Source organism: Beta vulgaris, chromosome 3, assembly GCF_026745355.1.
Source record: "Beta vulgaris subsp. vulgaris cultivar EL10 chromosome 3, EL10.2, whole genome shotgun sequence".
NCBI lineage: Eukaryota > Viridiplantae > Streptophyta > Magnoliopsida > Caryophyllales > Amaranthaceae > Beta > Beta vulgaris.
Window position 1 is genome coordinate 31611356 of NC_079204.1, and position 72089 is coordinate 31683444.

Genomic DNA, 72089 nt, shown 5'->3' on the forward strand with positions numbered 1-72089 from the left:
CATGGTAAAGGACTCACATCTAGACTTCATAATACTTCCCTTGTCGTACATGCATATACTTGAGCACAAAATAGTAAGGACAACTGTAACAGCCCGCACTTCCGAGCTGCTCACTAATCACGCTTAAAATACACAAAACACAATCAACACTTTACAAACCTCGATTTTACATTTATTCACACTTGTAACAGCCCGCACTTCCGACCTGCTAGCTAATCACACTTAAGATACATAAAACACAATAAACACTTAACAAACCTCGAATTTACATTTATTCATAGCAAAATCAAAACCTATAAAAACGATCCTGGGTTTGTGGGTCAGGGGCCCACAACATAACAACTTGAAAATCAAATAACAGATTACTAATACTTTCAAACAAAGCATCTAACTTTAACCTCAGCCCACCATTTCATAACATAAAAATCTTCTTCTTCATCAATAATCATATTCCAAGTCCTCGACATTAACTCTGCAAAATCACTAACAATGAACCCTGCCCCCACCAGGACAGGTTTCAAGAACAAAATCAAAAAAGCTGAGTACACACATTGTCCAACCAGAAATTCATTTTAGTGGCTTAAACTATAGTTGTGTCGTGTGCGGTTTATTACTCATCAAGTGGAGCAATCCCAAACTTAAAAAGTACTTAAAATCAAATAGTTAAAAATGTTTTTATTACAACACCAGCAACCCTTAACTAGAATGTCCGATAAATAGTAGTCATACATATACTATAGATAATAAGTTCCTTGCCATAAGGACAAATTTCAACAACCGTTGAATACATAAGCTCATCCCAACCTCATTTTTGGTGGCTTAAGACCATTCATATACAATTCATGCTAGAATTCAGTATGCTTCACAAGTAAGGTGCTTGCTTAAAAATTTCAGGATTACTATCGTTGCACAATCGCAAAATTAAGAATTTTCATCATGAAGATCATCACTTAGATCATTCAAAACCCTTTGGGTCTATAGCATTTAATATATTTGGGTAAAGCGAACACGAATAGAGAGGGGCTCCTTACACAAGGAACCAACTGTCTCTAAGCTAATGGAGGTCGTGACCCCACCGTTTAAATATTTATGCTTGCAAGCCTTAACCAGGACATGTCCCATTTTTATTATTTGCTGGACTTCACCCACCCAGCGAGGGTTCGAAAGGAGATACCCATCCTCCAAGGGTTGTTGTTCATACCGTACCTTATTTGGTATCGGCCTTTACCCACTTGTATCCAATTTATTTATAAATAGTTAAATGCAAGTTTATCAATACCACACGTGTTCCAAAGAAACATATTCATCCATGAGAGGAAAAAGAATCACAACTACTAGTGGTTGCTAATCATTGCAAGACTTGATCTTCTTTTGAAATCTTTTTTTTTTACGTCAACAATTTACATATTAGTTACGTGTAAAGATATAAGGAAATAATCAATTCTTTACTGCTTGTAAAAGTCGTATAGGCACTTAGTGGCTCATTTAAACTTATTAAAAAGGTTGAGTTAACTTGAACATTTGAACTTTTGTAAAATAATTCAGCAAAAAACTAACTTAAAATGAACATAACTTCCTGCTCGGTACTTCGAATTAGGAATTTCCAAAACTTAACCTCAATAACTTTTGGGTCATGACTCCTCAAAGGAACAATATTCGCTCCATAACACATATTGAACATCTCGCTCCATAAATGTTGTTTACTTTCCCCATAAAACAATAACTAAATCATTATGTTTTTTCCCTCAATAACACAAACTTATATCTTTCAAAACTTTTACTCTTGTTCTTAATTCGTATCGCATACTCAATTTCAAAGTGTATCGACGACTTAAACTTCCGTCCATAAATTAATATAAAACAAAACAAAGTTGAAATGTAATTAACATATCCAAAATACCTGAACCTCAATAATCTTATTATAACACAAACTCGAATCTCAAATAATCTCACTTACCTCAAATATTCTTTTAAAGGAAGTAATATACATAAAACGTATTCGAAATCAAATGTCTCCCCGTAGTCGAACCCATAACATAATCAAAATGTAAAATATGTTTCTCAAAGACTTATAAGATAATAACTATTATCGAGACCCAATTCTAAGCTCGTGCGATTAACCTGTAATATTTACTTGTAGACTATAAGGTATCCTCTAACATGTTTGGCAATTCCCTTCATCATAATAGTTTCTCTTTGTACTTGGACTTCCGTCTTTAACTTATAGCATCTAAACTATAGCATTCCAAAATTCTCATGATATGAATTTTCCCCTTAAAGGTTTTCTTATTCCCAATACATGAACTTTCATTGCCAGAATATAACCTTATTACTTATCATAAATCACCTACAATTACTATGGCAAGTCAAAATACTCACTCTATATATTTCCCAATACTCAACTCGTTGTCCTCATCCTTCTTAAATTTATAATTCACAACCATACGTCCCCATGTATTTGTACTGAAAGCTCATATTAGTCTTAACACCATACGCTTAGTATTGTCATTATATAACTTTAATTACCATGCTCTCTATTATCTAGATTTATATTTTTCTTTCCCAACATCCATTTATATAATCTTACTCATCCAATAGACGAAATTATGCTCCAAACTCTTTTACTTGACCCCTTTGCGGATATGATCTTTTATTACATAAGTATTGTAAATTATATCTCTCTAATCGATACTTCTCTAAACCACCACCAAGATTGGATCCTTTATTTCACTGATACGACATTCATATCTCAAATCCTACACATCCTCTGAACTCACAAACCTCTGTAACAACTCCATTAACTCATAAATTAATATTTGACCTTTGAAATTCACATCCAAATTTACTATTCCTAGCTATCTAATCTACGTCCACCACATAACATCTTCGGTCTTAGTTAGAACCTCCCAACAATTACTTCATCCTTCAATTCTGACATCACAAATCTTCATTCTTATATAACCAAGCTCCATATTTTTTTCGGAGATATCTTCGAGTGATACCATTCAGCCTTATTTATACGCCATAAGTAAATCTTGGAATATTTGACTACTTCTAATAATATCCTCAAAGCGACAATTGTATTTTTAAACAGAACTTCACAAGTACCCATCTCACACAAACTCATTCTAACTTAGATTCCAAACTCCATATAACATAATTCATCCATGATATTCTGTAAAGATTAACTTGTTTCACTAGACTTACTGTTTTCCAAACTTAAATCGAAAATAATGTTCATTAAATTGACCCAAATTTGAGAGACTTTTTCCTATGAGAACTTCTTCATAAAAATTTAAGTAGGAGTAAAGATCCTCCCCGTCATTAATAGAACTAGAAAATTCTGATTTATAATTTCACGAGTCCATATTTGTTCATACTCCAAGTCATAATTTTCAAAGTTCATGATCATATATAATCAAAATCTCAAACCATAATAAGGAGTTTTTCATACTTTCAGAATACCATATAAAACTTATATAACAAATATTTTCACAATTGTCTTAAACCAAAATTTTAACTCAACATCCTTGATCAAAATTCCTTTCTTTTTCTCTGAAACTTTCAGATATAACTAAGTTTAAATCGAAAGCGAGTTCATAAAGATATCGAGTCGACGTCCCGCTTAGTTCGTAAATCGAAGTACTTGTTGAAAACCACTTATATAGTTAGATATACTAAAGATCCTTGCTTTAATTCTCTATAGCTACACTTTCATATAAAAGATCAACTTACTAAGCATAAGAAACTTATTATAAATTCGATGTGGAAACAAGTAGGTTTAATAATATCACACATCTATATTATTGAAGGATTCAACTACCTCCAATCAGTTCTTCATAAAATATCACTCAGTAAAACTCATCACTATATAGTTTCGCTCATAGCTTAAAACCAAATATTAGTAACAACTCTTGTAAACACACGAATAACACTTTGAATAATTTTGTATTTATATAAAAGGCTTATTAAGCTCAGCACATGAAATCACATAAAACACGAATATAGATTCAAAGGTGGAAGGACATGTGTGTACCTTGAAACAATTCCCAATAATTCGACATTCTGGATAACCACTATAGCTCGAACTTCATAATTTATCTCCATATACATACTCCAACAACGACCTCAAAACAATAACAACAATCATTAACCATCCTCACAACAATTTAGATAAACAAATTGAATTACTCATACTTTTAAGCTCTTCCATGAACTAACCACCACAACCCTTATATACGACCCATTCTACTAATCCAACTACAACATCAATTCTACTCTAATTAACATCATTCTAGATTTCAGAGAGTATTATCAAACAACATTATTTATAAAAATCAGTTTTTATAAACTTACTTAAGAGCTTACTTCATATTAGAAGCTTCAATCCAATAAGAAAGATAAAATATTCAATCTTTAAGTTTAACAACTCTTATCATAACTATATTTGCTAATCAATAACAAAATTGAGAACCAAGTTTATTTCTAAAATCAGAATATAAAATCAATTGCACACACTTGAATTGGAATCAAAGGAGATGAGGAATTAAGAAAAATTAGCTTATACCTTCATATGGAAAGGAATACCAAACAATGGCACAACAACAAGGCAACAAGCTAGCAATGACAACATGGGCAAACAAGCCAACCACGGCAGCAGCGCAACACAAAGTACAGCAGCAGTGCTGAACTTGTGTAAGGCGTAACTCATAGCTCCGAACTCCGAATTGAGCGATTTTTGTGCTCAAATTCATTAGCTCGAAGTGATCTACAACTTTGATTCAGCAACAAAGAGTAAAATTGGATTGCATGTTGTAGATAATTGAGGAAACAGATTGTCGAATAAAAACAGAGGAGAGAGAAATGAAGGTACAAAACACCAAACTTACAAAGACCATAACTCATAGCTCCGAACTCCAAATCAAGTGATTTTTGTGCCGAAATTCATCAGCTCGAAGTTATATACAACTTTGATTCGGCAACAAAAAGCAAAATTGGATTGCATGTTGTAGATAATTGAGCAACAGATTGTCGAATAAAAACAAAGGAGAGAGAAATGAAGGTAGCAACACCAAGCTTGCAAAGACCATAACTCATAGCTCAGAATTCCGAATCAAGTGGTTTTTGGGTCTAAGTTCAATAACTTTTCGCGATCTACAACTTTGATTCAATACGTTTGGGAAAATTGCGAATCCAAAATACATAAAATGAACATGCACAGTACGGGGTATAAAATCAGAGGAGAGAGAAAATTATTGTTTGGACTTTTATTTTGATTTTAAGGTTTCTCCCAATTCTTAACCAGTTGGGTAATTTAAACTGAAATCTTGAAGAGAATAATTGATCTATGGGAAAAATACACTTTGGCACTTGATTGAGAAGTTACGAAGAGGAGAGAGTGATGCTTTAGCTTCTAGAGTAGATAACATGAGTGAGGAGAAATAAATTGTAATTAAAAATGGGTTTCTCTTTATTTCGAAGTTTAAAATCCTTAACTCAATATCTCTACTAAATAAAATCCATACTAACTTATTTGTGCTTGGAACTTACTTTACTAATATGAACATAGCTAACTACATATAGCTTAGAAATGTAACATGCATGAGTTCACACCTTCTTCATTTTTCATTCTTACTATTCCTCTCATTTCTATTTTTTCTTTTTAGTTTTATTTTCGTCTTTATCGTCCACTCTATCAAATGTTAAATTATCCCTCTTCATTAATGCCCCACACATAAATTACGAAAATTAAATAAACGGCGTTTCACTAGCGTGTACGTACGTACCAAAAAATTGATAAATTCAAGGGATTTAGAGAAGGGAAAAAGAAAAGCCGCATTTACTTCTTTACCATCCCTCACAAATCTACCCACATAAAAACCCATCAAATCAACCCACTTTCACACATCAAAATTCACCTGCTTTTAACCCTAAAAACCAACACCTCTGCAAAAACCACCTCCTTCTCGCTCCTAAAACCTCTCAACCTAAAACTCATCTTCTTCACCTCACCAAAAGTGGCTTCCAAACGAAACACATCCGACAATACCCAAAACTTCCCAACTAAAAAACTTCTCCATCAGTAGACTACAACGCCCGTGAAACCGAATCATCCAACTCCAACGCCAATTCTTTGGGATCTCACAAAATTTCAAGAGAACCGGAAGCGAATTCTCCGAAAAAAAAGAAGATATCTTGGAGGAAGTTGAAACTGAGCAAGACAAGGAAGTTCATGATCCTACTAAAGGGGGTACGGAATTGAAGTCTTCTAAATATATAATAGGATTTTGTGTCGACTTTTCTTGGTGCAAGAAAGTCAAATGGGGTTAATCTCTTGATTTGGTTAAATTCCAAAAGTAGGTCAAAGTCCTTACTTTTGATGAGGGGTTGTATAAAAATGAAATGAGTGAGTTTGTTTCGAGCTTTGAAAATAATGAGAGTATATGAATTGGGGTGGTCAATGGAAAATATTGAAATTTTCGGAAAAACTTTTGGGCGGATGGTTTGAAGTACCTATTGAAGGGTACACTATAATCCCCCATAATTTTAAAGGATTTTATAAATATATTTTAGTATTTATATATTTATAATTTAGTTTTAAAATGATTTGATTATTTAAAAGGGTTGACTATTTTGAAAGTCAAATGAAATTATTTTAAGGATTTAAGAAAGTTAAAAATATTTTAATTGAGCATGCTTTGATAAAAGTTTAACTACTAATTTATATTGGAAAAGAAGTCTAATGGATTTGAGGAACCCAAAATCCTAAATGAATAAGGAAAAGGAGCCATGTTGATGATAGAAGTTGTAAATTACTTATCCTATTCATCATCAATTTCAATTGAGCCCGAACTCCTTTTCCTAAGCCCAAAAGAAAGCCTCCGTATAAATATCCTAATACCCAATTATTTTACCCACACGGAGAATATTTTTTCTCTCTCCTCTTCTTCAAAACACACAGCAAATCCCTTCTCTCTCCAAGTAATGTTTCTTCTTCCACAAGAAACGTCACAAATCCTTCAAACCGTCAAGCTAGGCGTCGAACCGCTGCTGTCGTGCACTTCCTGTTTCTGGCGCACCTTTCTTTTCGTTTGTTCTTTTTTTCTTTGGCTGATTTCATTTCTTCTTCCTCAAGATTCCATTAAAGATTATGTTTTTATGCTTTCTTTTAATGATAATCATGGTTATTGGTTTTAATAAATAATCTTGATTATATACATTATGTACTATAAGAAAAAAAATTCAGATTTGTTTATTATGATTAGATTGAAGTTTTAATCATTAAAGCATGGATTTTTAGGGTTTTAATTACTAGAAAACCATAGTAGCATGTTATATACTATGAGATTGATTTAGATTATGATTTTAATCATGTTTATATATGTTGGAAGAGGGTTTTATGATTTTTAAAGTTGTTGGGATTTCAAAAAGGATTTTATTTATGGAGTTTTAAGAATTTTAATTACTAGTACGGTAGTACTATGCTAGGATTTATAATTAATTGAAGTTTTGATATTAAAATCAGCTTTTGAATATATTTAAAGGGGATTTTAAATATTTTAGAGTTGCTGTATTTTAATTTAAGAGTATTGATTTAAGTTTATGTTGATTTCTAGCCGGAGAATATTCTGTAGGAGACTTTTAAGAAGTTAAAAGTGGTCTGACGACTAGTTTACATAAGGTACGTACATACCTGTGTGCTATGTGATCAGTATCATGATTTAAGGAGAAAGAAATTTTAGTATCATGTATAGGAACTCTATATGTTCAGATACGATTTCTAGTATTTGATTTTTACATGTTTTACGACTGTATGCAAGCATGTGATTTGAGATTCATTATGAGTACTAGATTGTATGTTTGTATGGAATATTTGATGCAAGCATGAAAAAAGGAATTTTATTAATTAATTCGCATGAGGAATCAATATATGTTATAGAGATTGAATCATTTATTTCATGTATTCCCTGACAAGTATTAATTTCACTATCTTATGAGGACTGTGAGCCTTATTTGGTAAGTTGATAAGTTATGCCTTTCTAGAAGTAAGATTATTGTTGGCTAGGTTCAACAAATAAGAAGAATTGAGATTAAAGGAAAATAATCTTGGGTTGTAAGTTGTGATCACTTATGTAATCCTAAGATAAAGAAGTAAGTTGTGATTGATTTATTTATACTTCTGTGATTGCTTGTATGTGTGTCATAACAAGTGATATCATGTAAATAACGTAAAGTGTAACAAGGATAGTTATAGACTTTAGACTGGTGCACGTCTAGAGTTGGACATTAAGGGTTGGAGTACATGGTGGTAGCCCATGGCTTTTCTAGGAGATGGATTGATCACCATCCCTCTTTTATTTTCAAAAGTTCCTCGATATCGCAGGTCATTTTGGAATACGTAGTCGCGCCCGTATTTCGTCTTCTTAGTGAAGGCATTAGTAGATAAGTCAACTCAGTTCCAATAACTATTCCATTGAAGTAATAAAAAGATGTTTAGAGTTACTTCAGTTAAAATTATCTGCAGATTATTATATGATTATATTATTATTTGTCCCTGCATGTTATTTATTTAGTATCATGTTAGGAATGTTTATATTAGTATGTAGTCCTCAACTTTGCTGATTACGTGCTTTGTATGTGTGATCATGGCTTTGCCTTTTTGATCATGTGATGATCAGCAGATTCAGTATAGCATTGACATTACAGGTTCACAGATGTGCATCATTGGGAATCTGGAATGGAGAGAATGTGTAACTAGTATAATTTATTTTTCTGCATTCGTAGGAACATAATTTATTAAGTTTGTTTGAATAAGACTTATTTAGAGTGTTCATTTCTAAATACTCATTTATTTACTTATAATAAAAGGTTAAGATTAGTTATATGTTTTCCGCTGCAAAATTCTGAATAAGCCGATACGTTATCACACGGGCGATAATGCTTTGGTAATTTTCTAAGTTTTATATTATAAAGGTATTTCTGAAAAAGGAGAATTATCGGGGTGTTACATTCACGGATTATGTCAAGGGAAGGGATAAACTTAATGTAAATGGTGCATCAAATGCTACCATTCTAAAATAATTTAGGGGAAAGGACTTTGGCTTTTCCCTTGATTAAAAGGACCTTGCTCCTCACCACAAATTTCTTTTCTAACTGGTTTGGCGGTTCATCTTACCGAGAACATCCAAAAGGACTGAAGTGAGTCTTATGGATCTCTCATTAATGTTTTACCTTGCTAAAAACATTAAGATTAATTTTCTCGCCATAATGATCTCTCCTTTCTCTTATTGCATTTCCCAAGGATGGATATGCTAACCATATTTATGTGATCCTCAAGAAAAATCAGATAAAACTCCCCTCTAGTAAATCTTTTGAGCTTGAACCAAATAATTTCTTGACCAAGGATACCCTTTCAAGGTTGTCCTTAAAGGTACTGGGTGGAAATTGGCCTGTGAGGTAGCAGAAACAAAGGGGAAGGGAGATGTTGGCTCCAAGAGGAAGTTGGAGGAGGAGGTCAGTACTCAGGGTCCTAAGTCCGTCAGCAAAAGCTAATGCATTGTTGAGACCAAGACTCCTCGAGATCAGGGACAGGGTGCAGTGCATATCAATTTGGAGGAAGATCAAGCTCTTTCAGGACCCCTTTACTATCCCATACTCTCCACCACTGGTCTCCATGGGATACTACATTCAATACAGGAGTCTCTGGCTCTCCTACATGCGAGGGTCCAGGGTGTTGAAGCAAGAGTTGCCCAGGTTGATATTCAACTGGAGTAGATCCTTGCCGCTGTGAAGCAAGGTGAAGCTACAATGAGAGAGAAGACCGACCATGTGGTCTCTTCTTTATCTGTCACAAACCCTAATCCCCCATATCACTTTCCTTTCTCTTAATTTCATCAAACAATATTTTTTTCGGTTGTATTAAACAATGGTGACTTGTTCTTAATTTCTTTTTATGATATGGTTGTGCGGTGCATATCTTGTTTTGATGATTATTTTCATTTCTATCTCTTTATGTTTTGCCTCTTTTCGTATCTCCTTTTCTCCCTAAACTCATCTTGTGCATTTTTTTGTTATCTACGGAACTTGTTGGTTCCTTTATTGCTTTTGATGATGAAAAAAGGGGGAAATGGTCGTGGCACATAAAATAAACATTCTAATCTTCTGTTTTCTTGGTGAAGTTTTCTTACTTCTCTCTCTGTTGTCACAAATGCTTTAAGATGTTAGAGTAGATTTATTTGTTTAATTTTTTTTTTTTAGTTTGTGCATGATATCTTTTTTATTAAATCTCATTGCTCTTAATTCTTTTCCTATTGTTTATTTTACTTTTCTTTCTTGCTTTTATTTTATGCCTCATATTTGCCATCATCAAAAAGGGAGAATATATATTGTTGTATTCTATGTTTTGATGATGTAAAATACTTAGGTAGTAATATGATTTTATTTAAAAAATTATAGAACACCAAAAATAATATCATGTTTATTTAATATCTCTTGTAATGAAAGATTTTATAATCTAAGTCAATATATTATATCTAATACACTTTGAGTCTTATTATAAGGTATGTTTAATGGTCTATTAAATAATGAATCTTTGTATCAAAGATTCTTATAATTATTAGATATGCGGTTGTTGTTATTGTGGCTTAAAACATTTAGAGCAAGCATAAAAAAGTTGAGCAAATTTCAGCTGGAGCGTGTGATGCGCAAAAGGAGGAACTACTTGCTGGAGGATCTCCAACTACATGAACCACTTACTATGAATACGCAACTCACTACTGTAAGCACTCCAACAATCTAGTTGTACTTCCACCCTAACAGATAGTGGTGGAAGTTGATAACCGTTGCAAAATTGGTGGAAAAAGTGGAGCAAAAATTGCGTCATGATCAACCCTCCATTACAAGAGCACATCATGGAGCAAGTGGGGCTTGAGAAGCAAATGAGAAGAAGAATTGAAGCAGCTGTAAAAGCAAGAATTTATTTCACGAAAAAATATATATAACTGTCGAGCATAAAAGATAATTATTGTTTTGAGAAAGTTTTTCTGTATTTTTTCTTCTACATTTCCTTGTATACTCTAAGTGTTTGGGTGAGAGAAAAATTAGAGAATATCCTTGAGATAAAAAGAGAAAAAGAAAAAGAGAAAAGAGAAGACTTCTAGTGAAGTCAAAGTGAGTGTCCTTAATTCAGGGCGAACTGAGTGACTGGGAACAAGTTCCTAGAGGAACAAAGAGGGTCCTTATTAGGTTGTAAAGAGAGATTATTTTGGCCTATTTAAGTAAAGAAAGTCGAGATATAATCCCTTGGGTTCAAGGTTTTTCTTCCTATTGGGCATAGGAAGTTTTCCTTGTAAAATCTCGTGTGTCTTTTCTCTTAAGTTTTTTAAGTTATATTTATTCCACATTTTAAATTCAAAATTTTTTCCTCAACTACAATTCAACCTCCCCCCCCCCCCCCTCTTTATTTTGTTTAGTGTTCATAGTAGAGCAACAATTCGGATGGGAAGGCTATACACTAGTAGAAAAAAATTTAGGGAATATTGTTTTAAATAAGTCAACCTTTGCGTGATCTTCCCAAAATAAGACAAGCTATAGATTATTCCTGATTAGGTCAAGCTTGCCGTGTCATTTTTTTGTATTGAGTTTTAACCGGTTTACTTATATTGGTGACCTGTTTTAGTAGGTTACATGGCTATGTGTCGCAATATGACAGGTTTTCTATTTTTTTTACCAAAAAATAAAACAAATGCATTTTCATTTTCTCTCCCCTCCCTCCTCTAATCTTTCTCTCTCCTCCTCCTTCAGACCCCTGTTCACTGTTCATGACCATACTGCGCAAAAGAAGAAGGCAGAAGAGACTCCTCCCTCCTCCTCTTATCTTTCTCTCTCCTCCTCCTTCAGTCTTCTCTTCACGACCTTACTGCGCAAAAAAAGAGAACATGCCACCAGGGATGGTTGGAGGGTAAGGCGACGACGGAGGGGACTGGTAGGAGCCGCCCAGGCGGGCGGAGGGGAGGAGAGCAGCGAGACAGGGGGGAAGAAAATGATGAGCTGCAAGAAAGATGAGGGAGATGAGTAGTGCGGGGGAGGAGGAAGGTGATGGTGATGGCGGCAGTAGTGGTGGCGCGGGATTGGGCGCGAAGACGAGGGTGCAGATTATTGGTGGTGGTGGGCGGAAATAGTGGAGGTTGTGGGTAGTAGTGGTGTAAATTTCAGATTTTTGGGGTTGGGGTTTGTGGTGGTAGTTAGCTGGTTTCAGTGGACGGTGGTTCGTGGGGTGAAACTAATAGTGAGGAGAGAGATAGTGGTGGGGCTAATAAGGAGAATTCGGTGGGTGGGTGGTGGTTTAGTATGGCATTAGCGGCCCGATGGTGGATGTTGGGGTTGGGGTTTGAAGGGTGGCTGTTAGATTGGGATGGTGGGTGAAAATAAAAGGCAAAAGTATAAAACAAATAAGAAAAAATAAAACATAACCTGTTGTTCAGGTTGTAAGTATTTTGACCCAAAAGAAGAAAATAATCCTACAAGCTTAACCTAATCAAGAATAATCCATAACTTGACTTATTTTGGGAAGATCACGCAAAGGTTGGCTTATTTAAAACAATTTTTCCAAAAATTTATTTGTCACAAGGTAACTGACCAGATCCGTTAAAATTAACTGATCCGGTCATTTACAAAACCGAATCAACAAAAATTAACTGATTCGTTCTTTTTTCCAACCAAATCATTAAATTGCCTAAATTAGCATGGCACAATATAATCTACTGCTCAGCCCCAAGCCCACTTAAATGATACTTTTATACTAAACGCTAGCTCACATTCTGTATTAAATGCTACCTCACAAACCCTAACCCCTCTTCCTTCTCTCATCTTCTCACCACCATAAACCCTCCGATATCTCCTCTCACTGACTGAACCTAACCTCTCTTCGATCTCTCCTCTCATCCACCACCAACCTCTTCGATCTCTCCACCCTAAACCTGCTTCGATCTCTCCACCCTAAACTCGCTTTGATCTCTCTTCTCACCCACAACAAATCCTAACCCCTCTTCGATCTGAAAGTACACAGTGGGAAGAGGAATTATTGGTTTCGTTCATTCACCGTCTTTGAATAAAATATAGGTTTAGTTCGTACGCTAACAATAAAAACGAAATTCTTGGTTTCGTTCGTTCGCTAACAGAAAAATTTAAAACGAAAGTGATAGTTCTTCGACCTTCATTCGCTAACAACAACAGGGCCAACCAACAACAGCAACAAGAACAATTTGTAGCCGCCAAAAATGAAAAATGAGAAAAACGAAGGAAGAAATGCGAGTTTGGGAAAATTATACAAATGAAGCGAGGGCCCTGATCTAGTGTTCGTGATTACTTTAATTATTTTTAATTTCCTTCGAAAAAATTCTTTGATTTTTTTCGTTTTAAATTTTTATCATTTCCCTAAATTATCTTGTAAATTTTAGTTTCCTGTGATTTTTTTTTTTTTGATAAATTAATTAGTCACTTCAATGTCGATATTTAGTAACTTGCAATTTTTTTTCATTTCGATTTTTAGATCTGAATTTTATGTTTGGGGTGATATTTGATTTGTATATTTTGTTTAATGAAGTAAATTTTGGTGGTGTTAAGTTTGGTAAACAATGAGATGTCAAAAGTAGATTATTGAAATTGTTTTTTTATGTCAATCTGGGCTCAAAATAATGAAACGTTGGATAGATTTTTGTTTTTTGTCACTTTGACTTGCTTTGAATCTAATCTGGATTAGTTGCCGTTGCCTTTGATGCGAGGTTTTTTTTTATTTTATATTCAAAACAACAACAAACTGATATGGTCATCATTCAAAACCGAATCGGTAAATTATAAAACTGATGTGGTTTTCGACAATGACTGGATCAGTAAAAAAATGTATACTACTGCGGCTCCATCCATTGCGGTCGATTCACGGATCAGTAACATCCATTTTGACTGCAACAAATGAGGTTTTTCCACTAGTGATGCTTGCTATTGTTTGAATTCTTCTCCTTATGACGGTAACTGTTACTTTTGGAACAATTAAACTAAAAAAGACTTTGAATCAACAATGACTGGATTAGTAAAAAAAAATGTATACTACTGTGGCTCCATCAATTGCGGTCGATTTACGGATCGGTAACATCCATTTTGACCACAACAGATGAGGTTTTTCCACTAGTGATGCTTGCTATTGTTTGAATTCTTCTCCTTATGACGGTAACTGTTACTTTTGGAACAATTAAACTAAAAAAGACTTTGAATCAATAAAATTGACTAAAGATCTAATAAAGTCAATAATGATAAAAAAAATTAAGTATTTTAGTTAATTTATTCTGAACATAGACATTTAGTCCGAACACAACAGGAAGATCTACGTAAAATGCATGAAGTGGTGCTCGATTTGCAAGCAAGTAAGAAATCTTTTATAATTGATGTTATTGATTCTACAAAAGGTGTCGATGACTTAGAAGAGGTTCTAGTGAAGGAATATGTTCTTACATATCCCGACAATTATTATTAAATATAAACTATGAATATCTCCATTGTTGTAATTAAGATTAGTACTTAGTAATACCTCTTGATTTGTATCTGATTCCGCATCATCCTCCCCTTCTTGAAAAGGAATTGTCATCAACTCTTGCTCATCTTCATATTCTAAGTATCAGGATAAGTCACCTACATTGAATGTTGCTGCCATGCGATATTCTCCGGGAAGGTCTATCTTGTATGCATTATTGTCTCTATAACGTTCAAGAACCTTGAAAAGCGCTTCAGCTCTAGGCATGAGTTTATGCTTTCTTTTGCTTGGAAATCTCTCCTTCCTTAAGTGAATCCACACCAAATTTCTAGGAGCAAACACCCTTGGTTTTCGTCTTTTGTTTACTTTCTTCTTATACATCTCATTTGCTCTCTCTATGTTGTGCGTATCTCCTTGTGAACTTTCACCATAGCTTCACCTTGTTGTTCAGCATCTCTATGGACATAAGAGTCTTAGGCAAAGAAATAAGATCAATAGGTACATAAGGATTTACCCCATATAGAAATTCGAATGGTGAGTGTTTTGTTGAAAAGGTTGGAGTTCTATCATATGTAAACCCCGCATGGCATAGCTTGACGTCCTAATCTTTTCCGGTCTTGCTCACTAAGCCCCTTAATAAGGGGCCTAGAGTTTGATTGGTCACTTATGTTTGACCGTCAGTTTGAGGGTGATGTGAAGTACTTAAAAGCAACTTAGTACCCATCGTTGTCCATAGTGATCTCCAAAAGTGAGTCAAAAACTTAATATCTCGATCCGAGACAATAGTTCTTGGTACTCCATGTAAACGTACAATTTAAATGAAATAAGAACATGAAACATTTATAGCATCTTTTGTTTCATGGCAAGGCACGTAGTATGCAATTTTAGAGAAACGGTCCACCACCATCATGATTGAATCTTTCCCTCTTTGCGTTCTAGGAAGTGCTACAATGAAATCCATGCTAATATCATCCCATGGTCTCTCCGATACTGGTAAAGGAGTATATATGTAACAGCCCGATTCCCGAGCTGCTAGCTAAACACAGTTAAGATTCACTAATCACAATCAAGGCTTAATAAGCCTTGAATTAAATATCTAAACTCGCAGCGGAAACATAACCTATAAAACGATCCTGGACTTGTCGGTTATTGGGCCCATAAAACAAAATCCTTTATATAGGACTTCAATTATACCAATATCTCAACTAATATTCCCAAATATTGTATACAACGAAATATATCAGAAACTATTCCTTAATTAACTATCTAAAATACAAAATCAATCCATAAGCTACAACGACATCTTTATCGTGCTCCACTTCTAATTCCGAGCTCACAACACCAAACCTGCAACAATGTTTGACTCTGCCACCCTTCAAGTGACAGGCCACAGAAATGACAACACCATCAGTAAAGTTGAGTACACACTGTATAATAGAAAATACAAGTTTAGGTGTATTTTGAAAAATAAAACATAGTTATAATAACAAATAATCACATTCACTCAGTTACTATACTTTCAAAAAATCAACTCGTTTGGCATGAACGCGAATGGAGAGGGGTGCCACGCAGTACCAATAGTCTCGAAACCGTTGAGGGTCGTCACCCCACTTTTACTGTTCTGCTTGCAAGACATAACCGGGCATGTCCTATAGCGCCAGGAATTCGCCCTTCCTGGAAGGTAACAGTTAGGGACTCTACCTGCCCTAACTCGGGTGCATGTTCATGCCTCACTTTCATATTTATAATATAAGATATTTAATAATTCATACTGTATAATTGTTTTTCGCGGGCTTTCGCGTTTCTCTCGGTGAGGGGTAAGACCCAGTTCTTCCATCATCGTCGCCATGGCCAGAAGCTCGAAAGCAAAGGCGAAACAAGGTACACCACAAAACAAACACTAGTGGAAAGATGAAGAAGGGCTGCGCTAAAAAAGGCATGTAGGGCTGCGCTTTTTGGCAGCAACCCTTTCAGTAGCAGCCCTTCACTTTTTAAGTAGGGCTGCGCTAGAAAAGCGCAGCCCTTAAGCTAGAAGGGCTGCGCTAATTAGGAAAAAGCGCAGCCCTTCTAGCCCAGAAGGGTTGCGCTAGTTAGGAAAAAGCGCAGCCCTTCTCAGCTAGAAGGGCTGCGCTTTTTCCTAACTAGCGCAGCCCTTCCTACCAAATAAAAAATAAAAAAAAAAATTTTTTGACATTTTTTTACTCATAATCTCACATTTTCTGAAATTAAACAGAAGAGAAGAGAAACGAAACGAAAATACTAAACCCAAAACAATAAAAAGAATGAAACGAAAATGAAAAAAAGGAACAAAAACTAATATACAAAGAGAAGTATATACAATAAGTATACAAGAAGTATACAAGAACATTAATCAAAACAAAGATGAAAATACAAGAAATTATATACAAAGAGAAGTATACAAGAACATTAATCAAAATAAACAAAGAGAAGGATACAAGAATAACACTAATCAAAATAAACAAAGAGAAGTATACAAGAACATTAATCAAAACAAAGAGAAATATACAAGAACATTAATCAAAATATATAAACAAAGAGAAGTATACAAGAACATTATAGATCTGAAAATACAAGAACTACAACCTAATAATGTTTAAATACATAAAACAAAACCCAAATACATAATTTAAGGGAAAAAAAAAATTCGGAAAAACTTAAAATGGCTATTTGGAGGCTTAAACAAACTCGGATGGCTTAAAAAGCCTAAACATCACGGCATAGCGGTGAGTTTGACTCGTTGGTCCGTTCCGCTTCCGAAAAGGTATCACAATAGGCAATCGGACTCTGTCGCCATGTTTAGTGCAAATCATTTCAAGGTTTTTGTCGCAAATGTTTATGGGAGTTTTTGAGAGAGAAGAGAGGATGAGAGAGAAGAGAGGATGAGAGAGAAGGAGGAAAGGAATAATGAGGGACGTGAGAGAGGAGAGAGAATGAGGGATAATATATTTGACGAATCCCCGCTCAATATTTCAAAGCCCGCGATTCCGAAATTTCAAATTTTTTCAGGAAGGGCTGCGCTTTTTTAAAAAAGCGCAGCCCTTCTTACCTATAGAAGGGCCGCGCTTTTTTAAAAAAGCGCAGCCCTTCACTACTAGGGCTGCGCTTTTACGAAAAGCGCAGCCCTTTATGTTTTTTCCCCTAGTGAAAGGAGCAGAGAAGCCATTAGACCATTAGGATTCACTGTTGGTAGAAAATAACGTTCCATAGCAGAAATCCATGGAGTTCAAACTCTGGAAATGGAGACTCCAAGAAATGAGGTTTTGTCGCCCCAACGTTCGATTGAGGAGTTACAGAGACGACAGAAGGATAAACATCAATTGTCGAAATGGAGACTGAAACTCAAACTCTGGAAATGGACAATTATGAAGGAGACTCAAAATTGATTGGAGAATGTAAATATACCTCATTCTCAGAATTTACTTCTTGATTTTGAAAAAGTTGATTCAATTGATGGAGACCATGGAAATGCTGTTAATTCTTCAATTCCTGCAATTAAAATTGGATTTTAGGATATTAAAGATGAGGTGATATACTAGGAGAACGCAATAGTGTGCTATGTAATAGGATCCAATCCTCCTTTTCCTGTTATGGAGGGGTTCATAAGGCGAATTTCGGGAAAGAAGGGGATGGATAAGGTTGCTGCGTATGGGAAGGGTTTGTTTCTTATGAGATTGAAAACTACAAAACAACGGGATGAAATCTTGGCCGGAGAATGTTTTGACAAAAAACCTATAATAATGAAAGCCTGGACAGCGGATATGGATTTGACAAAGGAGGTGGTCAAGACGGTTCTTGGATTCAGTTGCATAATCTGGATTTGAAATACTGGGAGGAGAAGTGTCTGGCCAAGTTAACTACAGGGATAGGCCAATTTGTTAAACTGGATCAAGCCACATTAAAGAAGGATAGACTGAATTATGCTAGAGTGATGATTGAGGTGCAAGTGAATCAATCTTTCCCTGATGAGATTAAGTTTGAAAATGAAAAAGGGATGAGTGTTGTCCAGAGTATTCAGTATGAGTGGAAGCCTACAAGATGTGACAATTGTTCAGGGATTGGTCATGTTGCTAAGGAGTGTGGTAAGAAACACAAGACTCAATGGGTGCAAAAGAAGGTGCCAAAAGAGCCGGAAAAGGGGAGTTCAGAATGATTCCCATGAAGAACAAGAGTAATGAGCTGCTAGCAACAACAAGCAAGGAAGTAGATGGTAATACTGTCCAGATCAGGAATTCCTTTTTAGTGTTAACTGATTCAGAAGGAATGGTATCTATGCTGGGTCAGGAGGAAGTAAGGGACAAGGATGGGATGGTTTTTGAACAATCAGAGGAAATCAATAAGGAGGGGGAGCCTCTTACAGCTCGTGGATAGCTTGATGAGTTGGAATGTGAGGGGACTCAATCAGCCTAAAAAACAAATTGAGGTAAAAAACTTTATCTTATCTCATAAAATTAGGCTCTTTGGTCTCCTAGAGACTAAGATAAAACCACATGCTCTGGGTGGTGTTTATCTTAGGTTATGTCCAGGGTGGTGTGTGACCTCAAATTGTATGGTGGCTGGAACTGGAAGAATATTAGTGGGGTGGTATCCTTCTGCTTACAATGTGAATATCCTTTATTGGTTAAGTCAATTGATCCACCTGGAGGTGGAAGTTGTTATTGGGAAGAACAAGGTTAACTGTACTTTTGTGTATGAAGTTAATGATAAGAAGGGAAGAGAGATCATGTGGCATGACTTAAAGGAATTAAGCAAACAAGTAAGGGGTGCTTGTGTAGTGCTGGGTGATTTTAATGCTCTGATGGGTTTGGATGAAAGAGTTGGTCTCCCTGTGAGAAGTACAGAAGTAAGAGATATGAGAAGTTGTATGGAGCAGTGTAGCCTAAGGGATATAAAGGTGAATGATTACTTTTTCACCTGGACAAATAAACAAGAGGGAGAAGCCATAGTTTTTTGCAAGTTAGATAGGGCCCTTGGCAATGTAGAATGGGAAAATAAATGGGAAATGATTGAAGCTTATACTTTCCCTGAGGGTGAGTATGATCACTGCCTAGTGGTACTGAAAGTGGTGTCAACTGCTCACAAAAAGAAGCCATTTAGGTTCTTCAACATGTGGTGTAATTCACGAAGTTTTCTGTCTATAGTTCAAGATAGATGGCAAATGCAGATCTAGGGCACAAAAATGTTCCAGGTTGTCATCAAGTTGAAAATTTTGAAGGGAGCTCTGAAGGGGATTAATAAGACTGAGTATGGTGATATTTCAGTCCACCATAATAGAACACAACAACAGATGCTGGCAGCTCAAGCTCAATTGCACCGAAATCCTACAAATGTATATATGAGGCAAATGGAAAGTGAAGCTAGGAGTGCCTACAGTATAGCTCATTCCAATTATCTGAGTTTTTTATCCCAAAAAGCTAAGATAACTTGGATAGAAGGAGATGATAACACAAGAATGTTCCACCAGAGCATTAAACAAAGAAGAATACAGAATAGAATTAATGCCATTAAAAATGCAAGGGGAGAATGGGTGGAATCTTCACATGGTGTAATAGGAGCTTTTCTTGATTTTTACAAGGACTTGCTGGGAAGTAGTTGTGATACAAGGAAGGTGGATAATAAAATTGTCCAGCAAGGGAAAGTGTTAAGCACAGAACAACAACAATGGTTAGATTTGACCTTTGATTCCAAAGAGATAAAGCAGGCTATCTTTTCCATCCCTAATGAGAAGGCTCCAGGAATTTATGGTTACTCCAGTTTTTTTTTTCAAGAAAAGCTGGGATATTATAGGCCAGGAGGTAATAGCAGTTGTTCAAGATTTCTTCAGGACTGGTAGAATGTTACAGGGATTAAATGTGACAACCATCACTTTAATTCCTAAAATCAAATGTCCTGCTGGGGTTGGGGACTACAGGCCCATTGCCTGCTATTCAGTGATATACAACGCCATTACAAAATTGATTTGTTCCAGGCTTAGTTCCATATTGCCAGGGTTGATTTCTCCCAATCAAGGTGCATTTATAACAGGGAGAAGTATTATGAGCAATATCCTGTTGTGTCAGGACCTGGTTAAGAGATTCAATAAAAGGCAAAATCTAGAGAGAGGGATTATGATGAAGATAGACCTCAGGAAGGCTTATGATTCAGTGGAATGGCAATTCATAGAAGAGTTACTTCAGGCTCTCCATTTTCCTCCTCATTTCATGAGATGCATAATGAGTTGTATTACAACACCCAAATTTACATTGCTTATTAATGGGAGTACTGAAGGGTTCTTTTCTGCAAAAAAGGGATTAAGGCAAGGGGACCCAGTGTCCCCCTTGCTGTTTGTGATTTATATGGATTATTTAACCAGGATTTTACACTATATTGGAGGAATTCGAGGATTTAAATTCAGGAAGGGGTGTGCTTCATTGAATTTAAATAATCTCTGCTTTGTAGATGACTTACTCATGTTTTGCAAAGGAAATGCTCACTCAGCTTACCTATTGTTACAAGGACTGAAGCTCTTCTCTGAAACATCAGGGCTACAAGCCAATAATGCCAAATCAGCTCTTTACTGCAGTGGCATTAATGAAAGTGAAGCAAATAGAATTCAGCAGTTCTCTGGTTTTTCCAGGGAGCAATTGCCTTTTAGGTACCTAGGGGTACCAATAAGCAATAAAAAAACTCTCTATAGCTGATTGTGAAGGATTGGTGGAAAAGATGGTAAGTAGAATTTATTTGTGGAGCACCAGGAACTTATCCTTTGCAGGAAGAGCACAACTCATCAACTCAGTACTAATGAGTATAAATAGCTATTGGGGGCAAATTTTTATCATACCCACTTCTGTTATAAGAGGGGTAAATGATATCTGTAGACATTTCCTTTGGAGTGGTAAGGCTATGGGAGTCCAAAGTGGCTACATTAACTGGGAACAGGTGTGCTCACCTAAGAAACTGGGAGGGCTGGGGTTGAGGAATGTTGCAAAGTGGAACCTAGCTGCAGCGGGGAAGCTTGTGTAGCATGTTCGCATAAAGAAAGATGACTTATGGGTTAAATGGATTCATTCCATTTATATTAAGGAGCAATGTTGGTGGAGTTTCAGTGCTCCTCCAAATGCAAGTTGGATAGTAAAGCATTTGTGCAAAGTAAAAGATGCTTTAAGAGGTGTGAATATGCAGACTTGGCAGCTAGATCAAAAATATTCTATAGCAACAGTGTTCCACACTATTACTCATAAGGGGGAAGCTGTGAACTGGGGACATGGTGTTTGGCACAGGATGGTTCTTCCAAAACACAGAATAATAACTTAGTTAGGCATTCAAGGGTGCCTGTAGACAAGGGAGAAATTGTTCAGATTGGGTATTATACAGCAGAATACTTGTTGTATCTGTGAGAGGCAAGAAGAAACTCACCTTCACCTGTTTTTTGAATGTGAGTATAGCAAGGTTGTAATTGGGCAGATTATGGAGTGGTTAGGAGTAAATTACAGACAGAGATCACTAGCCTAGTGGATCATGTGGATAAGAAGACCTTTAAAGGCTCAAAGGTAAGGAGAGGAATATTAATAGCTTTTGTGCAAGCAGTGGCCTATCACATCTGGATGGTAAGAAACATGGCCTTTTGGCAGTACAAGGTACATAGTATACCATATATTGTAAAAAGTATTCAGTATATAGTAAAACACAGAGTCAAGTATTGTCTCCCTAAGAAATGTAGCACAGCTGATAGGGGGTGGATAACAAGGTTGTAATTAGCATGGGTGTAATGTGTAAGTTTAGCTTACAGTGAAATTTTCCTAGGTAATAGATACTAGGATGTATGAGTTTCAGTTTTTGTGATTAATATACTAGATTTCTTACCACAAAAATAAATAAATAATAATAATTCATACTGTAATCCTAAATACTCATAACATAACACAATATTTGACATTATCTGGTCTTAACTCATATCTGAATCATTTCTTCATTATCATATCAAATCATATTTTAAGAAACATAGTATTTTCGAACAATTCCAATAATACAATCTCCTTCATAATTTCGAATGATACTCCATTCCAAAATCATCCTCCAATAATCACCTCATAATAATAACAATAATCAACAACCAATCTTAATTATTCTAATTAACTTCTTCTAACGCAACCACTATGGTAATCAAACTAAATTCTACAAATAGAAATTAACGAAGTCAATCCCATAACTCATAACTCGACTTCATACATATCAACTCCAACTACAATAATTATAACAGACTCCCAATTCTAAGATTATGACTTCTCTTGCATCATCAACAACGACTATCCAATAAGAACGATACAACAACAACAACAACAACAACAACAACAACAACAACAACAACAACAACAACAACAACAACAACAACAACAACAACAACAACAACAATAATACAACAACGACAACAACGTAATAACAACAGCACAAACAACAATAATACCACCTCCACCACCCATAATAACACCAAGACCAACAACACAACATTAAGCACAATAACAGAAGAACAACAACAACAACAATACAACACCACAACCAACAGAAATCACAACAACGGCAACCACCATAACAATAGTATAACAACAACCAACAGGTACAACAACAACGACCAACAACCACAAAGCATCATCAACAACAACGCATCACCACCACCACTACAACGACACAACCACAAAAACAACAATGCAACAATGATAACAACAACCTAACAACATCCACCACAACCACCATAACAACTCCAAAACAGCCAACACAACTACAACAACAATAACAATAGCGCAGCAACAACCACAAAGAACTTCACAACTCCACCATAACAACAACAACAAATAATAACAACAACAATAACGAAAAAACAATAGCAACAAATAGTAACAACAACAACAAATAACAACTTGGGGTTTGGATTACTAATTCCATAATCTGAAATTTAAAGAAAAAAGGCAAGAGGTGTGTACCTATGTTATACTTGAGCAGGGACGAAACAAAGCACAGTCTGGAAGCTGAGCTCCGGCAGTTCGTCGCGGTAAAGGACAGCAGCAACACAACAGCGGCGACAACGATGACACTCCGCTCGCGGTAGGAAACAGAGAAGGGGAAAGCGTCGCGGGATCTCTGGCAACCTCAGAAACCACCGGCAAGGCGCGATGCAGGTAAGAGAGAGAAACTGAAGGTTCAAGGGGAGGAGAGAGAGAGAAACAGGGCTGCAACAAACACCAGTGGTGTGATGGCTTGCGAGTAGCACCACATGCACAGCAAGAACACCAGCGAGGCAATCGGATTCCGACGAGACAGAAAGTAGGGGACGAGAGAGAGGAATTTGAGGAATTGGGGGTTTTTTGGGTTCTCACGGGAAGAGAGAGATGGGTTTTGATTTGGGTTTCTCTGTTTTGGGTGAGATAAGGATGAGGGACTGTGACAAAGTGCCACGAGAGATTGGACAAAAACAATAGGTTAAGTTGACAAACCGACAAGTGCAAAAGAAATGGGCCGACTAATTTTCTATTTAGCCAAATACCACTCAACTTAAACTTAAAATCCGAGAATATAAAATAATAATAATAATAATAATAACTCCATAAAATTAAACAAATAAATATATTACAAACACGACAAATAGAAATCATATTCCACAACTCAAAATGAAATAAGAATTTTCGAAGCATAATTAACTTGATAAATATATTTAGCTTTTAAATAAACGTTCGTAAAAACAGGGCTATTACAATATACCCCTTTATGAAGCGTGCTATTTGCTCTTTGACAAACACTGCAACGAGCCAAAACATTATGTACTCGTTTGATCATATGAGGCCATGAAAAGCGTTCTTGTAATAACTCCATGGTTTTGCTAACACTAAAATGCCTAGCCAAATCACCTCCGTGAAATTCTTTAATCAACAAATCATGAACATGACACTTAGGAACACAAACTTTGTTCCCTTTGAATAAGAATCCCTCCATTTGATGATAATGGTCTTTTGGACCATCTTTTGTAGCCACGAACAGGTCACATATCTCCTCATCAAGAACATAGAATTCTTTAATCAATTCGAACCCAAGTACCTTGGAATCCCCCATATTAAGCAATAGATGTCTCCGACATAATGCATCTGCTACAATGTTAGCTTTTGCAGCTTTGTATTTAGCAACAAAATTGAATGATTATTGTAAGAATTCTACCAATTTTGCATGACGAGCACTAAGCTTATGTTGTCCATAAATAATATTTCAATGATTCATGCTCAGAATGAAGAACAAAAGCTTGTGATCGTAAATAATGACTCCAACGATTAAGAGCTCTAACCATAACATAAAACTCTTTGTCAAAGGTAGAATAATTAAATTTGGCATTGCTAAGCTTCATGCTGAAAGAAGCAATAGGCTTACCACATTGAATCAAAATAGCCCCAATACCTGTTCAACTTACGTCACATTCAACTTCAAATCGTTTAGTAAAGTCAAGTAAAGCTAGAATATGTGTGTTACTGATTAATGAGCTTTTGTGCTCATTCAAGATCGTCTTTTAGGCTCCTTTTAAGCTTTGGTCGAGTCATTTTGGTTAGTTTTTAGTTCATTTTCCGTAATTTTGTGTCCTTGAGTGTTTTTGGTGTCCTAGAGTAGTTTGTCGTTGCGTTTTGGTGTTGTTTGTGTTGCTTTGTAGGTTCCCGAGGTGGCTCATGGCTTTGGTTGGGGTGCTCTCACCATGTTGGAGCTGCTTTTGCTGCTTCAAGCTCGGAGCTACCGCTCCTCAATTGAGCTACAGCTCAACTTTGGCAGATGTTTTGGATGGGAGCACTCCCCAAGATCTCCCAAGATCTCCCAGAGCGAGCGCTCCCCTGTGCTCTGGCCGACACTTTGCTTTCTCCGTCACAATTTAAAATTTTATTTTGAGTGCCATATAAAAGCAAAAGGGGGGAGAATGTAAAAGGAGGACTGATTCTACTTCTTTAGTTTTAGTTTTTAGCTTTAAAAACAAGAGAGAAACAAGAGAGAGAAGGGGTGACAACTTTGAACTCTTGAGGATCTCAATTAACTTATGCACTCGTAGTGGACTTTAAGGTTTAAACTCGACAGTTATTTCTGGTAATCATTAAGTTTATACCTGTTGCACTTGATTTCAATCCGAGTAGTTGCATGTTTTGAGTTACTTTAGTTTATCCAATTTCTCTACTCGACTTCTACTTGCATGTTGGTAATTTGTGTTTATATGTATGCTATGTTGTTCATCATGAGTGGTGAGTAGTCCCATTTTAGGGCTTGGGGGTGAAAACCTCTATTTTTACTATGAATAGTTGATTGGAGCATGTTGATAGGATTGTGAATGTGAAAATGGAGTTTTAGTGTAATTTGATTGTGGGTCTCTTTGCTTGATCACCATTGAAACTCTTCTAAGATATCCTAATTGTAATCGAGAGGTGAATTTAGGATGTGTAGCCCACTAGACTCACTTGTCTTAAATTCACTAAGAGATTAGGTCTTTGAGTCAAGATTTTGTGAGCTGGATGTACTTAAGCATGTTGAATTGAGCAATTACCACGAGAGTAGGAGTTGCTTAGTCTAATATAGTACTAATTTGCTTGAGAAAGTGAATAGTTATAGCATATAGTTTACTTCATCACATCCATACCTCAATTGACTAGTTCCATTGACTATCTATGAACTTAGATTGGATCCTCATCCCCAAGACCTATTTTCATCATATTGAATTCTCATTATAACTTAATTGTGTAACCTAGTTTAATACAACCCTCAATCCTCGTTGTAACCGAGACTCATCCTCTAGTAGTCCGAAATTTGTGTTCACTATCGGTTCTCCCTTGGGTTCGATCCCTTGCTTGCCTTTGCTACTTATTAGTGGGTTGTGTTGAGGTGTTTTATAAATTGTAATTTGTAGGGGATCCTTGGACTTTAACGACATCCCCAGTTCCGAGATCCTTCCTACCAAATTTTGGCGCTGTTGTCGGGGGGCGCAATAGAGATGAACTTTTGAGTATTTGTATTATGAGTTACGATTTTTTATTATTTCCATATTATTAATTCATTGCTTGGGTCGTTAAGTCCTTCCTTGTTATTACTAACCCTCTACTTAGCTTTGATATTGTACATAAGCACAAACCCCGCAGGTGATACTCCAATTCTAAAGAGGCAAAGGGGTAGACCTTGAGTTATTTCACCATCTCCACGAGTAAGAGTTAGTGATACACCAGGCTCATCTTCTTAGTACACTCCAATAATTTCTATTTCTCCTCCTAGAATGGCCGAAAATCAACAAAGAACTCTTGAGGACTATGGGGTTCCAATGGCATTCGAGGAGAGTAGTAGTATTAACCGTCTGCCTCTTCCAGATGGTAATTACGAATTTCCAAGCCAATTGATAAGAATGATCAAGAAAAGACAATTTGAAGGGAGAGGTAGTGAATGTCCTTACACGCATCTTGCTCACTTTGTAAAGTTGTGCAACATTGTTAATGAGCATAATGCTACTCAAGAGCAAACTCGAATTCATCTCTTTCACTTTTCACTTGATGGTAGAGCTTTGGCATGGCTTGAGTCACTTCCCGCTATTTCTCTAATAACATGGGCGGAGGTGACTAAGGCCTTTTTGAGGAGATTTGTTTCGGAAGAGAAGACGGCGGAGCTAAAACGTCAAAGAGTTACATTCTCTCAACTAGATGGTGAGACATTGAGTGAAGCTTGGGAAAGGTTCAAGGACTTGAGACGGGCTTGCTCTCATCATGGTTATGACTTGGCTACACTTTTGAGATCTTTCTATGCTGGCCTAAATCCCATAACTCGTGCTAATCTTGATCCAGGTGCGCTGCGGGAGGGTGGCTTTTGAAAATTAATTTGAATGATGTGGAAGCCACAATTGAAGAGGTAGCAAGACATAGTGGTTGGAGTGGTTCCGGTCGAAAACAAAATACAAGGAGCGCCGGTAAGATAGATGTTGACAATTATGAAGCTTTGGCGTCCAAGTTGCAAGTTGTGATGAAAAATCTTGACAAGATTAACTTGTCATCGTCTTCATCATCAATCCTTATAAATGTCATACAACCTTGTGAAACATGTGGAGGTTGTGATCATGTGGCGGCTCAATGCATGGCCACATTGGAGCAAGTAGCCGCGGTAGGGGCCTGAAATGACCCCTACGCACCCACTTTTAATCCCGGTTGGAGAAATCACCCGAATTTTGGGTGGAAGTAAGGAAACCAAAAAACTCACCAACCACAACCCTACTAACAAAACAACAAGTACCCTCCCAAAACCTAAACCAATTAACTCAAACACTAAATAACCAATTTCAAGCTACTTCGAGACCACCTACTGGTTTCAATCAAGGGGGCGGTTTCCAAGGATAAAGACCCCCGTATAACCCTCCCACATCACAAAAGACTTCACTCAAAGCCGCACTTGAAGCCTTCATAACCCAACAAACTAAATCCAATGCGGAAGTGTCCTCCACCATCCAACAAATGCAAGCTCATAATAAGATGATGGAGACACAACTTGCCTAATTAGCCCAAAAAATTAGCCAACAACAATCTTAACAATCACTTTCGAGCCAACCTAGTAGCAACCCTGCTAATCATGATAGAGTGAATGTCGTTACCTTGAGATTGGGTATTACATATGAGGGTCCAGTTATGAATGAATTTAAGGTTGAGAATAGAAAAAGTGAAATAGTTGTGGAGAAAAAGAGTGAAGAAGAGAAAAAGAAAGAAGTAGAGAATGAAAAACAAAAGAGTGACAAAAATGAGGAGGAATACGAAAAAAAAAAGAGAAAGGAGCGCTAACTCGGCATTATCTTACGCCAATTCATTTTCCGCAAAAATTTGCGGTGAAAAAGTTGAATACTAAACTTGCTCAATTTCTTGAACTCGTGAATGGCATCCAAATCAACATTCCATTCTTGCAAGCTATAAAGGAGATGCCATTCTATGCAAAGTTTCTAAAAGATCTCTGACTCATAGAGATAAACTTGATGATGCAACAGTTTCTGACCTTCCGCAAAATGTTAGTTCGATCATTCAAGGAATTATGCCGGAAAAGAAGTCTAATCCGGGTGCTTTTCTAATTCCAGTAAAAATGGAAGGTGTTGAACAAAAGAGTGCTTTGGTCGATCTTGGAGCCAGAGTGAGTTTAATGCCCTTAGCTATAGCTAGCAAGCTGAATCATGCTATGAAGTCATCAAGGAGAACTATTCAATTGGCCGACCGCACCATTAGAAGACCCGTTGGAGAATCGATAGATGTTCTGGTTCAAGTTGGTAAGTTCACCATTCCTTGTGACTTTGTGGTGATGAACATGGACAAGGATCCTTGCACACCTTTGATACTAGAGAGGTTGTTCTTACACTACAAAAAAAAAACTACATATAGAGGCAATCCAAAATTGCATCTAAATATATATTTGTAGCCTCTAATGGTGTTTAGAGGCAATTTTCTCGCTGCCTCTAATTAGTCCGTCGCTAATTATAGGTTGCCCCTATTGCCACCTTTTAGAGACAGACAAGTTATGGTGTTGCTAATTGTTGGTTGCCCCTAATGCCACCTTTTAGAGACAGATAAGTTATGGTGTTGCTAATTGTTGGTTGCCCCTAATCCCACCTTTTTGAGGCACAAAACTTGAATTGTTGCTAAAGCCACTTACATTTAGAGGCGACCATCAGGCAGTCGCTAATTATTGGTTGCCTCTGATGCCATATTTTTGGGGCACACATGTTACGTTGGTGATAAGACCATTTTTATTTAGAGGCACCCATAAGTTTGACTCTAATTTTAAATTGCATCTATTGCTTAGTTTTTGGGGCACACAAATATTGTTTCTTAAACCACTTATGTTTAGATGCAACTATAAATTTTGCCGCAGATTCTAATTTAAGGCAACCACTTCTTTTGCATCTAAATATATTTAGATGCAATTACGTTTCATAGGTTCAAAACACATTTAGGGGTATTTATACATGTTGCTCCTAATTATATTTAGATGCAACTGTGAAATTTTATAAAGTAGCTCTTTAGATGCACCAAATTGTTATAATGATATTTAATAATGCTACGTAATTTTTAATATTATTTATTCATTTACTTATTTTGCATAATAATTCAGAAAATTAACATAAATGGAAGAAAGAAATTATAGATTTATCAAAGAAAGAAATATGCATTTATATAAACGTGACAACTATACACAATCCAAAATAATATCCATAGATGGTGATACATAATAACCTAGAAAGTTTTAACATAATCATTCCCGTATATCTAAGGAGGCAAAATCTAAGTAACATAAGCTATGTAGTCAATGCACCATATCTGCCAATCTGTTCCAAAAAGTATGTGCCCAAAAAATCTCCAAAATACGCAACTGTTGTACATCTTCACTAATACTACTGAGCCGCACTTAGTAATGCCCTATAACCTCATCGTCACTAATACTACTATCACTATCGATCTCTATGACCTCATCTTCGTCGCTTTCATAAGCTATAACAGAATATCCATCCCATTCCAAGATGGTGACCTCATCATCTCTTTTCACTTTCACTGTCCTTATATATGTCTTCTTGGTCAAAGATCATGACCCCAACCCCGTTGTTCCTCCTCCTCCTGTAAGGCCTTCTTCTAGGAGCAACCAATCCTGAGTACAAACCAGAAAGATCCAACATTAAAATACAGAAATAGCATATATAATAAAAAGAAAAAGAATACAGAGACACCTCAATCCCCCGACAAAATATGAATTTTCAATTCGTTTTGAATTGCCAGGTTAATAATGTTATATGGTATACCAGAAGATGTGTCCCATGCAGGCAATCATGTAAAGAACGCATAAATTACAACGCAAGCAAGAGATAAAAAGCATCATAACACTGCAAGAGAGTAGGTTGTAAAGATTCTAATTTAGAGAACTCAGAGCCTCGGAGGTAAAAGGCATATCTTCAGACCAAGGTCAGAAGACAGGAAACGCGCACAGGCAGAAGCAGCAAAATAAGATTAACAATATGAAGTATCCACCAAGCAAGTAAGATTAACAATATGAAGTGTTAACACATTCTGCTGTAACAGAAGTAAAAATTTTAGTGATTTTTATATGTCAAACTATAACACATTAATAAACAAGACATGTCCGATAAGTCCAGATCAAGAAATAAAGTGCAGCAGCACAACAAATAGTCTTAAACTGAATTCAAGCCACTAACCTCTCAGCATACTCATATTCCTTTGTTCCTATGTGTTTCCAATCAACCCAGATTAGGAAATAAAGTGCAGCAGCACAACAAACTAGGGTGTATACTTTATATTGTTTAAAAAGGCTTTGCTTGCCTAATGAAACAATTCGAGAGATAAAACTGCACTAGTCTCACTCACAAATGCAATCACTAAATTTGTTCCATCACGAAGCAATATGATGATGAAGTTACCATTAATTAGCAACACTAAACACAAAACCTACTTCATTCACAAAAATAATTCCATAAATTTCATAAAACATATCAACACAATCACAAGTTCACAATACAATTATTAAATAAGAAAGTTAAAAAAGAAAAGGAAAGAACCTGAGAAGCAGAATAAGAGGAATCAAGTTACCTTAGATCAAGGAGCAACAACAACAACAAGATGATTTGTAAATATCACTAGCTCAATTCATGAATATCAATTTTGATATGAACTCAGGCACATAGGTTTCTTGCATAAGGTTAACAAACATAGCTAGTCAGGCACATAGGTTTCTTGCACAAGGTTTTCTTTACCATTAATGGCTGAGGTGAATCCTTCAATTGACTGATCACTTCAATTTGCTATCAGTCACATAATAAAATTTGAAAGCCGAAAGACATCATAATTTAAGAACTTACTACATCTCTATATCATCATCTATAGATTGGTCACATCTTCCACAACCTAAAATTGCTGCTACGGGAGAAGAGAATGATAGATGTAAGTTACTTCATACTTGTCCATACAAATAGGGTGACAGTATTTTAACATGTCAACCAGACAGTGATTCCTCAGGTCAATCAAGGGCATAGTATTAAGTGTAAATTGAACTTAGAGTTTTCTTATACTTTAACATGCTGCTAGAATGATTTGCCTTGTCCAACACTATCGTTTCCCCCCACTCAAGAGGCACACTAAGACCATTACCCTCCTATCATATCCTATACTTAGTTACTGGTGCATTCAATAACAAATCAGGGAGTTTCTTTGCTTCTGTCTAATTAGTAAACCAAACAAATTGCAATATTCTATCTTTAATTTCACTGACATGGTAACAAACCAAACAACAAAAACAACAACAACAACAATAACAACAACAACATAATACCAGAATTAAAGGGACGTATTTAGACCTTCTAATTTGAAAAAAAAATTATTAACTAAATTGAACAAAAAAAACTATTTTATACCTTCTGAATCATCAACCATCTTCTCCTTCCCCTTATTTCCAGCCGGAATTTTCGAGGATGAAACCCTGGCCTTCTTCTGTTCCCTTTCATTGTCCAATTCGCTCCTCTTTGGTAGAAGGGCACACACAATTGGATGACCCTCTATAACTTCTTCTAAAATAGTTCTCATGACCGTGTCGAAGGCTGTTTTCGCATGTGGACTCATGAATGGCGGTGTTGCTTTGTTTCCCCTCAAAGAAAGAAAGAAATCTAGAAATTTTCTTTCACTGATAAGGTCGAAACAAAGTTTCAGCCATGCCTTTCTTTGTGGATCTTCTTCAATTTCATAAGTTATTTTTAATGGTGTTAGATCTACCATTTTTTGGTGTTTTGGTGTTTTGGGGTTAGGTCTACCGGAAAAGGGAGGGGATTGGTGTTTTAGATGACCGAAGGATGAACTCACGAGAGGGAGGGGAAGGATGAACGCACAATAGGTTTTTGATTAGGGTTTAATGGGAATTAGGGGGTCATATACTTGGTCTGGCAAAGGGAAGGGAAGAGGTTAGGGGGTTTGTTTCGCTAAGGCGGGAATCTATTTCAGAAATTAGATATATTCCCTCCTTAAGTTATCTTAATTATATCTTAGATTTTTGGGTTTGAAAAACTCTGAAATTATATCGTAAATAATATCTAAGATTTTAGAGACTTTTGATATGTTCTTCTTTATACAACAGAAATTTCGTCTTGGGAAAAAAATATTCATTTATTGTTCCGTATGAAATAAAGGGCATGTTCTCTTCGGTATAAAACAGTTGAACTGAACTGAACTGAACTAAACTGAACTGAATTGAACTGAACTGAATTGAATTGAATTGAAATTGAATTAAATTGAATTAAATTAAATTAAATGTAATAAATATATAAATAATATTCAAACAATAATAATATGAATATTAAACAATAATTATAATGATAAATAATAATAATGAATAATAATAGTAGTATTTTGGATATTTTTAAATGATAGTTATAAATAAATAATATTAATAATAATAATAATTAATGATAATAATGATAATTGCATCATATGTAAACCGTTTTGACGCGATTTTATTGGTTTATGAGCTAGAAAACGTGGGTTTATGTGTGCTTTTGACCTAAACCATGTTCATCCTAATAATAATAATAATAATAGTAATAATAATGAGTAAAGCTACAATAAACAAAAAAAATATATAGAAACAACAACAAAAACAATAACAATAATAGTAATATTTAACAAAATGGTTATAAAAGATTGGAGCTGAACTGAACTAAACTGAACCGAACTGATTGGAGCTGAGTTGAACTGAACTAAACTGAACAATCGCTAGGAAGCGCAAGTTCATTCAATGGTTCAAACATCGAGTAAGATCAAAAAACGAGCAATTTGCCTCCCTCATAGGTCATCTTATGTCTACCTAATTACGTATATAAGTTGGAATAATGTTTGGTGCAAGTGACTTCTTTAGCTCAATAAAAGCATCCTACTGTGACTGAACATGTACAGGCCTTAGCGGATGGCCCAGACCGTGTTGTAGCGACTGTGAACTGCTCCATGGTAAATGGTTCTATGTTCCGCATAAAGGACAGTGAAATGGAAAGAGAGACACAAAACAGTGGGATTGTTGTGTTGGGGGAAAATGATCTTGAATATTACGGTCTGCTGCGCGAAATCATAGAAGTACAGTACACAGGAGGAAATCGTGTCACTTTGTTCATGTGTGATTGTTGGGATGTTCATAGTCATGGACGAGGAATAACTAAAGATTGCTTTGAATTCATCAGTGTCAATATTAGAAAGGTGTTGGGAAATGATCCCTACGTTTTAGCATCACAAGTTGGGCAAGTGTACTATGTTCAGGACGTTGCGAAGCCTAATTGGAAGGTTGTAGTGAAGGCAAACCCAAGGAACTTCTACGACGTTCCTGAAATACTTGTCCAAGATAGCATTGGGGAAACAACGAAAGTTTAATGTGTTTGGCTTTTTTTTAAAAAAATTGATCCATTATAGGGATTTAATAATTCCATTTATATTGATAGAGTTGTTAAACCATTTGTATGTAGTTTAATGTGTTTGGCTTTTTCTTTAAAAACCAAACAGTGCTAGTAGATAGAGATAAATGAAATTACTGATGTTGCAATATTATTAACTTAAGCTCATTTCCAGCATTATATCCTGCTCCATAGTGTATCCCGGCGATTATTTTCTTCTACTACTGCATTGTTTTACATTGTTGTTAAACCATTTGTATGTAGTGAAAGTTATGTTATGTTAGCTGTTTTTTCCATTCTTTTTCGTGCTATTGAAATTTTTATGGTAGTTATTATAATTTGTCTGTTTGTTTGAGTAAGTAATGATAATGTTTTTTGTTTAGCGTGTTTTTCTTCGGTGTTGGGAGTTTTTCATGAAAATGTCCAGACCAAGTGGAAAGACATCCAAGGAAAGATGTTGAAGGTCCAACAAATGAGTACAAGAAGCTGAGACTTCAAAGTATTGAAGCTAACAAGACAAAGCTGGAGAATCTAGGTGTGAAGCGCATTATGGCTAGCATGAATAGTCTAGTGGATAGCACGAAGGAGAAGAAGGAGGTGAGCAGGATCAAGAGCAAAAGCTACCTTAGATCAAGATAGTGACTACTCACTGGAGGATGATCTTTCGGATGATGGCAATGACGAGGAAGCCACTATTGCAAACAAGAAAAGGAAGGTATGTCGAGTTAGATTTACAAATTTCTTTTTACTGGTTGAGGTTGCATATGTGCTCTTAGTATTGCAAATGGCTTTTGATATGTTCTTTTTATGTGTGACAAGGTGTGAAATTATTCCCCCTCCATGCACTGCAGGGGTGGGGGGACTGTGCAAGGGTGTGGGCAGTGGTAGTGGCATGGCAAGGTAGTGGTTATTACAGGGAAGGGAGGACATGGTAGGTAGGGTAGTGAGGGGGTGGGGAGTGGCTGTGAGAGGGCAGGGAGGGGTGGGGATTAGTTGTGGCAGGGTAGGGAGGGGTGGGGAGTGCATGCAGTTGATGGAGGGTATAGTGTGTGCAGTGGCAGGGTAGGGAGGGGGTGGGGAGTGCAGGCAGTTAAGGGGGGGGGGCGAGTGTGCACTATGCAGTGAATGTGTGGGGAGTGGCAGGTGGGAAGTGCAGGCAGTTGAGGCAGTAGGCAATGAGTGCAGTGGGCAGTGTGGGGAGTGGCAGATGGGTGAGGGCAGTGAGCAGTGAGTGTGTGCAGTGGCAGGGAGGTTGGGAAGTGAGTGGGTGCACTGAACAAAGTGAAAGAGCTCGTCTGTGAGCCTAAAATTAGTCGGTATGGTGCAGATGTAGGTATTCCTGAGCTAAGAGACGCTCTGGTGCAAAAGGTAAGAATTTTAATCTCAAGGTCTATAAAATAAATGGCCGATCCTTGCATGAACTAACTGTGCTCTGAATCGTATGGTGCTTACCTAGAGTTTATGTCTCATGCTTCGTAAATTAGATTCGCTTGAAGCTGATGAAGAGTTTGGATGAGTAATACATAGCTGAAAGGGATTTTGAATTGTGACTGTAGTCAGCTTGGTTAAGTTACTGACATGTATATAACCATCATGGCCCGTGTCTCTAGTGGAAACTTCTCTCAGTTGTTGAGGCCCTAGCTGGCATTGTATTGTGCTGGTTATCAAAGTTAGGCTTCCGGTTTCTTGTTTGTATCCTCATGGAATTATAACTTCAACATTGGTCTATATGGGATCTTCGGTCCCTTATGCTTCTACTTCTAAGCATGCTGGCTATAGATCTGTATCAGTATATTTGGTCTACAAGGGATCTATCATCTAGTTATGGATTAAGATTTTATTTTTCTCGTTTCCTGCCTTTCCGGGTTGTGTATGTATTATAACTACATCTGTTTGGCTTGTTTATGCTGTCGAGTTATTGCATCATCATGCGAATCATCCTTCATCATTATGATGTCAAATTCTAGATCATCTTACTTGCCGCTTTACTGAGATTGTGTATAAATAGGTTTGGATCGTAAATCCAATTTGCAGCTTGTTTCTTCTCTAGAGTTTAACACAAGCTATTCTGGGGTCCTCTCTGTTGCAGTTGCAAAGGGAGAACAAGTTGAACAAATCAAAGATCATGGTCACAGCTGGTGCAAATCAGGTTAGTAGGAATTTGTTTAGTTAGATGATCTATGAAGAAGCTAGAAAAATTAGGAGGTCCGGTACATTTGTAACTGCATACATTTTTGATACACTTGTAACTGCATACATTTTTGATACACTTGTAACTGCATACATTTGTAACTGCATACATTTTTGATACACTTGTAACTACATACATTTGTAACTGCATACATTTTTGATACACTTGTTTTCTGCATCCAGTAGATGATCTATGAAGAAGTTAGAAAAATTAGGAGGTCTGGTAAATGATGTATAAATGGGACTGCTCACTGACCTTTAATTTATGAATTTTTATGATAGAAAAGCATAATCACTTTCTCCTGGACTCAATCACTCAACTTCATTAAGATTTAAGAATGTATCTCTCTCGCAATCTCAATAGAAAATTTACCCCAAACTTGTTGTTGATCTCCTTTATGTTAGATGCATCTATATTTTGCTATTTGAATTGTTCTCTTCCCCTCCCCCTTCCTTAGACGAAAGTCAACCCTTTATTTTGCTAATGAATTTCAAATGCTTTCTTTTTCTTATACGAAACAAAATGGCAGGCACATAACAAGGACTGTGCGAATAAGGGACGAAAGAAACTTCATTTTACCGGGTGCAATTGTTTGTTGACGCAGAACAAAAACTTGCAAGGGAAAGGAAACAAAGGGGGAAATGTGCAGCTAACAACAGCCCTCAAAGTCTTACCAGAAAGGTTCGCCTTTTAAACCACACTCATTCTATTTAGGAAAGTCATTAGATTTAGTTTCATTCTAATATCTTAGATGCGAAATCACTACAATACAACGATCACTAGTCAACAGGATGCGGAAGTTCAAGACAAGATGGACTTCGATGAAGGTATACTTGTCCATATGTATAAATATAGGATTTAATAACAGAATACCAATGATAAATGAAATTATGTACTTCTAGGCATTATAGTGTCTGAGATTGTTTAATTTTCTCACAGAAATGAAAGAGTCCAATGAAATTGAGAAGGCTGATGTGGGAGATAGTGAATTTCATGAGCGAGAAAGTGATGGAATCAATACAAGGGAATCCCAAAAAGCAATTGACGAAGAAGGTGTGTTTAAAGAGTCATTGCCTCTTCTTTCCTTTTTTTGATTGATGAATGTGTTAGCTGTCAAGAGAATTGATTTGAACATGTAAAGTGTGTTATTTAACGGGAAATTGAAATTTGGGTCAGAAGGCTCAATAGGGAAGAAAGGCGAAAGCATGCTAACAGGAGAAAAGGAGGCATCTAATGAAACAGGTATGGTGTGGCTCATTTATTTAAAGACATACCCTACGCCTATTTTTTTAAGACAATATTTATTTTTATTCAAATTATTATGTCAGGAAAGGGAAAAACGAAGAAGTCATATAAAACCAAAACACCTAGAGATCCTACAAGAAATTTACAACTGGCTAAAATGAGACCCGGTGAGAAGATAAAGGTAGATTTTGATGTTAGTGGTCAACCAATAGGTGTCAACAGAGCTAAGCTGTCAAGTTACTGTGGTTCCCTCGTATTAAGGAGAAGATGTGGAAGCTCATTTTGGTAGAACAATACTTCCACAAGCATTGATAATTCTTCAATATCTTTTACGAACTTTATTTTCTAATTAGAACATTTTTCATGTGCAGGACAAATTTGATATTGGGCTGGATGATGTTAAAGATCAAGGGAACGTGAAAAGAAAAGAAAAGATAAGAGGAAGTATATCATGACATCTTTGAACAAGAAGTATCGGAATTTTCGTGCACGTTTGAAGAGAGAATATTATGACACTGAAGAAAATGATGATGACAGACTGAAAGAAGATAATAGGCCTCCAAGTGTTGACGAAAAAGACTGGGAGTGGCTTGTATCATACTTTGGCACTCCAGACTTTCAGGTTAATAAACCCTCGTACATTGCATAGAGTTCTTTATTTATTTTCAATTTTTATCATTTCACACAATTGTAAATTGTTTATATTTGAATTTAATAGAAAAAGAGTCGCAGAAACATTGAGAATAGGTCATACCTTGATGCCGGACATACGACAGGAACAAAAAGTTTTGCACAAAAAGCACAAGATATGGTAACGCGTGTTCTTTCACCATTCCTGTCCTAATTTTTGGAATAGTTACTTAGGTTTATTGTTTTCCATTCCTTCAGTTTAAACGTGACAAGGTAATCCCAGGATTATTGGAATTGTACGAGGAGACTCATACCAGAAGCGACAAAACACTTGTAACTCAATCGGCACAGGACACCATGGTAACAATTATTCAAACTGGATATTTTTTTGTTGTATTTGAAAGTATATTCCTACTTGACAAGATCTTCTCCCGTTATTGCAGAATGAAATTAAGCAGCTAGTTGAGCAACGAAACACTTCAGAAACAAAAATGACTGATGAAGAAATCTATGCAACAGTTAAGCCAAAACGTAAGCCAAGTGCACGTGATCGACAAAAGGGGATAAGTCCCTCAGTGATATCATTATTTGGGTCATTTAATGAAGGAGAAAAGTTTCGCAAAGAGGCTGAAGCATCCAAAAATGAAGCTAGTGAGGCAAAGAGGGAAGCAAACTAGGTTAAGGAGAAGAACGAAGCTCTAAGTAATACAGTGAGAAGCCTTGAAAAGAAATCTAGACTTATGGAACGCGCCCTAGAAGCCTTCATGAATTTGGCTGGATACAACATGTCCGATCTCAATATGGATGCGGTATGTCATAGATTATACCTTTAATTTCATGCAAAACAAATTAACACATGTGCATTATTAACAATTACAAATATTAAATTCTGTATTAATACTTATGATAGTGGACCGATGAAGAGGATGAGGAAGAGCTAATTCAGAAGTCTGAAAAAATACACAATGATGTTGAAGATTAAAGAAGTTTTTTAGATATCATTATTAAAGGTGGACCCAGGTTTCTCCTTATCTTTTCTTTTTTTTAAAAAAATTCATTAGTGACTTTATAATCTACTATGATATTGCTGGTTTATGAACTATATATGCAATCTTTGGATAGAGATGTCTTGTGGCCTCGCACTGCACCACTTCAAACACTTGACAATTATTTGAATTTGTGTGTGTACTGAGAGTCTGAGCTAAATGAATGAAACACAAGACTTCAAAATTAGATAGGACTCCTAGCCAAATGTTGTATTGAATCTGTGTGTAGTGGTTGAGCTGGTACGCATATGTGAAGGTTTGATTGGAATGAGATATGTTACTTCATCCTGGATAAACCATATTAATTCATCTATTATTGTTGCAAACAGAAAAGGACTTAATTACTTAATGCAGATTCCTTGGTGTAGTCCAATCATGGTAGGATAATCATCATTTACTACTCTGCATATATTGATATTATCATGGTAGGATATGTGAAATGTTGTTGCTGCTATTGTTCTGCTGTTCTTGTTATGTTGTTGTTGTTATGCTGCTATTCTGCTGCTGTTGATCTGCTACTGCTGTTATGTTGTTGTTGTTCTGCTGCTGTTGTTGATCTGCTGCTCTTGATCTGCTGCTGTTGATCTGTTGCTGTTGATTTGCTGCTATTGATCTGTTGCTGTTGATCTGCTTCTGTTGATCTGCTCCTGATGTTACTCTAGATAATTTTTCTTACTGATATATCCATAACAATAAATGAATGTCTGACACTCTGACTCATGACTTAATGCTTTTACGATTTTACATGATGTGGATACAAAAGAAATCCTCAATTCAGTTATTTAGTTTTGGAAGTTCTAATCTTTGTGATGAGTTCTGAAAAAATTAGTAGTAATCTTAACTTCTAAGGACTGGCTCAATTGTTGCTTACTTTTAATTTTGTATTGGCGACTCGGTACTTTGTGAATAGAATTTCCATCCACATTCCTTGCATGAAGGCACCGGATGAAGAAGTTAGTGAACAATTTCATGCTTATAATCATGAGTAATTGGAGTATGTTTATTGTTAGTTCTAAGATTTTCCCATTTTCTAGATTGAGAATATTTGAGATTACAGTTTAAATATTCGACTTTCTATGGCTTCTTTCTCCTTTTTTTTATTTTTCTTTTTGCAATAATCTTGGAAATATAAAATAAGTCAACTTCAAAATATTAGTTCCGATGCAAACACAATTCAAGTGGCACTAAAAAATATGTTTAGATGCAACAATAATCTATGTGATGCCGAAACAAATGGCTATAGAGACAACTAAATTCATGTGACGCTAAATACATGGCTTTTAGAGAAAACTAACTACACTTGATGCTAAAAAATGGCTTTAGAGACAACTAAATTCATGTGACGCTAAACACATGGTTTTAGAGACAACTAACTATAATTGATGCTAAAATAAATGGCTTTATAGACAACTAAATTTACATGACTCTAAATACATGGCTTTAGAGACAACTAATTACAGTTGATGCTAAAATTAATGGCTTTAGAGACAACTAAATTCATGTGACTCCAAATACATGGCTTTAGAGACAACTAACTACAGTTGATGCTAAAAAAAAATGGCTTTAGAAACAACTAAATTCATGTGATGCTAAAAATATGGATTTAGAGACAGCCAATACTCATGTGATGCTAAAAACATGGTTTTAGAGGCAACCAACATACATCTGATGCTGAAATGTATCTTTAGAGGCACCAGAATACATTTGACACTAAAAACCATATAATTTAGGGGCAACTATGTTTATGTGATTCTAAAAGGGGGTTTCAGAGGAAACTTAGCCAGATGATGTGCGTCTATAGCCAATTTGTTTTGTAATGTTAGAGACGGCTAGAATGCTATTTGATTGTGATAAAAACACTCTCACCTTGAGAGCTGGAGATGAGAAAATGGTGTCCGGGTTCCCAAGGTCCATGAAAAAGCCACTTATGAAAGAAGTTGTGAAATTTGATGTGCTAGATGAAGAGTTTAGAGCTTGAAGACACTCTCCAAAAGACTTTGTGGGGTGAGATAGGTAGCGGTACACTAGAAGAAGAGGAATATAAGAAGCTCCTAGATGAGTCCGAGGTCTGCTACTCACCACATGTAAATATGAATTTCTTGATGATGACAAAGCTTTTCTCGTTATTGTTAATGCGAAGCTGGAAGGCACCCTATTGAAAAAATTGATACATGTTTCGAAAGAAAATAGAAGGGCCTTCGACTACTCATTTAATGATCTTAAGGGGATAAGCCCATCGCTTTGTATGGACCGTATATATCTTGAAGATGATCAAGCTTCCTCCATCGAACCTCAAAGGAGATTAAATCCAAATATGAAAGAAGTTGTGAAAAATGAGGTTTTGAAACTACTTAAGGCCGGGATAATCTATCTTATTTCGGATAGTGAATGGGTAAGTCCGGTCCAAGTAGTTCCAAAAAATGGAGGCTAGACCATAGTTGAGAATGAGCACGGTGAAGTGGTATCCACAAGGTAGGGTACGAGAGGATGTGTACAGATTATAGAAAGTTGAACAAGTCAACCCATATAAACCATTTCCCAATCCCTTTCATTGACCAAATTTTAGAGAGTTTGGCGAGTCATACACACTTTTGTTTCCTTGATGGGTACTCCGGATTTTTACAAATCCTGATTCACCCACAAGATCAAGAGAAAAAAAACTTTTACGTGTCCTTATGGCACCTTTGCTTATCAAAGGATGCCATTTGGATTGTGTAATGCTCCTTCAACGTTCCAAAGATGCATGACCGCAATCTTCTCTGACATGCTTGAATCAGACATAGAGATTTTAATGGATGCTTTCTCGGTGTGTGGTTTTTCTTTCCACATATGTCTTAACAAATTGTCTAAAGTGATTCAAAGATGTCGAAAGATGGACTTGGTATTGAATTAGTAAAAATATCATGGTAGACGAGGGAATGGTTCTTGGTCATGTGATCTCTTGTCGGGGCATTGAGGTTGATCCCGCTAAAGTTGAGACAATCAAACGCCTTCCACCTCCAACAAATGTTAGGGGTGTAAGAATTTTCTTGTTCATGCCGATTTTTATCGGCGTTTCATTAAAGATTTTTCAGAAATGGCCAAGCCTTTGACTAAACTTTTAGCAAAAGATGCGCCCTTTGTGTTTATTGATGATTGTCTACAAGCTTTTGATAGGTTGAAAGATGCGTTTGTTTCAGCCCCAATATTGTAACCACCTAATTAGGACCTCCCTTTTGAGCTCATGTGTGATGTTTCGGATGTTGTGGTGGGGGCCATGCTAGGCCAAAAGAAGGAGAACAAGCTTCATGAAATCGAATATGTAAGCAAGACTTTAGATGATGCACAAAAGAACTACTCCACAATCGAGAAATAGCTATTGGCGGTGGTCTATGCAATTGGTAAGTTTTGTCCTTACTTGGTGGGTCTAAAATCACTATATTCACCAACCACATAGCATTGAAGTATTTAATGTCAAAGAAAGAAGCTAAGCCAAGGCTCATTCGTTGGATCCTATTGTTACAAGAGTTTGACATTCAACTCGAGGATAAATAAGGTGCGGAGAACTTGGTAGCCGATCACTTGTCTAGGCTTCCGTTAGAATGCATGGAAGGAAATGAGCCAAAGATTGATGACTCATTTCCAGATGAAAAGCTAGTCGCAATAGTGAAGGATTCGGTTCCTTGGCTTGCCGACTATGCTAACTACCTTGCCTGCAACTTGATACCTCCGAACTTGGATTCCCAACAAAGGCGAAGGTTTTTGAGAGATGTCCAAAACTATATTGGGAAGATGCTTTTCTAATCAAAAGAGGTCCGGATAGTATCTACCATAGATGCATTCCGACAGATGAGGTTGAAAATGTTATTAACATGTGCCATTCATCCCCGTGTGGTGGGCATATGGGTGTCGCCAAAATAGTGGTAAATATCTTAGGGAGTGGTTTAAGGTGACCTATCTTATTTAGAGACGTGTGGATGATTGTTAAAAGATGTGATGCTTGTCAAAGATTGGTCAACATTGGAAAGCAGAATGAAATTCCTATGAACACAATTCTTGAGTTGGAAGTATTTGACGTTTGGGGCATGGACTTCATGGGACCCTTCCCTAGCTCATTTGGAAATAGATAAATTCTAGTGGCATGCGATTATGTTTCAAAATGGGTGGAAGCTCTGGCATCTCCTACCAATGATGCCAAGGTTGTAATGAAAATGTTAAAGAAGGTGATGTTTCCAAGGTTCGGGCTTCCAAGAGCAATCATTAGTGATGGAGGATCACATTTTGCAAAGAGGTACTTCAAGGCACTTTTAGAGAAGTATAGGGTCCGGCATAAAGTTGCTCTTGCCTATCACCCGCAAACGAGTAGTCAAGCGGAAGTCTCAAACTAAGAAATAAAGATGATACTTGAGAAAATTATTGATCGAGCAAGAAATGATTGGTCAAGTAAGCTTGATGATGCTTTATGGGCTTATAAAACGGCCTACAAAACTCATATCGACACTACACTTTATAAGCTTGTCTATGGCAAGTCATGCCATTTGTCGGTTAAGCTTGAGCATTGAGCATATTAAGTTATCAAGGCTTTGAATTTCGACCTCAGTTCGGCCAACGAAAAACGAATGCTTGACCTACATGCATGGGAAGAGTTAAGAAGGGACGCTTATGAGAGCTCCCGCATTTACAAGGAAAGAACAAAAGCATGGCATGATAAGCATATTTTGAGAAGAGACTTCAATGTTGGTGATCATGTTCTTTTGTTCAATTCAAGACTTAAACTCTTTCCTGGTAAACTCAAGTCAAGGTGCAGTGGTTCGTTCGAAGTCAAGTGTATCCTTATGGAGTGGTGCTTATATGGAGTGAAAGAACGGGGGCATTCAAGGTCAAAGGTCAAAGGGTCAAGCTTTATTTTGGAGAGCTCATTCCAAAAGTTTATAGCATTGATCTCAAGGAGTATGACTACTCCTTCTCTCATCATTGAAGATTCTCAAGACCGTCGAGCTAATAACGTAAAATAAGTGCTTCTTGGGAGGCAACCCAAGTATTTGTGTGTTTTAACTTCATGTTTTGCTGCAAGTTTTTAGAAAAATTGAGTTTTGTTGTGGATAGTTTGTATTTTATAATGTCGTGTTTTTGATATGTTGTAGATTAGTGAGGCAAAATGAGCTAAGCTTGCGGGAATTTAAGCTCAAATCGAGATTGACTCGAGTTAGGAGGTTTAGAGAATAAAAAATAAAGAAATAAGGAGAAGAAGAACAGTGAGGTGCCTAATCTGAGCGAGTGCTCTAGAAGAGAGCGAGCGTTCTAGATGAGAGCGAGCGCTCCTTCGCAGCCCTCCAAAGAAATTTGACCTGGCAGATCCGAGCAAGCGACCAAGAAGAGAGGAAGCACTCTCAACAGCGACGAGCGACCGCTCCAGCAAAGAGCGAGCGCTCCCTGGGCCTGCTCGAAAAAATTAAACCCTGTTAAAACTGAGCGACCGCTCCTTTGAGGAGCGAGCGCTCCCTTCAGCGTTGTAGATTCTCATGCTTTCTTAAACACGTTAAACCCCACCTACCTCCCTCATTTCTTTCAAACCCTTATCTTGTGCTCTTCACTCTCTCTCTCTCTCTCTCTAACCCTCCCTAAAACACTCAAGAACTCCCTCAAACTCACTCAAGTCCCCAACCTTGTCATCCACCACCAATTCCAACACATCTATAATACCCTAGAGTCAAGGAATGTAGTTTCAACTCGATTTTATGACCAATGCACATGTAGAAATTTGGGTATTCATCGAGCCATGGACACCTTATGGAGTAGAATTGGTTGGGTAAAGTTCAAAACCGAACAACCCAAAACAATTAATAGGCTAATCTAGGAATTTCTTTCCACCTTACAGATTGTTGTCACTTCCGAGGAAGACGTCTTGCCTCCCGAAACCCAAATCTCATTTCGCATTTTTAACCGACAACAAAACATCTCCCTTGAGAGATTAAATGAGATTTTTGGGTGGGATAAAAAAAGCAATATGCCTTACTCCTAGTGGCCCGGGACAAACTTTCAATGCCACGTTATGGTGGAAAGAAATCACCGACAAGAGCCCTTATGTGTCCCGAAATGCATAACCAAACCATGTTACAAGTCCCTCCTTTGGGTGCTTTCAAGACTTTTTCATTACATTCTCTCACCAAAGGGAGACTTCCACAATATCAACGCGGAAGAACTAGCAACATTGCATGCCGCCCTCTATCCACCATACCAATATGAATTGAACTTTCGTTGGCTTTTTCTTGAATGTTGTAAAAAATATTCTTAACACCAAAGGAGACATTCACATGGGGGGGGGGAGATGGTGACGTGGCCTGCAATTGAGCTAGGGTTCAAGGACCTAGTAGACGCTTGTGACCTAGTTGACCACAGCCCCTCACTGGACATAGATTCCCTTTGAACCTTCAGCTTCATTCAAAACACGAATAAAGAAGATAGATTTAGCTGGAGGGTTCATGGGGTACACTATTGTTATTTGCCTAACTCTAAACTAACCTCTTGTCAAGGTCCCCGAGTAGCTTAAGTGGATGTTTCCAATGGGGAACCTCAACCACGAGAATGAGATTAACGAGTTTCCAGGGGCTAGGGCTAGGGAAAATGTGGCCCAATTTGTTGGACTATTTGATGTAGGAGCACCTTCCTGTTCTTCCTGCGCCCCTATTGACATTAATGACGCCATCCTTGACATCCGTAACCAATTGGAACGGATTGAATTGAACACTAACATTGTACCTGAACCTCTTTACCTCAACTACCCCTACCAACCTCCCCAATTAGGACCCTTAAACCAATATGGGCACCCCTATTTCCCACCTAACACCCAATACGGGTATGATTGGCAAGTTTCGGGGCGGATGAACCCTATGGCTGACCCCACTTATTCTAGCACCATCGACCCAAATACACGAGGGAATGACGCGGACACGCCCGACTTTCCAATAGGATATACGGGTGGATGGGAGCCTCATGGTCCACCAAAGTTTGGGGACTAATAGATTACATGCTAGAGACTCGAGGATGGCGCTCACCTAAGGCTTGGGGGGCAAGTGAGGTGCTTTATTTGTGTTTGATTTTGTTTTCTTGGGTGGTGGTTGTTTGAGATTTCGATAGAATGTGAATGCATGAGGTTGTGGTTGGTTTTGGTTGTGTGTTCTCTTTCTTGTTTGCTTCATCTCTTGCATATGTGTTTGCTCCCATTTGAAAATCCAAATCACCTTAATGATTACCACTAGTGGAGTTCATTTTTGAGAGATTAGGACATTCGATACTTGCTTGTTCTGGATTGATGATTAGGTTTGCTTGATGGCGTTTTTGTAAGTCTGATGTCATTTTGTTGCTTTTCAATACTATCTTCCTATTACCCCCAGCCTAGGGGTAATTCAAAAAAAAAGGACAGAAATATCATATGAAAAAAAAATTATAAAAATAAAGAGGAGAAAATAGGAAACACCTTCAACTCTTACTCTTATGTTCGTTTCCTAACTTTGAGTAGTTGTTGGTATAGAATAAACTCCTTTTTCTAAATAAAATAATTTTGCTAGTTTGTTGGTGTTTGGCTCCCGCCCAACGGTTTTTGAATTGTGGTTATATCTTAAGCAGTGGATTGGTGTATCGGTTCTCTCGACTTTCCTTATCTCTCCAACTCCACTAGGACCTACGTGGCACCACTTTCCCAAACTTTTCCCACCCCCTAACCTAGCCAACATTACAAGCCGTGAGAAGTCCCCTTGACTTTCTAGTCGCATTCATGGTCCCTCAAGACGGTTATGTTGTGAACATGTGTTCATACCTTAATAGTGGTGGTCGTCCTTATTTGAGGGTAGAGCAAATGGTGAGTGGTTTAATTGGTCTCGACTTGGTTTATGCGCTCCTCTCTCCCCCATTTATTACACCATTACCCCTTTTTCAATCACGAGTGTTCTCGCGTTCGATGGGGCCTTGGATTGACCTATGAGCTAGATTGGGAATGTTTCTCATGCATTTTTTTTTTTAGTTTTCTGTCCTCTTTCCTCATGTTTGCTTGAGAGAAAGCCAACCTCAAGCTTGGGGAGTTGATGAATGAACTTTTGTGCTCATTCAAGATCGTCTTTTAGGCTCCTTTTAAGCTTGGTTGAGTCATTTTCGTTAGTTTTTAGTTCATTTTCTGTAATTTTGTGTCCTTGAGTCTTTTCGGTGTCGTAGAGTAGTTGGTCGTTGTGTTTTGGTGTTGTTTGTGTTGCTTTGCAGGTTCCTGAGGTGGCTCATGGCTTTGGTTGAGGTGCTCTGACCATGCTGGAGTTGATTTTGCTACTTCAAGCTCGGAGCTACCGCTCCTCACTGGAGCTCCATCTCAACTTGGGAAGATGTTTTGGATGGGTTGTAGGTTACCAGGAGCGAGCGCTCCCCAAGATCCTCTAGAGCGAGCGCTCCATGTAGGAGCGGGCGCTCCCCTGTGCTCTAGCTGACCGACACTTTGCTTTCTCCGCCACGATTTAATATTTTATTTTGAGTTCCATATAAGAGCAAATGGGGGGAATGTAAAAGGAGGACTGATTCTACTTCTTTAGTGTGAGTTATTAGCTTTAAAAACAAGAAAGAAACAAGAGAGAAGAAGGGTGACAACTTAAAACTCTTGAGGATCTCAATTAATTTATGAACTCGTAGTGGATTTTAAGGTTTGAACACGACAATTATTTCTTGTAATCAGTAAGTTTGTACTTTTTGCACTTGATTTCAATCCAAGTAGTTGCATGTTTTGATTTTCTTTAGTTTATCCAATTTCTCTACTCGACTTCTACTTGCATGTTGGTAATTTGTGTTTCTATGTATGCTATGTTGTTCATCATGAGTAGTGAGTAGTCCCATTTTAGGGCTTGGGGGTGAAAACCTCTCTTTGTGACTATGGATAGTTGATTGGAGCATGTTGATTGGATTGTGAATGTGAAAATTGAGTTTTAGTGTAATTTGATTGTGGGTCTCTTTGCTTGATCACCATTGCAACTCTCTAAGCTATCCTAATTGTAATCGAGAGGTGAATTTAGGATGTGTAGCACACTAGACTCACTTGTCTTGAATTCACTAAGAGATTAAATCTTTGAGTTAAGATTTTTTAAACTTGATGTACTTAAGCATGTTGAATTGAGTAATTACCACGAGAGTAGGAGTTGCTTAGTCTAACAAAGTTCTAATTTGCTTGAGAAGGTGATTAGTTATAGCATATAGTTCACTTCATCACATCCATACCTCAATTGACTATTTCTCTATTGACTATCTCATATGAACTTAGATTGGAGCCTCATCCCCAAGACCTATTTTCATCATATTGTATTCTCATTATAACTTAATTGTGTGACCTAGTTTAATAAAACCCTCAATCCTAGTTGTAACCGAGACTCATCCTCTAATAGTCCAAAATTTGTGTTCACTACCGGTTCTCCCTTGGGTTTGATCCCTTGCTTGCCCTTGCTACTTGTTAGTGGGTTGTGTTGAGGTGTTTTATAAATTGTAATTTGAAGGAGATCCTTGGGCCTTAACAACACCCCTAGTTTCGAGATTCTCCCTACCAGTTACACATTTTCTCTTTTAGAAAATTCAAACGCCTTTTGAGTTGCGTCACTCCATACAAATTTTCCATGTTTAGTGCATTCAGTTATAGGAGCTAATAAAGTGTTGGAATTATTTATAAACCTCCTATAAAATAAAGCTAAACCATGAAAAGATCTCACCTCGGTGATAGTCTTTGGAACCGACCAAGAGAAAATTGCCTTCACTTTGAATGGATCTACCTTCATACCTTCATTTGAAATAATGAACACAAGAAAGCCAATCTCTCTTTCCATGAACGTGCACTTCTCAATCTTGCCATAGTGTTTTTGCTTTCTTAGAACTTCGAACAATTGTTGCATATGATTCAAATGAGGATCCTTGTTAAAACTGTAAACAAGAATATCATCCAAATAGAAAACCACGAACTTTCCCAAAAATGGTCTAAGTACTTCATTCATCAATCTCATGAACCATGTCATCTAATGTAGGGTTAGGAAATCTGTATTTTGTGGTTATGTTATTCACAACACGGCTACAAATACACATCCTCCATGTTTCGTCATTAGGAAATACGTCCTTAAACTCCTCCAACAAATCCCCCGAATTCGGATCTTCAACCTCCACTCTCTCATTTACTTCCTTAGTAATCAGAACATACACAACATGGTTAGCCTTCAACTCCCTCTCGAATCTTTTTCTTCCCAAAAACACACTTCCACACACTAGGTTCTCTTTTGGTTTAGGTTTTGTGTTTCGGATTTTTGCAAGGGGTAATGGTAGTAAGGTTTTGATTTTTCCATCCTTTTCACATTATACACATTAGCAGCACCATCATGAATAACTTTTCGATCAAATTGCCAAGGTCTACCAACTAGGACGTGACAAGCAGTCATAGGAATTACATCACATAGAATTTCATCTTCATAATTTCCAATTGAAAATGTGATTAAAACTCTACTTTTCACCCTTACTTCACTATCATCATCTAACCATTTCAATTTATAAGGATGTGGATGTTTAGTAGTAGGTAATGCTAACTTTTGTACAAGTTTAGAAGCAACATTAGTACAGCTACCACCATCTATGATCAATGTGCATAGCTTCTTATTCACTAAGCATTTAGAATAAAATGATTTCTCTTTGTTCCTCATTTTCAGCCACAACATTAGAAAATAAGGACCTCCTAAGAACCAAAGTTTCACCCTCAATTTCTAAATTACACAAATCCTCCTCCTTAGTCTCATTTTTATCATGTTCCATCTCTAAAAGAGATGCTTTTTCCAACCCGTCTATCTCCTCTACGTCCCTTATAGTCATGACTCTTTTAGTAGGACAAGCAGATCGGTAATGACCATAACGTTGACACTTAAAACATTTCACTTTTAAGTTTTTATCATTTACAATTTTCTCCTTATCTTTCTTAGTGAAATCTGATTTTTTTTTTCTTATCAAAGTTACTAGTACTAGGATTAGCTTTCAAAGTACTATATGGCTTTGAATAAGACTTACTTGTAACTGATTTATTCTTTTGGCTATCAATTTTGACAGCCACTTTGCAAGCTTCATCGAAAGTAAGGTATGGATACACCTCCACTTTCTCTCGTACATCTTCATTTAGGCCTCCTAAGAAGCGGCCTAGTTTTTGCTCCTCCATTTCTTCTATTTAACAAACAATGGAACGCTTCTCAAACTCCTTAATGTACTCCTCCATACTAATTTTCCTTGAGTGTAGACCATCTAACATACTACACGAAAACAAAACGCTTCCTCAATTGCTTCTTCAATTTCTCCCATGTAGCAATCTTGGTTTTGTTCTCCTTCACCCTTTGTCTCTTCACGCCTTCTAACCAAATGGATGCATATTTTGGTTAACTTCAAAATTAAACAGTTACCTTGTACTTCTTCTCATCTGGAGTATCTTTGTATTCAAAGAAACGTTCTAAGGAACGTTCCCATTCAAGATACACTTCCGGATCACTAGTAGTTCCACCAAATTTTGAAACTTCTATCTTTAACCCTCTATCATCAGCTTTAGAACTCCTCTCTTTATCATTAGATTTCTTCTTGAACATTTCTAAGGTTAATTGGGTCATTGTCTCTTGTAATGCTTCGTTTTGCCTAGCTAGTGCTTCTAACATGGCATCTCTCCTAGCATTATCATTCAACTCGTCTCCCATTTCATAACTAAGCTCTTGATACCACTTGAAACAAACACGCCTCTATGAAGAATTGTGTTAGGATAGAATGAATCACAAACTAAAACACTCCTCTTAAAGGTTATAATTCGATTTTAGCTAAGGAAGTGAATCTCCACTCTCGGCCTTAACTAAGGGTTTTAATTAATAGAGTAAGTGAATCACTCTCAAATCTTGTTAGTTTAATTGAACACTTGTAGTTTTACCTCCCAAGTAATTCGTACAAGTAGAATAAAAACACCCGATTTTTAGTCTTTAACCACAACGGTCTTCCTAAGCTTGTTTTTGCAACTTTAAATCTTATTTTCATTGATGCTTAAGTTACATATATATAGTACATGTACTAAAAGACTTAACATAAAAGGAACTAAGTCTAATACACTAAGGAGTTTAAAGAAAGCAAGAAATTACAAAATATCTCCTAAACTAGCTGAAATCAGCATACTCTAGTTTCCTAGCTTTCTACTCCTATTGGATGCTTTAAAATGGCTGCAAGCCAATGAAAAGAAAACCTACACTTGAAGTAGCTTCCATTTATGTGTAAATCATCTTCATTGGAGTATAATATGTTGTTTCCCAGATCAGAAGAAAAGAGGGGTAGAAAAATGTTGCATATCAGCCCTCTTTTCTTTCCTCCATTCATGTTATTCCTTCTTGCTTAGGAAAGGTTGGAATTGGACCCTTTTCTGCAGCCATCTAAGTAAGCATGGATAATTAGTATGCTTCACCTACTAGCTTCATTAGATCATCCATTACATCACAAAAACACTAATGAAAACTGTAGCTTTATTCTAACACAAAAAATACTAATTTTCCTGTGTTTGGTGGTAAGTGATTTCGGAGCATGTTTAGTGTGAATTAAGCATGTTTAAGACGAAACCAACACTAATTAATATCAAGCACCTCAAACACACACCTGACAAACACCCATGGGCAGCTGCTTGCTTTCTTACTTAGCTTCTCCTCCTTCGTTGCTTAGCATGATTGCATTAGCACCAATCTTTAAACCATGAATCTCTCCTTTGTTGTAATTAAGATTAGTACTTAATAATACCTCTTGATTTGTATCTGATTTTGCATCAGTTTGATTATATTTGCGATACTATGATAGATGTTAGAAAATTGCTTCCTGAAATTCCGCTAGATGCATCTATATGTTCCTAAAGTGGTATCAATTTTGCCTAATTCATAATATTGATATGATCATATCATTGTATGCAAATTTTTATTTTTATTTAATTAAGGGAGGATTTATGTATGGCTTGAATTTGCATAATTGATATTTGATATTAATTGTTTGGAAATTGTAGATAATTGATTTATTTGTGATTTACGCTCAAAATAATTTATAGGGTCCAAATTTTTTTAATTATAAAAAAATATCTGAATTTTTTTATTATGAATGAAAAATTAATTGTAAATTCATTCCTAATTTTTGAAATTTTTATATTTATATACCTGATAGATTTACAATTATAAAGTGTTTAATTTGATTAATTTGTTAACTAAATATATAGTTCAGCACTCTCCGACATATAGAAAAATATGATGGCTAAAAATAATTTGATCAAATTTCCACTAATATTGGAATTTTAGTTATATTATTTGTTAATTTTGGTTATTCATAAATGTTAATGATAAAAATTTAAATATTGGATTTTATTTGTTTTGATAAATTCAGTATCTCACCCTAAATTATTTACTTCCTACATTTTGAAATAAAAGAAACAGCTTATCTCAAAAAGCTCTCATAAAAGAGAGAAGTGTTTCTCTTATTTCAGGAGGAACTATAATTTTTCATATTATAATTGTTAATTTTCTGAAATATCTAGCGGTTTTTGTCGTCGGTGGGTGTGGGACGATGATTGGTTGAGGCCTATGGGTGGTACAACGTGGGTGCTGGAAAATTTATTAATGCGAATCAACTTATTAATAAAGATTATTGCCATTTTTAAATAAGTAATTGAATTAAAATAATAAAGTTTCCTAAATGATTCTAGCTTAAATTTGTAGAGTTTTATAATTATTATGGAAATTTTTATTTGGTTATTCATTGTTAATAAGTAAAAATTTTATGTTTATTTTATTTTGATATTATTAATGCATGGATTCAAAATGTAATATGTATGATATTATATTTATATGATTATGACTAGTATGAACTAAATTAGGATAGTAAATACAATATGCCAACGTTTGTATTTTTGTAACTTTAAATTTTCATTATTCATTTAATTCAAATTATGTAATCAAGCATGAGGATCCAAGGATTTTCAAAGATGGTGATCCATGGATATTCAAGGGAAGATTGGTGAAGATAAATTATTTTCCTAAGTTTATAAGCCATACTAGATCATTTTAATTATTGCTTTTATTAATTAGTTTCTTGCATTGATTTTGTTGAAATGCTTGTTTCTAAGTTTGTTTGTCATTAATTGATTCATGTGTTCACTATTGATTGACCATATTAGTAAACTTAAGTTCCCAAAAATAATATTGAGTTTTAATTACTTTTCCAACCAACACTTATAACGTCTAAAATAGTGAGTAATAGATTCTGCCAAAGTAGGGTGTTGCTCAATTTATCCGGGGATAGTAGGGTAGGGTTTTTAAACTTACATGTTAATGTTTGGTTTAACTCAACAAAATCATCAAAAGACAAAGTTTTGGATTTGAAGCTAAGAGATAGGAGTAAACAAGGCGTTGTTAACCTGTGTACCAAGAATTATAATTAATAAGGTGTTTATCTACCTCAACTTATATAAATTGAGGGCAGGGCCAGAGTCTGTTTGATTATAGAAGGAGGGGATCAGTTATTCTTTATTCAATATGGGACTTTCATTTTGAAAAAGGATAGTACTTAATTAAAATTTATTTAATTGATTCTTTGCTGATAAACATTGGTTGAATCTAGCTTTATTATTCTTTTGTTGTAGTTATCCTGTCGGGTTCAAACAACAACACCCCCGATTTTGATTTGCACTATTTATTCGAAAAGGAAAAACTAAATGCATAAAATACCCTAGGATGGGAAATGGTTGTGAGAATTATTTTTAGGGCCGAATTAAGGAAGGAAAAATGTTCTTGACAATCATCTCCCTGAACCCCTAGCAGAGAATGCTACTCCAGCTGAACGTAGAGCAAGGCAAACCTTAGAGGCTAATTCTATGCAAGTAACATATTTAATGCTTGCTTGCATGGAACCATACTTTCAAAAGCATTTTAATGGTCTCGATGCCTACTTCATCCTCCAGCAGCTGAACACTATGTTTTAGAAGAATGCTAGATTGGAGAGGTTTGAAGCTCACTGTAAGTTTTTGGAGTGCAAATTGGGCAACAGAAAACCCGTTGGTCCTCGTGTGTTTAATATGATTGGAAATTTTCAGATCATAGAAAAATTGGGCTTCCCTTATCCCCCAGAACTGACAACTGATATTGTGATCAGATTTATGCTTGAAAATTTCCAAAACATTCAGTTGAATTTCCACATGCAAGGAGGGAAGGCTACCTTGTAAGAGTTGCATGATATGTTAACTCAGGCTAAAAGGAGCTTGCCTGCTGAACCTAAATACAAAGATGTTCTTATGGTTAGGAAGGGCAAGCAATATTAATTCAAGACAAAAGGGGCACCTATGAAGAGGAATAAGGGCAAGGTTGTTGACATTAATGACACTTGTAAGCCAAATGCCAATCCTAAGGCAAAACTAGTAGCTAGGGGTGCTCATGAGCCAAGGTGGCTCGCAAATTGTCTGATCTCGGCTCGAGAGGGCTCAACTCGAGTTCGCGATCGGCTCGAGACCTTAACGAGGCGAGCATGAGCCTAGTGGAGTTCGACTCTAAAGCTCGCAAACATGTTCGACAAATACTAAAATACTATTTATTCATTGAATTTTAATCTAACTTGAACATTAAGTGTACTCCACTATTTAAAAAAAAAAAAACCAATTTTCAGCCCAATTAAAAAATATAAATCATATAAAATTTACTGCCCACTTAATAAATAGAAGTTAAAACCTAACAAAGTAAGTAGAGGAGAAAGAGAATGATAGGAAGCGGTTCAAGGGTTTTCAGTTTCAACCCTAAATCTCTAATCTACCATTCACACTTGAGGGCTTTAAAAGCTATTTCATATTCTATTTCATAAGCTATTTCCTTTACTCCCCATTATCTAAAGCTTTTTTTTTAACTAGCTTTTAGTTTAGCGCTCCGCTCTCGAAGCTTAGTCTAAAGCAATCCGACCGAAAGCACTGGCTTAACGACGGGGTATGACCCCTCCCCCTTCAATGTCCTTACAGTCCATTTACGGGGCGCATCGGGTATACGCTTTATGAGCTAGAAGCCGCTATCCACTTTTGTCGGACAAAAGTGTCTCGCTCTAAGTGCTTTGGGTCGGATTGCTTTCTCCCTCGCTTTTCTCGCTCCAATTCTTAGGATTCTCATTATGTTATCGGCCTTCTACGATGTACCCTACTTTCGATAAGCTTCAGTAGGTTCCATCTCCAAAGCCATCCTCTGTGTTTACTGTTATTTCCCTAGGAACACTACAAGAGGGGGGGTGAATTGTAGGTGTAGAAATAAACGTAACTTTTTGCGGAAATTAAAACTTAAACGAATAAACAAGCTAAAGGAACACAAGGGATTTTTACGAGGAAAAACTTCTTGGGCCCAACAAGAAGAAACAACCTCGACCACTAGGGATTTTAAACTCAACACTTTCACTAATTAGGCCAAACAACTCTGTTACAACCTAATTCTAACTCGAGCCACACCTTGAGTTCCTAAACTCAAGTTCCTGAACCACTGTTCCCTTAACAGCAGTTCCTCTCAACTTCACTCGAAGTTTTCTCACACATACAAGCTTCACTCAAAGCCTTTCTCTTACAGAACTTCACTCAAAGTTCCCTTACCCCAAAAACCAAAATACAATTGATCGAAATAAGCTTAGTGGAATTAGAGTAAGAAGGCAAAGAACAAATGGCTATTATGAGAGAATGAAGGCACTGACACTTAATAAGTTAAACTCACTTAATTACTTAGTCAGACACAATTTGGAACTTATCTAGACTTCTATATTTATAGTGTTAATCATGAAGAACGTGGGATTAATGTTAGAGTACACGTTTTAATCCATTTACCCATGATGTTCCTTCCCCTAAGGAACACGTTTTACATCATGTCCCATGATCCCATGAACTATAAATGAACGTGGATAAATGCAGCCATTACTCCTAAATAATAGGAGTTCCTTGAGCATTATCCGAAAATCAGTTTTTATAAACTCTTTTTATCTTTAAATCTGAATTTCTAATCTTTAAGAAAATAATATCTTTGAAATAAAATCTTTCTAACAACCGGATATTTATTTTCTTATTTTCCGAAAAATAAAATCTTTTCCAAAACAGATTTTCTTTTTAAAACTGATTTTATCATTTGAAATTAGAAATAACTAATTTCCTATAACTAGGCATGACTTACTCCATTATCTTTTATACCGTTACACTAATACACGCCTAAGTCTAGTTCCTTATATTAGTTCAGTTCCTTTAACATATTTGCTAAGTGCCACTTAGTTTGTTCCTTACAAAGGAACAAACGCTTCATTCTCAAAATTCTGCCACAGTTCCTTACCATTCTTTCTTTGTTCCTTTACATTGGAACTAGAAAATAAAACGCCTAGCTTCTATTATTCTTGATCCAATGCTTGCTCCAGTATCAACATAGAAACTTCTTTACTTAGCCTTTGAAATCCTCTCTTGACTTCTTCATTGACTTCGTATTCTCCCAGTTCCTTGCATTGATACCTTAACACCATACACTTAAATAATTCATTAGTTCACTACTTAGTTTGTTCCTTTGTTTCTTTGTCATTATCAAAACTAGGGTTCAACAATTTCCCCCTTTTTGATGATGACAACAAAGGTACAAACTAAGGAAAATAACAAATAATATAAGTGAATGAAAATAAAAACATAAAGAAGAAAATGAAAAATAAAAACAATTATGTATAACTGAAGTTTTGATTTTTCATTTACCTTAACCTATTTTTGATTTTTCATTTACCTTATCCAATTTTAATTTTTTTTAATTTTCATTTTTTTAAGTTTATGTACAGTTTGTTCCTTAAATCCTTTTCCCCCTTTGTCATCCTCAAAAAGAATAGACTCTGCATGAATTGATGAATTGATTTAACACCTTAAGACCAATATGCAAGCACCATTAGTGGTTAAGTTAGAAAATCAAAGAGTAAACTTGCTCAAACATCAATCACATAATACTAGCCATTCCAAGGAAGAAATTATGCAAAGCATTTAGAAACATAGACAATATAGCAAAAGTCATTGATTATATAGCACTTGTTCCATAACAAAACAAAGAAAGAAAAGAAAAAGAAGAAACAAAAGTTGTGTTCCTTGATGAAAGAAACAGGAACAACAAACAACAATAAAGAAACTAAGAAAGGGAAGGGGAATGGTGTTCCTCACAACTTCTTCTTCAACCACATCCTCCAATTTTTCATCACCACCCCATGATTAGTTCAACCTGTTCCTTCAGCTCCTCCAAGTACGAGCCATAGTGTCCATCTTCTTTTGCTGCGCAACCACGGTATCACTCAATTTCTTCATAAGACTTATCATAGTATCAGTTTTGGCATCCAAAGTCCAATGAAGATGATTGTAAAATTTTATCATATGTTGTGCAGGAAGGCAGACTTCATTAACCCAGTTAGTTCATCCGGATTTCCTGTTCCTTACCCTTGGAACTAGAGGCAGATGGGGGATGTTGTGAAGGAACTGGGAGGTTTGAGTGGAAGGCTCATCTGTTCCAGGAATGGAAACAGAAGGTGAAGGGTGATAAATGGGAGGAAGAAATGGTGGTGTGGGTGGAAGGGTTGTGGAGGTGGAAGCAAAAGGATTTGGCCTTTTATTTCATCCTTCAACTGCTCAAAACTGAAGGAACAGAGAAGGACGAAGGTGAAATGGAGGGTATTTTTGTGAAAGGAACAGAGAGTTTGGGAGATGGTGGGGTATGGTTCCTTGAGAGTAGAGGGTACCTGTTCCTCATTATCCGAAAGGACTAAAGGAGAGTCCTCGTTGGAAGGAACAGGAACAGGAGCAATTTTTCGACGAGTGCTCTTTCTCACTCTCAAAGGAACAGAGGGTTTAGGCTTAGTGGCAATGTGTTTGCGCCTCTTAGGTTTGGTTCCTCCGGTTAGGAACAGGTTATCCAAGATTACATCATTCATCTTCTTTAAGTCAGTTTGGGCAGTTTTCTTTTTCCTGAGGAACTGGAAGCCATTCTTCCTTGAATGAGAACACCTTCTTGGACAGACAACCAAGTCCATTTAGGGTCTTCTCATTCAAGATGTTCCCTTGTTTGACCCTATGGTGGTCCAACCAGTAAGTCTTACTTCAAATGATGAAGTAAGAAGTTATCAAGGCACCGTACCAATACACAATTTTCTCAAATCAGTGGGTTAAGTGTTGAATGAAGAGGGAAGGGAAATTATTTGTATGTGGTGGTCCAAGCAAAACATGTAACACATATCCAAGAGACCCACTTCATTCCTCTTTTCAGTTCGAGGAATGAGTGCTCTCCAAACCAAGTTAAACAGTACTTTGTGAAGGGAGAGAGTAGGTTATGGTTAAGTTTGTTTTGGCCAGCTGTTCCTCCAAAATATTCTAAGATTTTGTCTTGAGGAAAATTCGGAAAGGAAACAGTTCCTTTCCTTTTAAAATACAAATCAGTTCCTTTGCAAGGAACTTCCCATACTTTGCTTAAAGTTGCTTGATTAAACCTTATTTTCTTTCCTCTAACTCAGTTGTGCAAGTTCCATTAGTATTAACAAAATTTGCACAAACTCACCATAGCTAGAGGAACAAGAGCATTATTAAAGGCGAATTCAAACAAGAATTCCATGCCTTGTTCCTTTAGAATGGAGGTTAATTCTAGAAATTCAATTTTATTGCCCATTCTAAATCGACGCAAAAGCCCAAGACATACCTAGATTCACTTCGTTCGACCCTTTTCTTGGAAGACGAAGAAACAGTTCCTTTGGAAGGAACAGGTGCAGTTTCTTCTTCTTCCCCCTGAGATTGTTCCGGGGTTTCTTCTTCATCGCTTCCCCAATCAATTTTCTTCTCCATGCTCCTTCTAGGAGATTCTAATTGCTGTTCCTCTATGGGGTTTTCTTGAATTATGTCGGTTTCAAGGGTTTAGTTGGAGATGAAGAAATTTCCATTTTTGAAGTGTCGGTTGTTTTTGGTGTTGGAAAAGGTGAGTTTCTTGAAGTTTTTGCCATGATTTATGAAGGTTTGGAGGTTTTTATGGAGTATCAAAGGGTGATAAGGTTTCGGATTGGTGAAGATGAAGCGTTTGAGAGGAACACGGTTTCTTAGATGAATGAAAGAAGGAAGTTTTGCATGTAATAGTAATTATGACACGCGGGAAAGAAATAAAGAAAAAATAAAAATAAAAATAAAAAGAAGAAAAGAAAAGATAATAAGAACCAAGATTTAATTAAACTGGTTCCCCTTATTTTTGGGATTTTTCGGATTTTTCGGATTTTTATGAATTTTAATTTTTGAAAGAAAATAAATGCTAAGGAACTTGTGCTATAGGAACAACTAATGCTACATATCAATATCCTTCATACTATGCATGTTTCTTGACCTTAGGAACAGTAAGGGGAGTATTATGTGACATTTGTGAGTTGTTTAATTTCTTTGACTTCATGTTATGTTTTGCAACATTCCAATTTGCAATGGTCTTAGGCAATTAAACACAATTATTTTTAGCACACAAAGTCACTCAAATTGATTCAAACATGGGGGAATTGACATAGGAACAATCACTTAATTTTTATTAAGCCTAACTCAAGCCTTAATTTTCATATCTATCTCTTTGCAAAGGCTTAGTTAGGATATCAGCAATCTGATAATCAGTTTGACAAAACTCAAGTTTAATCAAACCTTTTTCGACATTTTCTCTTAAAAAGTGATGTCTAATATGTATATGCTTTACTCTAGAGTGATGCACTGGATCTTTAGATATACTGATAGCACTTGTATTGTCACAATAAATAGGAACACATTCAAAGTTTATTCCATAGTCACTAAGTTGTTGTTTTATCCAAAGCATTTGAGAGCAACATGCAGCAGCAGCTACATATTCTGCTTCAGCAGTGGATAAAGCAACTGTGTTTTGTTTCTTGGTACTCCAAGAAACTAAACTATGACCAAGGAATTGTGCCATACCTGAGGTGCTTTTCCTATTTACAAGATCTCCAGCATAATCTGCATCTGCATATCCTTTTAGTTCGAATGTATCACTTCTTGGATAGTAGAGTCCAAGATCATCTGTTCCTTTAAGGTATCTAAGAATTCTCTTCACAGCAGTGAGGTGAGACTCCTTTGGATTTGCTTGAAATCTAGCACACAAACCAACACTGAAAGCTATGTCTGGACGACTAGCAGTTAGATACAAAAGTGAACCAATCATTCCTCTATATTTTGTTTGATCAACACTTGTTCCTATGGAGTCTTCATCTAATCTAGTTGAAGTTCCCATAGGAGTGTGATTTATCTTTGAATTTTCGAGGCCATATTTCTTTAATAGTTCCTTTATGTATTTTTGTTGGTGAACAATTATACCTTTTTCAGTTTGTTTGATTTGTAGTCCAAGAAAGAAATTTAACTCACCCATCATACTCATTTCAAATTCATTGCTCATGAGACTTGAGAATTCTTTGCACAATGTTTCATTAGTAGCTCCGAATATGATGTCATCAACATATATTTGAACAAGCAAAATATCAGTTCCTTTAGATTTTAGGAACAAGGTTTTATCAACCTTTCCTCTTTTAAAGTTGTTTTCTAAAAGGAACTTGGATAATCTCTCATACCATGATCTAGGTGCTTGTTTTAACCCATAAAGAGCTTTATCAAGCTTGTAGACATGATTTGGGAGATTATTATTTTCAAACCAGGGGGTTGTTCAACATATACATCTTCGTTTAGATAGCCATTTAAAAATGCACACTTAACATCCATTTGATATAATTTGAATCCCATGTAAGCAGCAAATGCAATTAAATTCTAATGGCTTCTAATCTAGCTACAGGAGCAAAGGTTTCTTCATAATCAATTCCTTCTTGTTGGTTATAACCTTTTACTACAAGTCTAGCTTTGTTTCTTACAATGGTTCCATATTCATCTAGTTTGTTTCTAAACACCCATTTTAAGCCAATTACTTTTTGTTGTTTAGATGAAGGAACTAGATGCCATACCTTGTTTCTTTCAAACTCATTTAATTCAGCTTGCATTGCATAATCCAATCAGAGTCAGTTAAGGCTTCTTCATGATTTCTTGGTTCCATCATTGATAGGAACGCATGAAATGCACAAAAGTTCCTTAACTGAGATCTAGTTTGCGTACCTTTGGATATGTCGCTGATTATGAGTTCCACAGGATGTGACTTTTGTAATCTCCAAGGTTTTGGTTGAAACTCTCTTATAGGAACATGTTGTTCCTCATGAGTTCCTTGAGTGGATGAGGAACTCTGCTCAGTTGTTCCTCTGTTAGCCTCGGTGGACTCAGTTCCTTCATTTAGAGGAACAGGAGCATCTTCTCCTCCTTGAGGAACAGGAAATCATTGATTCTCATTATTTTCGAATTCCTCGTTCCTTTCCTCTTTCACTTCTTCTTCTTCTTGTGAATCTGTGTTCCTTGACTAGGTTGTGCTAACCCTATCTCATAGTCATCAACCTGTATGCTTGGATTATGTTTTTCAGATTCATCAAAGATTACATGAATGCTTTCTTCAACACACATAGTTCTTCTTGTTATATACTCTATAAGCTTTACTATGTGAGGAGTATCCTAAAAATGTTGCTTCATCACTCCTTGCATCAAATTTTCCAAGATTATCTTTTCCATTATTATGCACATAACATTTGCATCCAAATGTTCTAAAAAGGTGATGTTTGGTTTCTTTCCAAAGTAAAGTTCATAAGGAGTTTTATTAATGATAGGTCTCATCATGGCACGATTAATTATGTGACAAGCAGTATTAACAGCTTCAGCCCAAAAGTTCCTTGGAAGTTCACTAGCAATTAACATGGTTCTAGACATTTCCTCCAAAGTTCTATTTTTCCTTTCTACAACACCATTTTGTTGTGGTGTTCTAGGGGCAGAAAAATTATGATCTAGGCCATTATCTCTGCTTAGGTCATCAAATTTATAATTTTCGAATTCCTTGCCATGATCTGATCTAATGTGCATTATTTTATGTCCACTTAGGTTTTGAACTCTTTTAGCAAAGACAAGGAACTCATCATAAGTTTCATCTTTACTAGAGAGAAAAATAACCCAAGTGTACCTAGAGTAGTCATCTACAATCACAAGTACATACCTCTTTCCACTTCTGCTTTGAATTCTCATGGGTCCACATAAGTCCATATGAATTAATCTAATGGTTTAGTGGTACTTACAATCGTTTTAGATTTGAAAGAGGATCTTACTTGTTTCCTCGTGCACATGCATCACAAACTTGATCAATATGAAATTTTATAATGGTAATCCTAAAACAAGGTCTTTTGATCTAAGTTTCTCAAGTAATGAAAAGCTAGCATGTCCTAGACGCTTGTGCCATAGAAGTGAATCATCTTCAATAACACTAAGACAAGTTAAATTGATTTGAGGAACAAGGTCTAGATCCACAATGTATGTGTTCCCTTTCCTTGTTCCTTCCAAATAACCTTCTTAGTTTTAATGTTGATGATTAAGCATTTTTCTTATCAAATTTTACAGTATTTCCTTTGTCACAGAATTGAGAAATGCTTAATAGATTATGTTTTAGACCTTCAACTAAAAATACATTTTCAATGGAGTGTAATGGTGACTTACCGACCTTACCCATAGCAACAATGTTACCTTTCTTATTATCACCAAATGTTACACTGCCACCTTCATAGGTTGTGAGTGAGAGAAACTTCGTTTTGTCTCCTGTCATGTGCTTGGAACAACCACTATCGAGATACCAAGTGTTGTTCCCCCTCACTCCAACCTGCAAAAATCAACTAGTTGTTAGTTGAAGGAACCCCATCTTTCGTGGGTTCCTGTTCTTGACTAGGATTTGTTTTGACAACCCATTTTTTCTTACTTATTGTCACATTTTTCCCAATCATCTCAGATTTTAGTTGACATTGATTTATGTAATGACCTACCTTGCCACAATACATACAGAATTATCACTAGGTAGATCAACATATTTCTTTGTCTTGTTCCTTTTCTTGTAGTTTTCAAAACCAAGACCTTCCTTCCTTTTGGTCTGTGGTTTCTCAATCCACTTAGGAACTTTCATGATTTTGCCTCTGTTCCTTGCGACAACCAGTTCCTTTTTAAGATTACAGATCTGTTCCTTTAAAATATTTTTCTCTTTATTTATTTTTTCAATCTCAGATCTGTATCCTTTCAAAGGGGTTGATCTTATATCAAAGGAACTCAGAACAGGGACAAATTCCTTCAAGTGTGAAATCTCTAAATTAATTAGATAATTTTCATTTTTCAAACTCTCATAACATTCTTTGATTTTTAAGTTTTTATCAAACAAATCAAAAAATCTAGTTTCGACATCAGTTCTCATTTTCTTAAGCCATTCTATGTGTTCCTTGCAAACCTTTAAGGCTTGTTCCGTTTGTTCACGTTTTTCACGTTCATCTCTACATTCAAGAATTGCATCATAAAGAAGATCATATATTTCAGTCCTAGTTTTACCATCTAGTTCTGACTCAAGTCCATGTTGACTTACCTCAATTTTTTCTTCATCTTCTTTTTCGTCAGTGTTTGCCATGAGGCAAAGGTTTGCTGTTTCTTCAGTTGGTTGTTCCTCTTCTTCTTCCGTCTCTGAATCTCCCCAAGCAGCTATCATAGCTTTGCGCACATTTGCCTTAGAGAAAGGTGCTTTTGATTCTTTGTTCCTTTCAGCAAAGCGTTCCTTGTTCCTTTCTTTGGTTTTGTCTTTTCCCAAAGAGGACATTCTTGATGAAGTGATCTGTACTTCCACATTTATGACAAGCAGCTTTTTTAGAAAATTTCTTAGTTTTACCTTTGAAGTTTCCATTCTTCATGTTCCTGTACATCTTTCGAAATTTTCGAACCATGAGGGCTGCTTCTTCTTCTTCAGAGTCCGAATCATCTTCATCATCTGCTTTGAGAGCAATTGATTTTGATTTGGAGCTTTCACCATATTCAGTATCAAGGTGAAGCTCATGAGTCATAAGTGACCCTGCCAGCTGTTCTAAGTTGAACTTAGTGAAGTCTTTTGTTTCTTGAAGAGCAGTGACTTTAGCCATCCATCTGTCCTTAGGAAGACTCCTAAGAACCTTTCGAACCTGTTCCTCAGATGAAATAAACTTTCCAAGAGAAGCCAACTCATTTATAATGTTAGTAAAACGAGTAAACATGTCTCGGATGCTTTCTTTGGATTTCATGCAGAACAGTTCATATTGATTCATAAGTAAATCAATTTTCGATCTTTTAACTTCATTAGTTCCTTCGTGGGTTACTTCTAGTAAATCCCATATTTGCTTTGCGGATTTGCATCCCATGATCCTATTATGTTCATGGGGTCCAAGTCCACAATGCAATAATTTAATAGCCATGGCATTTACTTCCATTTTTTCAAAATCAGATTTTCATAATCAGAGAGGGGTTTAAGAGTTACCTCATTTTTGTCATTTGTAGTTGTGACTTCGAAATCACCAACTTCAATGACTCTCCATACCTGATAGTTTTCAGCCTTGATGAATATCTCCATGCGGTTCTTCCAATAGTTGTAGTACTTCCCATTGAACATAGGAGGCCTTTGAGTGGAATAACCTTCTTCAAGTTTCTCGGTGGTATTCATTGTTCCTTGGATCTTTTCCTCAATAGGGTTTCCTATCTTACGTGAGTTCTGCTCTGATACCAATTGTTATTTCCCTAGGAACACTACAAGAGGGGGGTGAATTGTAGGTGTAGAAATAAACGTAACTTTTTGCGGAAATTAAAACTTAAACGAATAAACAAGCTAAAGGAACACAAGGGATTTTTACGAGGAAAAACTTCTTGGGCCCAACAAGAAGAAACAACCTCGACCACTAGGGATTTTAAACTCAACACTTTCACTAATTAGGCCAAACAACTCTGTTACAACCTAATTCTAACTCGAGCCACACCTTGAGTTCCTAAACTCAAGTTCCTGAACCACTGTTCCCTTAACAGCAGTTCCTCTCAACTTCACTCGAAGTTTTCTCACACATACAAGCTTCACTCAAAGCCTTTCTCTTACAGAACTTCACTCAAAGTTCCCTTACCCCAAAAACCAAAATACAATTGATCGAAATAAGCTTAGTGGAATTAGAGTAAGAAGGCAAAGAACAAATGGCTATTATGAGAGAATGAAGGCACTGACACTTAATAAGTTAAACTCACTTAATTACTTAGTCAGACACACTTTGGAACTTATCTAGACTTCTATATTTATAGTGTTAATATGAAGAACGTGGGATTAATGTAGAGTACACGTTTTAATCCATTTACCCATGATGTTCCTTCCCCTAAGGAACACGTTTTACATCATGTCCCATGATCCCATGAACTATAAATGAACGTGGATAAAATGCAGCCATTACTCCTAAATAATAGGAGTTCCTTGAGCATTATCGAAAATCAGTTTTTATAAACTCTTTTTATCTTTAAATCTGAATTTCTAATCTTTAAGAAAATAATATCTTTGAAATAAAATCTTTCTAACAACCGGATATTTATTTTCTTATTTTCCGAAAAATAAAATCTTTTCCAAAACAGATTTTCTTTTTAAAACTGATTTTATCATTTGAAATTAGAAATAACTAATTTCCTATAATCTAGGCATGACTTACTCCATTATCATTTTAACCGTTACACTAATACACGCCTAAGTCTAGTTCCTTATATTAGTTCAGTTCCTTTAACATATTTGCTAAGTGCCACTTGTTTGTTCCTTACAAAGGAACAAACGCTTCATTCTCAAATATTCTGCCACAGTTCCTTACCATTCTTTCTTTGTTCCTTTACGTTGGAACTAGAAAATAAAACGCCTAGCTTCTATTATTCTTGATCCAATGCTTGCTCCAGTATCAACATAGAAACTTCATTACTTAGCCTTTGAAATCCTCTCTTGACTTCTTCATTGACTTCGTATTCTCCCAGTTCCTTGCATTGATACCTTAAACACCATACACTTAAATAATTCATTAGTTCACTACTTAGTTTGTTCCTTTGTTTCTTTGTCATTATCAAAACTAGGGTTCAACATTTACGTTTTTCTTCCTAGTTCTTTTTTTTTACCGGGTTTCCTTTTTATGTTGGATTTTCTTGTTTTTTGAAATATCGTACGTGACTGTTGAACACCGCAGTGGTTGCAGTGATGAAGCCTATTTTCCGGCGAGCAATGTGGTCCTTGGCGGCGAGTAGCAGCCGGCGATTAGGACAAGTTGTTTTGGTTAATTTCATCTCTAGCCCATTTCGTTTTTTTGTTTCCTTATTTATATTTTCATCCTTTGATGTTTGACTTCTCCTCCTTTTAGTTTTATATTTCTTTTTCCTTGTAATTTTCCCTTCCATTGATATATATACAGTAAGTATTTCGCTGAATTATGCAAATTATTTTTATGGTTATACATGCAGTAGGTGAATTATTAGGTAAAGGCAAGAAACAAACTATTCTTATTCATCTTTGCTGGTATATATTGATCTTCTACTCCTATTCTCGAGCTTTTCTCAATTCGAATAGTTTGTAAACTTTCCCTTCTCGAGCCAAGCCAAGCCTAACCAAACTCATTTTCAGTTCGGCTCCTTAACACCCCTAGTAGTAGCATAATGAGTGCTACCACTACCATAAACTTGGTCATTGGAAGAGGAGCTTCCCCAAGTATCAGGAGAAGAAGAAGAGTGGCGTTTCAACTCTATATATTTAGGTTATAGAGATTAACTTCTCTACGTCTACTTCATGGGTATTTGATATTGGGTGTGGATCTCACATTATATGTAATGTGTAGGCACTAAGAAGAAGTATAACGTTAAGCAAAGGAGAAGTGGACCTGCACGCGGGCAATGGAGCACGAGTTGCTGCGTTAGCTGTGGGAGATTGTAGTCTACTTTTGCGTTATGGTTTAGTATTAGAACTTCATAATTGTTATTATGTTCCAACGATTACCAAGAATATTGTTTCGATTTCATTTTAGATTCTGAAGGTTTTTCATTTCAAATCAAGAATAATTGTTCCTCAATTTATTTGAATGATTTATTTTATGTCTCATCCAAGTTATCAAATGGTTTATATGCGCTAGAATTAGAAACTCACATCTATAAACATAGACAGCAAGAAACACAAAACAAATGATTCAAACCCTACATACCTATGGCATTGTCAATTAGGCCACAGAAGCTCAAAGCGTATTGAGAAACTTCATAAAGATGGAATTCTCAAATCATTTGATACTTGTGAGTTCTGCTTGATGAGAAAAATGACAAAGTCTCCTTTCACAGGTTCAAGTAAAAAGGCCAATAACTTTTTAGCCCTCATACATACAGATGTGTGTAAACCTATGAGTACGTTGGTTAGGGGGGGTGGTTACTTCATAACTTTTACCAATGATGTAAGTAGATAAGGATATGTTTACCTCATGCAGCATAGCTCGGGATCCTTTGAAAAATTCAAGGAGTTCCAAAATGAAGTACAAAACCAACTTGGAAAGAAAATTAAGGCTTTGCAATCCGATCATGGTGGTGAATATTTATCTCAAGAATTAGGTGATCATTTGAAATATTATGGAATACTTTCACAATGGACTCTACCAGGAACACCGTAGTTAAATGGCGTTTCTGAAAGAAGGAATCGAACTCTACTAGATAAGGTTTGATCCATGATGGGTATTGCTGATCTTCCTGTTTTATAATGGGGATTTGCGCTTGAAAGCGGCATGTACTTAAGAGAGCGCCATCTAAAGCAGTGGAAAAGCCATCATATGAAATGTGGACTGGACACATTCCAAAATTGTCTTTTCTAAGGATATGGGGTTGTGAAGCCTATGTAAAACATTTAATCTCTGATAAGTTTCACCCAAATTCGATAAATGTCTCATTGTGGGTTACCTAAAAGATACTAAGGGATATTACTTCTACAACCAAAGCGAAAACGAGGGGTTTTTTGCTCGTAATGGTGTCTTTTTAGAAAGGGAGTTTATTTCAAGAAAAACGTGTGGGGTTAATGTATATCTCGAAGAAATTCAAGATGAGAAACAAATGGATGAGGTTAACACCACATCAGAGGCAACCTGACATGAAAATGCTAAGGAGGTGGTGCATTCAATTTATGTTCCTCCTAGCGTCCCACTTAAAGATACTCCAGGCGAAGTCACTCAACCTAATGAGGTAGAAACTTCTTCTGTTGTTTTCCAACATAGGTCTAGCAGGACCATCATTTTGTCAAAGAGATATATTGATTTCCTTTTCACCAAAAGTTCTAAAATAACGATCTTAAAATCAGAAGAACCTACTAGCTACAAAGATGATTTGGATAGTCAAGACTCTAAAAGATGGAGTGAGGCTATGAAATTTGAAATGGATTCCATGTCTAAGTATGAGACTTGGTTAATTTGTATGATAGGGTAAAACCCATTGGATGCAAAATGTATTTTCAAGTTGAAAACAGACAAAGATGGAAATATTAGTATTTTTAAAGCAAGGTTGGTGGCGAAAGGTTTTAAACAAATTCATGGTATTGACTATGATGAAACCTTCTCACCAGTAACCATGCTGAAGTCCATTATGATAACCTTTGCGATTGCTGCCTTTCATGACTAGGAAATATGGCAGATGGATGTCAAAACCTCTTTCTTGAATGGTTCTTGAAACACGATGTGTACATGACACAACCTCAAGGATTTGAAGATCCAGAAAATCCAAGAAAGGTATGCAAGCTTAATAATTCCATTTATGGACTAAAGCAAGCATCAAGGAGTTGGAGCCTCGGATTTGATGATGCATGCAACAAATTTGGCTTTCTCATAAAAGAAGAGGAATCTTTTGTTATACAAGAAGTTAAGTTGGAGTAGTATAACTTTTCTGGTCTTGTATGTGGATGACATATTTCTCTTAGGAAACGATAAAACATGCTTGAGTTAGTAAAGGAATGTCTTAAAAAATGTTTCTTTTTGAAAGATGTAGAAGAGGATGATAACACGTTTATATACTCATTTTTATGTGATATATTTGTGTGTTTCCATCATATTTTTCCCATATATTTAATCTCTTAGAGCTATTATTCTTTACTTTTCGCTATTGCTCTCCTCGGGTGTATTTGTTTTGTTTTTGTAGGATTATGGCATTTATTGGAGTTGATTGGAATTTGCACGAAAGCTTGGATGATTGCGGAGCATTCAGATGGATTGATAACTTTATCCTGCGATGATTTTGAAGATATATTGCGATATGGTGTTGGTAACCATTAATTACCGTGCCTAAGAAGCTACAAAATAGACTTTTGATAGCAAGAGAACAAAAAAACAGCATAAACCGCCACCCTTTGGCGGTCCTTTCAAGCTTACCGCAAGGCCATGGCGGTCTCCAATTTCAATATTACGTAATCTTAGTTTTAGAGTGTTTTAGGAGTCCAAATCCTAGTCAAACTCCTTGTATTTGGATAGATATAAATAGGTTTTGGATAGAATTTGAAGAAGGATTTTTTTTAGAGAGGAAATCACGTTACTTCTTCCTCTTGGACGCTTCACGTTATTTTTTCACGCCATTCTCCTTACCTTCCTCAAGTTCTTGTTGTCGACATTCAAGTTTGCAATTTCATCAATTAATTCAAGTATTATTTTATCTTCTCTATTCTATTTATTATTATTGTTAATCATGCTTTCTTTTAATCTTTATTTTGTTTGTTCAATCATCAAGTGTGAGTAGTTTTCTATTCTAGGGTTAGGTTGAACCCTAATATGAATTGATGCTTGTTTAATTCCCAATTCCCAAACTTTGATTAATTTATGATTCATTTATTTTAGGGTTGGTTTTAATTATCAATTTATGACTAGAAATAGTATACTTTGAATTGATTATTTTTGCAACGAAAGTTGAATCTTAATCGAATCTAGAACCCTAATTTAAGATAAAGGAAATCATCACGAAAGTAGTTGATGGAATTTATTAGGATGTTAGGATGTTATGTTTAAAGTCCTTAATTTGCATGACTCCATGAAAATAGGCATGATTGCGTTGTTAGGGAAGCTATTGATTGATCGAAAGAAATCCTTAGTATTATTAGGGCGCGTCTATCCTATGAGTTATTTATTAGTTAATTAAGGGAAAAGGGATTGTTTGTGGCATTAATTCGTGTTAGTGGGGATACTTAAACCTAGATGTCTTTAGTCTTTGATTCACTCCTAATAATTTCATTCGTTTTAGTTAGTTAGATTAGTTCATCATCACTTTTATTGATTACTTGCTTAGTATTAATTAGAGTCAATTTAACTACTTTGAATCAGTTAGTCTCTTGGGATTCGATCCTTACTTGCCCGACTACATTAGTTAGGAGGAATAGTTAGGTTATTTTTGTTAGGTACGCGATAAGCCTTTCAAATTTTGGCGCCGTTGCCGGGACTAAGGTATTTAAATTAGTTATTTTTGATTTTATTTTTGCTAAGTTTTTCTTCTAGTTTGCTGCTTCGGCTATCATTTCTTGTTTATTTGATCTTTTGTTTTTTGTTCTTTCTTTGTTGCATGCAAACTCGACGTAGAGGTCCACAGAATTTGATTCCTCTAGATCTTGAAATCGAAGCCACTGCACGCAAGCAAGGAAGTACAAAGAAACGAATTAAGAATAAGAAGAAAGCAATGGGTGAAGAAGCAACTAAAACTCTTTGGGAGTATGGTGTACCGGATACTACAACTGGTGCATTATCGAGCATTGTTCGACCTGCCATCAATGCTACAAATTATGAACTTAAGCCTCAATTCATCCAATTCATCTCCAACGATTCATTTGCAGGGTTACCCAATGAATGCCCTGTGAGTCACATTGCTAGTTTCTTGGAGAAATGCGACACAGTGAAAATAACAATGTGAGTGAGGATGCTATTCGACTACGTCTTTTTCCTTTCTCTCTTCGAGATAGAGCAAAGGAGTGGTTGAGAGATGAAGGTGTCGGAACGTTTGATAATGGGGAAAACTTGCCAAAGCATTCTTGGTGAAGTTTTTGGGGCAAGAAAAGACTGCGAAGCTGAGGAACGAGTTAGCAACCTTTGAGCAACATGACGACGAATCATTGTATGAAGCATGGAGAAGGTTTCTACGTTTGCAAAGACAATGTCCTCATCACGGGATTCCTGAATGGATGTTGATACAGACTTTCTACAATGGTTTGACACATGAGTTTCGTATCTACATTGATGCTGCTTCAGGCGGTTCCCTTATGACTAAGAACCCAACCGAAGCAAAGGAGTTGATTGAGAAGATGGCGGCCAATGACAACTACCATCCAAATGGTCGCAATCGTGCTAAGAAGGGAGGTAAATATGATGTTTATGTGCTAACCACTTTAGCTAATACTGTGCAGGCACTATCTCACAAGTTTGATCGACTCCAAGCTGGTTCATCTATGATGGTCTCATGTCAGATGTGTGGAGTCCAAGGACATGCTGCTACTGAATGTCAAATCAACAATGATGGGATGACAATTGAGCAAGCCAATGCTCTTTATAATTCCAATCCAAAGCGGCCATATGATCCTTATTCTAACACATACAATGAGGGATGGAAGCACAATCCTGCATTTTCATACAAGAACACTCAAGCACAACTCAATCCACCTCCTCCACCTCGCAACAATTTTAATGCACCACCAGGTTTTCAAGCTAGAGCACCATTCAATCCTCATGTCAATCAAAGTGTTAATCAGCAACCTCCTCCGATTCAACAGAAAAGCAACTTGGAGATTATGATGGAGAACCTTTTAGCCCAACAAACTAACTTCATGGCTCAACAGGGTAAGCAAAATGAGAAGACTGATCACACAATTCAACAAATTCAAGCACAGAACAAGCTCTTAGAAAGTCAAATAAGCCAACTTGCACATCAAGTGGGCCAATCTTCAAAAGCTCCAGGTCATTTTCCTGGTAATACTGAACAACCATCTAAGGGCCATATCAATGCTGTGATTTTGAGAAATGGAAAAGAGCTACAAGATCATCCTTTGAAGG

At 36.4% G+C, this 72089-nt stretch overlaps 1 protein-coding gene, 1 non-coding gene and 1 pseudogene across 2 annotated transcripts; 1 reads left to right on the plus strand and 2 right to left on the minus strand.

Moving 5' to 3' along the window:
* Positions 1–19721: 19721 nt before the first annotated feature.
* LOC125495593 (uncharacterized) lies at positions 19722–21544 on the plus strand. The gene is made up of 3 exons (XM_048640356.1): positions 19722–20286; positions 20330–21176; positions 21400–21544. The coding sequence occupies exons 1-3, from the start codon at positions 19722–19724 to the stop codon at positions 21542–21544; spliced, it is 1557 nt and encodes a 518-aa protein (XP_048496313.1).
* Positions 21545–27186: 5642 nt separating this feature from the next.
* Positions 27187–27285, minus strand: LOC125496172 (small nucleolar RNA R71; annotated as a pseudogene).
* Positions 27286–71107: 43822 nt separating this feature from the next.
* LOC125496131 (small nucleolar RNA R71) lies at positions 71108–71214 on the minus strand. The gene has a single exon (XR_007272833.1). It is a non-coding gene; the product is annotated as a small nucleolar RNA R71 (small nucleolar RNA).
* Between the last annotated feature and the right edge of the window lie 875 nt (positions 71215–72089).

What these genes read in the sequence shown, in the direction of transcription:
- LOC125495593 (XM_048640356.1), top strand. Translation starts at nt 19,722, where the DNA reads ATGTTCCAGGTTGTCATCAAGTTGAAAATTTTGAAGGGAGCTCTGAAG. An exon ending in GAAGGCTCCAGGAATTTATG is followed by an intron (nt 20,287 to 20,329) that starts GTTACTCCAGTT and finishes GGGATATTATAG; the next exon opens with GCCAGGAGGTAATAGCAGTT. An exon ending in AGGGAGCAATTGCCTTTTAG is followed by an intron (nt 21,177 to 21,399) that starts GTACCTAGGGGT and finishes TGATATCTGTAG; the next exon opens with ACATTTCCTTTGGAGTGGTA.